Source organism: Helianthus annuus, chromosome 1 (assembly GCF_002127325.2).
Source record: "Helianthus annuus cultivar XRQ/B chromosome 1, HanXRQr2.0-SUNRISE, whole genome shotgun sequence".
NCBI classification, from domain to species: Eukaryota; Viridiplantae; Streptophyta; class Magnoliopsida; order Asterales; family Asteraceae; genus Helianthus; species Helianthus annuus.
This window is the reverse complement of record NC_035433.2, coordinates 114,254,716-114,326,804: the sequence shown is the minus strand read 5'-3', so window position 1 is coordinate 114,326,804 and position 72,089 is coordinate 114,254,716. Positions and strand designations below refer to the sequence as shown.

The 72,089-nt window shown below is 35.7% G+C and overlaps 5 protein-coding genes and 2 long non-coding RNA genes across 21 annotated transcripts; 3 read left to right on the top strand and 4 right to left on the bottom strand.

Moving 5' to 3' along the window:
* The first annotated feature begins 16,865 nt into the window (after positions 1-16,865).
* Positions 16,866-18,880, top strand: LOC110875274 (F-box/FBD/LRR-repeat protein At1g13570). The gene is made up of 4 exons (XM_022123473.2): positions 16,866-16,993; positions 17,106-17,941; positions 18,089-18,259; positions 18,354-18,880. Exons 1-4 carry the CDS (start codon positions 16,990-16,992, stop codon positions 18,642-18,644), a joined length of 1,302 nt encoding a protein of 433 aa, XP_021979165.1. The 5' UTR covers positions 16,866-16,989; the 3' UTR covers positions 18,645-18,880.
* A 5,100-nt stretch (positions 18,881-23,980) lies between these two features.
* On the top strand, positions 23,981-26,739 carry LOC110875267 (F-box/FBD/LRR-repeat protein At1g13570). The gene is made up of 5 exons (XM_022123467.2): positions 23,981-24,098; positions 24,422-25,254; positions 25,356-25,523; positions 25,599-25,896; positions 26,352-26,739. Coding segments are annotated over exons 1-5 (1,323 nt in total). The 5' UTR covers positions 23,981-24,076; the 3' UTR covers positions 26,354-26,739.
* Positions 26,740-33,469: 6,730 nt separating this feature from the next.
* LOC110875283 lies at positions 33,470-39,447 on the bottom strand. Of its 11 annotated transcripts, none has more exons than XR_004894502.1 (7): positions 39,085-39,447; positions 37,526-38,777; positions 37,079-37,442; positions 36,580-36,990; positions 36,341-36,497; positions 33,812-33,860; positions 33,470-33,676 (listed from the first exon to the last, which is right to left on the bottom strand). It is a non-coding gene; the product is annotated as an uncharacterized LOC110875283 (long non-coding RNA). The 11 variants fall into 11 exon arrangements; XR_004894505.1 differs by having other exon boundaries at positions 33,470-33,860; positions 36,580-36,744; positions 36,846-36,990; positions 39,085-39,446; XR_004894503.1 differs by having other exon boundaries at positions 33,470-33,860; positions 36,580-36,661; positions 36,846-36,990; positions 39,085-39,446.
* On the top strand, positions 34,663-36,197 carry LOC118492562. The gene is made up of 3 exons (XR_004894518.1): positions 34,663-35,008; positions 35,546-35,621; positions 36,062-36,197. It is a non-coding gene; the product is annotated as an uncharacterized LOC118492562 (long non-coding RNA).
* A 2,052-nt stretch (positions 39,448-41,499) lies between the features above and the next one.
* Positions 41,500-45,814, bottom strand: LOC110875304 (NAD-dependent protein deacylase SRT2). Of its 5 annotated transcripts, none has more exons than XM_022123517.2 (11): positions 45,601-45,814; positions 44,265-44,307; positions 43,909-44,143; positions 43,771-43,836; positions 43,156-43,201; positions 42,912-43,072; positions 42,622-42,751; positions 42,365-42,526; positions 42,081-42,208; positions 41,891-41,990; positions 41,500-41,806 (listed from the first exon to the last, which is right to left on the bottom strand). In XM_022123517.2, the coding sequence occupies exons 1-11, from the start codon at positions 45,640-45,642 to the stop codon at positions 41,756-41,758; spliced, it is 1,164 nt and encodes a 387-aa protein (XP_021979209.1). In that variant the 5' UTR covers positions 45,643-45,814; the 3' UTR covers positions 41,500-41,755. The 5 variants fall into 5 exon arrangements, 4 of the variants coding, with proteins under 4 accessions (XP_021979209.1, XP_021979199.1, XP_021979194.1 ...); XM_022123507.2 differs by having other exon boundaries at positions 43,909-44,175; positions 44,261-44,307; positions 45,601-45,812; XM_022123502.2 differs by having other exon boundaries at positions 43,909-44,175; positions 44,261-44,307; positions 45,627-45,750.
* Positions 45,815-46,162: 348 nt separating this feature from the next.
* Positions 46,163-46,471, bottom strand: LOC110929579 (eggshell protein 2A-like). Its single transcript, XM_022172735.1, has one exon. It carries the CDS (start codon positions 46,469-46,471, stop codon positions 46,163-46,165), a length of 309 nt encoding a protein of 102 aa, XP_022028427.1.
* A 1,460-nt stretch (positions 46,472-47,931) lies between these two features.
* On the bottom strand, positions 47,932-52,982 carry LOC110875328 (ultraviolet-B receptor UVR8). Its single transcript, XM_022123526.2, has 15 exons — positions 52,540-52,982; positions 51,839-51,915; positions 50,923-51,001; positions 50,780-50,839; positions 50,585-50,686; positions 50,400-50,493; positions 50,207-50,249; positions 50,068-50,113; positions 49,942-49,988; positions 49,713-49,815; positions 49,519-49,573; positions 49,378-49,444; positions 48,870-48,906; positions 48,685-48,764; positions 47,932-48,406 (listed from the first exon to the last, which is right to left on the bottom strand). Exons 1-15 carry the CDS (start codon positions 52,844-52,846, stop codon positions 48,287-48,289), a joined length of 1,317 nt encoding a protein of 438 aa, XP_021979218.1. The 5' UTR covers positions 52,847-52,982; the 3' UTR covers positions 47,932-48,286.
* Positions 52,983-72,089: the final 19,107 nt, after the last annotated feature.

Here is a 72,089-nt window from a genome sequence, read left to right as displayed (position 1 = left end):
ACGCGTTCGTTTGTCGGTTGCGTTAAAATTGCGTAAAATGCTTCGGGTGTCGTTTCTGGTCCGTTTTTTGATCGGATTTCGGCTGCGAATATTTTAATTCAATTACAACGCTAAATTTATCATAATATTTCAGTTTTTAAGGTAATACACGAGTCTGATGCTTCTGTTTCGTTATCCTCGTGTTTTTCATTCACGTATGTGTTTTTATGACGTTCGAAAGCACGATAATTTCGCAAAGTCAGATTCATGTGCATAAAATATAAAATATAAAACTCGTATTTGTAGGCATTGTACATATTTTGTCCGGTGTCAGTCCGTTACCATTTATCAATCAGCAGTTTTCCCCGCAATTCACCATTCGTGTATATAGAGTCAGGTAGGAGTTCCTAGGCATCCCAAAAGCCTAAATAAGTTAATTCGTGTCTTAAAACATTATTTATTATCACCGAAACGTTTGTTATTCGTGTAATTATAACCCGTAAATTACCAGTTGTCACAAGTCGGTGATTCTACGAACATGGCGTCGATCTTCTCTATGAGCACGTGAAACGAACATGCTTTTGTCATTGCCTCTGTCAGTGAATCTACTATCGAGCAAGCATCTTCCTACACACAGAGCCATTTGAGAACCAAAGCTCCGACACGAACTAATGTAGTTTCGCGTGCAATCAAATGGCTCAAGAATGATTACTAATCAATGACGATAATTGAACCACTTGTTCCGAAAACACGATTCTTTTTATTTAATAATCAAACAAAAACTAACTAAACAATAAACCATAGCTCCAAATTTATAATGAATAAAATAGATAAACTAGGAAATTCAAATCCCCACAGAATAGGGAACTAAATAGAAAACATTAAAATTCAAATAATAAAAGATTATAAATTATTTGGGCTTGACTCAAGACGCTCCTGGATCAACATATGCGATTAATCTTAACCGGCTCTTCTTTGAAGATCCTGTTGTTGCGATACTTCCATAAAACCCAGCTAGAAACAATAACAATAGCCTTCACACATCGTTTTTGAACCCCAAGCCTTGAACGCCTTAATGTACCTCGAATAAGTCTTTGACTATGAACGCAAAGATGACATCGATTTTACACCAAGCGCTTATACCCTGCCAAACAATAGTTGAAACTTCCTAATTTTTAGTTAAACAACAACGTGATAGCTAAAGAGTGGGTTACTTAAAGCACAATGTTTACGTGACAGGACGTAATGCACTTTTTAGTTAAACCACAACGCATGATCTTAAAAATTTGTTTGACTTAACGTGACAATCTTATAATCAGTTGTATGAATACTATTGCATCATGAACAACAATAATAATTATATAACCGATTTACTTTTTACAAAATTTTAAAATCAAGTTTTAATCTATATAGATTTACCTTTCTGTCACACCCCAACCGATGGTGGAAACATCGGAGTAAGATGGAAACGAGATTGCAAGAGACTTCATAACACTATTTTGATGCAAGTATTTAAAATTTGATATTTCATTTCATCATTAAATTCAAGTACATGATTCGAAGCAAAATACGAAAATTTCAACAAAACAAAATAAAACATAAGGACTAAATTTAAAATGGGTTTCTAGTTCATCCTACTAGATTCCGTTCATTATCATCATCATCAGATTCCTACAACACGTATTAAAGTATAGATCAATACAAAAGTATTGGCGAGCATACAAGTTTAAGTAATAACATAGGTATAAAAGTTTAAACGACTCCACATGGCATAATTGTTAACTTAAAACTAACATACGATACTAGCATGCAACTATAAATGTCAACGCAAAGATTCCCGCTAGTGTAATCTTATCGTAGCAACGATAAGACAGTATGGTTTAACTTAACATGACCTCAAGAATACGGGCGATGTGTTAATCTTATAGGACTATACATGTTAAGGGAGGCTCGTACGAAGTTAATGACAAGTATAAAGCATAAAGAATTCTAGCATATATGAGTTCAAGTATAACGTATTAAGCATGTATGTTGGATTGTTTGTTTGTGATTTAAGCATAAGGTATGTGATTGCGTGAGTTTAATAACATATATGTATTGCACCCAAAAGTGTTAAAAGTAAAAAAAAAGGGAGTCATGTATACTCATGGATTTGCTAGCTTCCCGATTAATCCGTGAGTTTAACGAACGTGAGAGTTGGAACACCGATCTTACCCGACAATAAGGAAAAGAAGGTGTGTAAGTATTCGGATTTTGGTAAAGGATTCGGATTTGGAATTCAAGTACAAAAAGTACGTATACACGAAAATATATCTCGTCCAAGTACTCGTTTTGACACTAACTTTTTATGTGATTTCATGGGTTCTAACTTTCCCATTAGAATCATAAACGAGAAATTTAGAACAGAGATAAAATAACCTAAGTTCATAACACCTAACCATAAACTGGTTAGTATCATGAATTCGGCAAAAATATATATATTTTTTATATCTTATATTATATAGTATTATTGTATTTGGTCCATCATGTATTATCATAGCTATCATGTAGTTAAGTATGGAGGTATATATACCTCTTTGTATGAATTCACCAAAGTAGAAAGTTTATCAACATAGTTGATAAACTCGGTTGGTCATGAATAAGAATAACATAAAGGTCACACCCTGATATTTGCAAGTATTACCGGTGGGCCCGGTGGGGAGTATCGTGACGTAGTTGATATCATCACAGACAATTTATCACAGTTTAATACACAGCGGAAGTCGAAAGATAAAATATTACAAACCGAATGGAAGTAATATCATTTATTATAAAAACGATAGTAAAGGATCCACAGGCGGATCAAAGTTTAAAAGGAAACATTGTTCAACAGAGTTATAACATCTAAGCTTGCAAGACTCTTTATTGATGCTAGGAGTAGCCAGCCTATTCCGTTTAGTACATGCACTTAGCCTTTTTGGAAAATACGTCAGTTTACACTGGTAAATACAATTAACCGACTCATTTTGAAAATGTTTAAGAAAATTGATTTGAATGCACAAGGCACAAAATAATCTTTATAACTTGGGATAATTATTTACATATAAACTTGTAAAAGGATTACATGTTCGTTATACGTTGAGTAGCTCGGGCTGAATACCGGGTTAAAGATTAACAGACACACCACAAGATATAATCCCGCGGCGAGTTATTCTCGAACCGGCGGTAATACCTTTTTTATATATATATGCACTGGCAGGTGTATGCCTACACCCCGTGCTTAGGTCGTGGCCATTTCAATGACTGATGCCAAGGATATCCGGGACATGGTCATTAACCCCCCAAAGGCTTTAAGCAAACAAAACAGTTAAAACGGGTCATCTAAATAAATTAACCTTTATATGATTAAAAATTCAATGCCCGACCAAGCGGTATTTTATATACCGTACCCCAAACCCGTATAAGAAAAAATAAGTTAAAAGTATTTACCTAAGCAAGTATATATATCACAATCAGCGAGTGCAAGTATCTTTTACTGGTCTCTTAATCTGGAACGAAGGTTTTAATAACCTATTAGATTCCTAACGGGTCTTAATTAAGCCTAAACTTAGACCGGTTAGTTTTAAAGGAAGATATACGGTTCAAAATGCACGATTAAGCGAAGACCGGGTTAGAATGTGGCTTAGACCCAACAAGTTTGCATACTTGTATAATATGGGTAAACTAAACACATTCTGGATTTTGAGATAAAAATGATAAGGTTTGACCTGTTTCAGCTAATTTATGCAAACTAGTCACAGAAACCGCACCGAACGCGAAAAATGCGTAACGGGTAACTAAATGAGTCATGAACAGGTTTCCCAAGTTAATATGCCCTAAATATGTTGTGATATTAGTAGGATACCCTCCATTATGCCCAAAATGGATTTAAACTCAAATTATGCCCCGTAGGGGTATTTTGGTCATTTTAAAGGTTGTAAAAGAGTTTAAATAATAATCTGAGTTTCAGGTCTGATATAAATAGTAAAAATATTTATTTTTATAAGTCATAACAGTATGGTATTGCATATATGTGAAATTTATCTTTTATAAACAAACTATGCACCGTAGGGGCATTTTGGTAATTTCACATAAGTTTTAAAGGTCAAAATTTGAATTCTGAGTTCAAAACTTTTGCTTACTGTTTAATTATAAAAATTTACTTAGAACATCAGTAGGTATTAAGTTTTATATGCAAAAAAATAGTTTGAACTCATACTATGCGCTTAAAACGCGTAAAAAGTCGGTTTTAAGCGATTTTCGGGTTTAAATAGGAAATCTGAGTTTTTTATCAGTTTATAAATTTCAAAATATTTTATTTATCACATAAAATCAGTATCAAAAAGTTTGGTATCAAAATATTATGTAAAACTCATTTTATTCAAGAAAAAGGCATAACCGACAATTACCGAATTAAAGCAAGAATCCTATGTTATGCTCAGCTTAAAAATAAATAAAAATCTTCAAAAATCCCAAAATATTATTACATTAGTGGGTAAAAAGTTTAGTGTCAAAATTTGGGTTTAGATAGGCTTGATGCTAATTACGTCGTTTAATTAATAAAAAGTTTCTTAATTACGATATTGAGCATAACTCCTAATCTAGACCTCAAACTGATGTCAAATTTTTAGGACAAGTTTATAAATCAGTAATAAAGGTTTTGGTCCTCTCAAATTTTCAAAAATCTCGTTTTAAGGTGAAAAGGGTATAATGGTCAACATTTAGGCATATAACGGAAACATGCACATGAATCGAATAACTAAGGAACCAAGTTGTATAACTTCAGAGGGTTACACTAACCTATAACCTGGTCCTAATAGAGCTCTAAGGCATTTCTAAAATATACTACATTGGGTCAGAACTGAAAGTCAAAGCAAAAGTCTACTTTTGCGACTTTCTGTTCCGAACCGAGCTTAAACTTAAAATTGTTGGGTTGAACATGCTTAGACATGTTCTTACATTAATTACCAAGTTATACAAGTGATAAAACAGGTTTCATGGCTTCTACATTTTTAATTATGCTTTTATTTGAAAATTAGCTTTCTGTTGACTTTTTATAATTAAGTTTGACCCGACAATTGACCTAGTTAGAGTGGGAGTCAGAGGGTGCCCTTTTAAGGGTTTATTACCCACATAATTACCAACTCATAGCTACTTTCAATTCAAGAATTGATTTGACCATTAGTGATTAATCACTAAGTCAAACCTTAATTACGACGGGTTTGACTTTAGGCCATTAAACTAATAAAAATGAATTTAGAGAGGTTAAGGAAGCTTATTGAGGTACTAAGCACGACTAATGACCCTTAGGGAATGATCTTGAGCTCCAGGAGACTCTAGAAAATAAGTTAGAATGGTTTTTGAAAGTGAGCATTTGAACTTGAGAACAAGAACTTCTTATATAGAGACTTTGATGCAACAAGATCATCCCAAATGTCCCTATTGTTGCTATCAGATGATCACAGCTGTCCCTATTGCATGAAATCCCATTTGCACAGCCCCTTGTATCAGTTTCCATGCATATAAGTCGGTTAAACAGGCTGAACAGACACCTGCCATGCATTTTCTGTCTTTAGCAGTTTCAGGCGGCCCGCGTAAGACCCAGACAAGGTCTACGCGGCCAGTATGGATGCCAGGCTCAGGTCACAAGTTTCTCAGAATTGCATATTTGGTCCCTGGTCCTTTTAATAGTGGTTTTAACTTGTTTTATTGCACTTTTAACCCTCTAACTTGACTTTTAAGTACTCTAAGTCATAAACCAACTTTGTTAAGCCCCGGTAATTTATATGATCATCGAAAAGTCTTAAATTTCAACGTTGACGCTTTTAACCCTTTACTTACGAATGTTCGCGTATCTTTCTCATACGATATCGAAACCTTGTGAAATTTTTATCACTTATTCTAGTGAACATAATTAATCTTTACAAAGCTTCGGGTTCGTTAAAAGGTCACTCAGAGGTATAAATTAAACATGTTGACACTTTTAACCCTTGCGTTTTGTAATCCTTCACTTTCTTCCACAATTGGCTTCGTATGATTCATAATTCATTCGCTTAAGGGTATAAACATCATGTAGGGTTGTTGAAAGGTATAATTATCCAATGTTGACACTTTGAATCCTTTTGCACATATACTTTCTTTGCTTGTCAACTTTAGTCCCTCATAAGTAATCTATTACACGTTTAAAGCTCATAATACGTGTCTTCATTATATTGGTCGTGATTTTGCGAGGTGTTTCAATAAACTAACTAATTTTTCCAAGTAGCCAAGTAAGATCAACCCGGGTGTTCCATACTCATCATGGTAAATGTTGGAGGTGCGGCGGGGTTGTGTTACTTTGAGTCTTGGAAGCTACTTGGATGAACATAAACAAGGTAACAAGTGAGGTAGTGGAACTAGTTTGGAAAGCCAAGGCTCCCACGGTTCACACTTCTACCAAAACACAAGTTCATCCATATTGAAGATAGTGAATCTTGGATGGTTTCAACACTTGGAACATGTATGAGCATAATTTAAAAGAGTTGTTGAACTTGTTTCTTGGTGGAAATCAACCACAACACAAACCCACAACTATGAACTTAGTTGGGAGCTTGGTGGGTACAAGATTTAACTAACTTTTAATCAAGAAATGCAAGTTACAAAAGTATAAAAGAAAACAGAATTTTAACTCTACTTTGGACCTTAAATGTGGCGAGATTTCATCTTAGTTTGCCATGGCAAACTTGTGAAAACCTCCCTAGAGGTTGTCCAAGTAGAATGGTAGAAGAAAACATGAAGAAATAAGAAGGGAAGTATCACACCCCAACCGATGGCGGAAACATTGGAGTGAGACGAAATAGATTGCAAGAGACTTCATAACGCTATTGTTTGTGACAAGTATTTAAATAATAAATTTTCATTCCATTTCTAAAGAGTCAATTACAAGGATTTGAAAACAAATACAACAACATGAATAATGAAATACAATAAAATAAGAGTATAAAATTTAAAGTGTGTATCTAGGCATCCTACTAGATTCCATGCATCACCAACATCATCGTTAAACCTGCAACATGTTTTAAAAGTGTAGTTTAATACAAAAAGTATTGGTGAGCATACAAGTTTGGTGCGTATTATATAAGTATATAAAAAATGATAAGGAACAATCCACATGGCAAACCTAGTTATCAAGATTAACGTATTAAACTGGCATGCGATTTACAAGTCAACCCTCTGTTTACGCAAGTATTAATGAATAAACCTAACATGACCTCTCGTTCACGGGTGGTGCGTTACTCCTATAGTGCTATACATGTTAAGTGGAGGCTTGTATGAAGCTAATGACAAGTTCATCACATAAGAATCACCCAGAAAACACGAATCAAGCATAACAAATAGTAAGCATGTATTGGATTGTTGTTTAAGTATTTGCGTAAGAATATGTATGTTAAGTGTGTTTGTATATAAAAACATGTTACACCCAAAAGTGTGAAAACGGTAAAATGGGTCAAGTATACTCACAAAATTACTAAGTCTTCCGATTATCTAAGTGTTGACGAGTGTATGAGGTTGGGAGGATGAACGTATGAGGGTTAAAGTTCAAGTTATGCTTAGAGTCGAGATTCGGGATTTAAAAAGGAATACGGAAAGTACATATGCGAAAGTAATCATCTTTAACACATATGATGTTTTAGATGATGTAACCAATACTTTAACAAGTGAACATTAGTTCATCATCAAGGTTGATTACTTAGATAATGTTTAGGCTATTTAATATGTTAATATATCAAATAGATCAAGCATGAGGTAGGAGGATGAATCCTCCATTTAGAAACCTCTTAAGTGTCATAGAATTCATGTAGCAGGTAGGAAGAAAAGTCTTCCATTTAGGCATCTCTAATTGTTCACCACTACACTTGATGTTATGAACATTCAAGGTGGGTCATGAACTTACAAGTAATAATAGAATATGACTAACTAATCTATGAGAAAACATCAAGCAATGTGTGGATTTACAAGTAGGATAGCCCAAGCTAATCCTAAATCACACAACCATCAAGTCTTGAACTTGAACATCACTTGTGGGTTAAACCTTTGAACAAAACAGAAAGTTATACCTCTGATTTTGAATATCTCAACCTTTTTTTAAGCCCAACTAACCATAGAAGTGGTTATAAGCATAAGGACATAGGTTTGAGATGAGTTTCCTCAAGTTTAATCAGGTTTATCAATGTTTGAAACAAGAACAGAAAAAATCAGTCAACTTTGGAGCCCTTTTGGCGACATTCCAGGGTCTGGTTCTCTGTGGAAAACCTCCGGGAACGTAGCTAAGGTTAATCCAAGGAAGTAGGAAAAAGAATCGAGTGAATCGGATAAGAAATGAGTGAGTTATGCCACTTTCGTAAGAGGTGCTGAATCTGCTCGAACTCTTGCTTTCAACTACGATTTGGAGGATGTTTTGAGAGTTTTTAGTATTGCAAGAGTGGTAGGGAGGCTGGTTATAAGTGGTATTTATAGGGGGAAGGATTAGGGTTAAGTTGGGTGAGCATTTAATACAATTAGGTGAGAGTTTAAGCGATAAAAACAAAGAAATAATTCAGCCATAGTTGGCTGATTGCAAGGGCTCTTTGGCAGCTTTTATTATTATTTTTTTTGTTGTTTAAATGATCTAAAATATATAAATAGGTATTTTATATAATTAAGATGCTACATAAAGCCTAATGTGCATTTAACATGTTATCAAGGCCTAAAAGGATTAAGAGACATGTTTTAATTACACCAACTTGCGATATACTAAGTGTGTCATATGAAACAAGTATGAATGATTTACATTTAGGTATTAATCAAGCAAAAAACATATAACTTAATTTTATAATCAAATAACCAAGTGTTTGAACGTACGAAAGATTTAAGAATTGCGAATACACAATCATTGTTTATGAATTAAACATACGTTTATGCGAATTACGAACCATGTATCAAACGAGTGCACGTAACAATGTATAAACATGTATAAACGATGTATAAAAGATTCGTTTCATTACAATCAAAGTCTGAGATTCTACAACGATACAACGAAATACGGTTACAAGGAATACAAGATTTCCAAAAATAGAAATACAAGACGAGACTTTCTAATTATGGAAATTACGAAGAAGCATGGCGTTATAGGAAGTGAGCTAAAACTCCCTTAGAAGGCTTGCAACTTTCTGCCAAGTCTTATAAATTATAGAGAAATTATAAAGATTTGGAAGTTATTTAAGTGTTTGGAAAGTGTTTAGGAGTGAAAGAGGGCTCTTATTTATAGGATGGGATTAGGGTTTAAGTCATTAATGAGGTAGGAAGTGACTGGATGTTTGTAAAAAGGTGAAAAAGTAAGTAAAACACGGTTGTTTGTGTTTTCTGCCCGCAACCCGTTGCCAGCTCCGTTTCGTGTGGATGAGCATTTGGTGCGAACAAGGTTAAGTTCGTGCAAAGGATGGTTCATTCGTGCAAAAGAGGGTAGGTCCGCACGAAGGAAGGTAGGTTCGTGCGATGGTAGATTGGTTCGTGCGAAGGAGGAGTATGTCCGCACGAAGAGGGTCTACATCTGTTCGAGTGTTTTGGTTTGCATGAGGGGGTTATGTTGGGCCAGTTTCACGTATTTTAGCTGGTTTTAAGTATTTCAAGCATAAAAGTGTAAGGTATGATTATAATGCACAAATAATTGATGTTTCAAGTATTCCAAGTATTGGTTTTCGCGTATAAACATTTATTCAAGATTGCAACGTATAACACAAGTATGTAACATGTATAAGTATAAAATAATGGAAATTCATTATGATCAAAGCGTTGGATTATAATGTTTGAAAAGAAATACGAATGCGATACAATAACAAGTTTCCAAAAAATAAGAATACGAGTGGAAAGTACGAAATGCGAAGCACTACACTTTTCATGAACTTTTCCTAAAATTTATTCAATTATTCATTCTTATTTGTGTTAAAACTTAGTGAAGTTTATTTCTATAATTATTACTTTTAAAATATTTAAATTAGGAAAGTTTATTTCTATAATCATTACTTTGAAAATATTTAAATCAGGGAAGTTTATTTTTATAATTATCACTTTGAAAATATTTTAAGCGTTTTTAGTCGATGGTAAGAAATTATGTCTTTGAGTAAATTACTTTTTGAGTACTTGTGTTTTAGTGGTTTTAACCATTTGAGTCTAAAATCAAAATATTTAACGTACTGGGTACCTAGATGCTTTTTTATAACCATTTGAGTCCAAATTTTAACCTTTTGAGTCCACTTTTCTTTTTTAATAACATTGGATTCAAAACGTTATAAAATGAACGGTTAGAGACCCAGGGCGCTAAATTTTTTGATTTTGTACTCAAGTGGTTAAAACCAGTAAAACATAGGGACTCAAAAGGTAATTTACTCTATGTCTTTTAAGTTTTTTACTCTTGCAGGGCACAATAATTTTTTTTAGCAAATAACTAAATATTATTGAAATGTCTTGTAAACTTTTTTTTTAGTGGCAAATTTACATCAGGGACGAACCAGTAGAGTATGATTGTGCAACTAGCGAAACCATCCGATAATATCCATCTCCACTAGGCTATAACGCCTATACACCAATTCAAGAGAAAAGCAGTAAATCTGAGAATATAGTAACAAAATAACAGAAAAATATAATGTTTTTATTTTTAAACATAAGTTTATTTATGCTACTTTAATAAAAAATAAAAAATTTAAAATACGTAGTATATATTAATGTGCGTGTTTAGAAGTTTAATGTTTTCTTTTTATAACTTTTGATATAAATAATGCGAATATAAAAGAATGCATATTGATAGAAATAATTTTAATATTAAAAATAATTTAAAAGTGGTGATAATGTGGAAATATAAGTATTGGTAAAGATGTTTAGACCCCCCGTAGTGGGGCGTTTTTTTTTTTAAATTAAAAAAAACGCCGAAACACGCCCCTTGTCCATTACATATAGGCGTTTTCGGGCGTTTTTTTTTTTTTTTAAATTACGTTGGCGTTTTTGAAACAACGCTGAAATGTGTATTGGGGCGAGAGGTGACCGTTGCCAAACGGTCATTTCTTTAATATTTTTTTTAATTCCAATATTAACCCACTATATATATACTACCCACTTTTCCATATTTTTTTTTATAAAAAAACTCAGACATTCTTAAACTTTCTCTACTACTTCTTCTATATTTTATACAAATATGCATCAATTTCGACCCCCATTTGGTATCCCCTCAAGACCCATGAACCCGAACACAACCCAGCCGCAACACACATTTAACCTTCAAGACATGGACCCGAGCATGTTAACGTACGCGGCTTACTTGAGTGGCGCCACTCCATTCGTTCATCCCACCTTCGGCTTTGGTCAAGCCGGCGGGTCGCAACCTTCACAACAACAAGCCGAACCCGATGTGGATATCGTGCCGGAGACGCAACCCGAACCGGTGCCAGAGAAATCGAAACGCGGTAGAAGGTCGCATAAGAAGAAGGAAGCGAACGAACCTCGACGTAAACATTCTTACCTTAATTGGACGAAGGAGGAGGAATTCACGTTGGCTCGAGCGTGGCTCGACGTTTCAGAGGACCACGAAATTGGTAACTTTTATATTTTTTTTACATATTTTTTACTTTTATTTTTACTTTTATTTTTAACATACAACTTATATTTTACTTTTATTTTTTCAATTTGTAGCAAACTTTCAAACGGGCCCCGTTTTTTGGGATAGGGTTCGTGCACTCTTTTTGTAACGCCTCGCGTTTTCGCATTTTCTATTTATAGCAAGTCGTTTTTGAACTTTCTCGATTTAATCAGTTGTACTCTCATTTTATTCTATTTGTATTCGAGACTTGAAATCAAAATGAAAATGCATTCGTTTTAATCATATTCTTGTTATAACTCTATGTCATGTGATCACACTTGAAAACACGTTAAACTATTTCAAACATGTGAAAACAGTAGAAAGATATCCTAATTCCAACTCTCGAAACAAGTATTATCAAGAGATTACCCTAATCCATACAAAAATCAGGAATTCGTATGTTAATTCGGTAAATTACCCAAAATTTGGGTTAAAACAAATAATCATGACATTTATTAATATTAACTTAATAAATTAATATTTTAATTAATTAAGTGAATTAATATTTTAATTAATTAAATAAATTAAACAAATATTAAAATTTGTTTTCGGTTAAAAAGGTTAGTTTAAACTAACTTCATTAGTTAAATCCTTAGTAAATTTTAGATAGGTTAGTTATTTAGTAAAGGAACCATCTAACTGAGTTAGAAACTCCAGTTAGTCCTGTTAGTTACATATATAAACCTCAGGGGCCAAACTGAAGCATCAGCACACAAAAGAGTAGTGGTGTTTCTGGTTGTTCGGCCGGTCACTGACCCGGGTTCGAAACCAGGCACAGCCGGTTGCTGTTGCTGTTTGTGGCTGGGCTCTATTTTGGGCCGCCCCTTGTGGGCCATCTTTTTTTTATTGTTTTATTTTTTTATGATTATTATTAATTATAAGTATTATGAATATTATAATTATAGTTATTATTATTACTATTAATATTATTATTATTATCATTAGACTTATTATTATTATTAAAATATTGTTAGTACTATAATAAAATCAGATATTATCATTATCGGAATTATTGTTATTAGTATTTATATTATAAAATCTTTTGATAATATAATTATTATCATAATCATTATTATTAATACTATTATTATTATTAACAAAATTCTAATAATAAATCTATTATTATTATTAAAAATCGGAAATAAAATGTTATTATGATTTTTTCGTTTAATAATAATTATCACTATCATTATGTCACATAAATCACAATATTGGTAATATATTCTTAAATAATATTTAGTAATAGCAAATGATTAGTCTAACTAGCTTAAAACTATAACTTTTATAATTACCAATAATATTAACGTACACCTCACATTATAAATAGGGTAGTCTCTTGCACACTCTTGGATAATCTCTCTACTCCTCTTCGTTACCAAGAAATACGCAACGCAATCAAATGTGCAATATGTATTCTATATCAATCACATTATTCACTTCAAACAGCTTTATGCACACTCTATCCAAATTGCACGTGATACATTTGATTCATGTTATACATGTTATGCTATTGTAAACTCTCATGACTATGTGTTCATTAACTTTGCAAGCCTCCCCTAACAATGGTAGCGCTATAGGTTGAGAAACGCCCCTCCCGTTATTCTCGCGGGTATTGTTAGGTTAATCTATGTTAAAACCTCCCATTATTCTTTGGGATAGGCATGTTAATTGCGTTAAACTTTGGTTTGGACACATAGAGTAACATCGTTTCGAGTATACTGTTAATATGATATCATGTTATTCACATTGGATATGAGTAAACTTTTAAACTTGTATTATGCTATGTATCAAACTTGTATACTCGCAAACATTCTTTTGTTGATTTTATTTTAATACATATTGCAGGTTGAATATTCAAGAATCAAGAAACAAGCTAGGATGGCATTAGAAACCTATTTTAGCATTTTAGTTAATGTTGAACTATGTTTGTTTATTTGAGACAATGTACCTTTCATTTGAATCTAATAAAATGATTTAATCTATATTGTCACACTTAGTGTTATGTTGTTTTGAGCAATTTGTTCGTCTCATCCCGATGTTTCCGCCATCGGTTGGGGTGTGACACTTTTATAGCACGTGAGGTAAAGGCGAGCATCGGGACAAAGATTTCATTTCTAGCAAATGGACCGACATCAACAACAAGTGTCACTCCTTCCAAGAAGTGTACCAACGTAACTACGATAATCGCCCGAGCGGAGAAGGTGACGTCGGGGTTTTAACAAAGTCTTTGGAAGAGTACGAGAGAACGAAATGCCCTTTCCCGTACTATAAGTGTTGGGATCTACTACGAAAAAGTCCAAAGTGGGCGGTAGTAGGTACCATGACGTCTAGTAGTAGACGTCGAGCTAAACGGTCAAAAACATCATCCTCCGTTGACCCTGAAACACCGACATCGGATGCCCGCAATGTCAATCTAAATGAGGTGGTGGACCTTGACGAGCAACTTGAAGAAGAGTTGGCCCGGCCGCCCGGTAGAAGAAAGGATAAGCGAACCGGGAAAAAAAATGGTGGAGTCGTTTTCCGATCTCGAGTTGAAGGAAGATTCGAGGAGATGAACCGTCGTCGCCAAGACATTCGTGACCTCGGTCACCAACGTTGTGAGATTATGAAAGAACGAGTGGCCGAAACCAAAAAGTTTAACGAGATGCAAGAGGCGAGGCAAATGGAAAAGGCCATTGAGTTTTTGTCCAAACCGATCGACCACCTCCAAGGCGACGCGTTGATTCTTGCGCAAATGCATCGCCAAAAAATTTGGGAAAAATATGGACTCTAGATCATCATCCTTTTTTTTAACTTTATTTTTTTCGGTTTTTTTTATATTCTGTTTTTTCCGTTTTTTTTTAATTTCAAGTAGTGTAATTTGTTTTTTAAATTAATAAAGAATTTTATGTTTTAAATTAAAAAAAATAATTGTGAAATGATTGTATGGGCGTTATTGGGCGTTATTCCCACTACGGCAGTTTTGCAATAACCTCCAATAATGCCCCCATGCTGACTGGACTGCCACATGGCAGAAAACGCCTCATGATGAGGGCATTATTGATAAAACCACTACATGTGGTCTTATAGGATTTGAGTAAAAATGTGTATTTTTAGTATATTTGTGAAAATCTGATATGTCAACTAACTAGACACATTTGTAAATGTATTTATCACCTTGCATTGGTGATGGTCTAACTAGTTTTATAATTTTCTATAGCAATTAATAAATAAAGTTAAATTCATTTGCCTAGCTAAAACTAAAAATTAAGAGCCTGACCAACTTTTTATATGAATTATGCTGTGACTGATTAATGAGACGAGGCACATGATCTATACGTTTCTCTCTAATCTTCGAAGAGAAGCAAGACGTCTTATTTTAGTCCATCCTGGTACGGATTTTACGTGTAAATGAAATTGACGAAGACTTTAAACTTTTGAGAAAGCAAAGTCAAAAAGCCAAAGTTAGTGCGCCATTGTCACGATCTAATATATTCCCAAATTACCCATCAATTTGTTTATGTACTTTCATGGGTGTGCGTTCTGAATTCGAAAAATTCGAAATTCGTTTAAATTCATTCGATTATCAAGAATTCGTTTCGATTATAAGAATTCGAATTCGAATTCGATTCGAGTCAAGTAATCGAATACGAATTTATAATTTCATATTCGATTCGAAATTCGAATAAAAATTATACATTTTTAGTTCTTATTTTTATATATAATACATATATACTTTTATTAGGCTATACTATAAATTATTTTCAAATTTTTTTCCAAGTACTAAAATTACCCATTACCAAACCCACTACATGGCTCATAACTAAAATCTAAGTAACAAATCTATCAATAGATTTCTAAGCGTAGAATATTAACTTGTAATGTGGAGTGGTTATTCCCGACTTATCGTTTTGAATTTTAGACTTGTGGTACTTTAGTTGGAACTTTTTAATGTGTTATCGTGTTTTATGGCTGCCTTAAAATTTATGTTTCATTTTGAAAGTTTTTTACATGTTTTTTAAAAATCTAAATTAAATCAAATTTATTCAAATTCGATTTGAATTAGAAATTTTTAATCGAATATGAATTGTGTTTTTTATTCGAATACGAATTCGAATCGGATTGGATAGGTTTTAATCGAATTCGAATCGAATACGAATTCAAGGAAAAATAAAAATTATTCGAACAATTCGATTCGAATAATTTGAAAATTCGATATTCGATTCGAAGAACACCCCTATGTACTTTTAGGTTATCCGTAGTCACAAAGTCTCTTTGTGGGCGTTATGTGACACGTGTCGTGCCATGTCACACAGAGTCTTTATGAAACGTTATATCAATAGAGCCTATAGTCATAAAGCCTTATCTCACACATAAAAAAATATGTTATTGAATGGGCGAAGGAATGGAGTGGACGAGGTAATGGAATGGATGAGGGAATGCAATGGATCATTACCATTCCACATCTTGTTTGGTTACCATGTGTGAATGAAATGAGTTATTATTGTGTATTGTTCGGTATGCAAGAAAAACGGAGTAATAAAATCAGCGGTGAGTGGTGGTGGTGGTGGTGGTCAGTGGTAGTGATTGTGGGTGGTTATAGGTGGCGGTGGTGGGTGTCGGCGGCGGCGATGGGTGGTGGTGGTGGCGGCGAGTGGCGGTGCGGCGGCGACGACGAGTGGTTGTGGTGGCAAGGTGGTCATTGGTGGTGGCTGGCAGCAGAGGTGGCGGTTGGTGGCGGCGGCGGCGGTTGATGGTGGTGGCGTCGACGATGGTGGTGGGCGGCGGCGGCGAGTGTCGTTAGCGGTTGGTCTAGCTGTGGGTGATAACGGTGGCGAGTGGGTGGCGGCGGCGGCGGTGGCTGTCGGGGTGAAGTGGTGGCGGCGGGTGGCGGCGATGGCGTCGGTGGTGGGTGGTGGTGGTGGTGGGTTGTGGTGTTGTTGATGAATGGTGCAAGAGGGGATGGAATGGAAAAAAACATGGGGGGGGTGGAAGGAATGATTTTGAGGGAATTGAATGCATTTTGGAATGGGTGATTCTATTCCATTGACCAACTAAACACCATTTTCTTCGTTCACTCGTAATCATCAATTCCATTTCACCTCTCATTCCTGTATACCAAACGCTACCTAATACTATAGACAAAATGATGTCTTGTAAACATAATTTATAATTTATATGTAAAAAAGTAGTAATTAAAACAAGAAAGTGGTATAGCAGTAGTTAATATTTATTGATTTTACTACAAAAGATTTGCTATTTATTCTCTCTTTCCCCCCTTTGATTTTCGGAGCCCTAAATTCCCTTTCTTTAACCTTCCAATCCCTAGCTAATGAACTACTTGATCGTTTCAGAGTTTCCAATTCATGGGTAAGTTGCACTTGACAACTTGCATTGTATCTCCTTCTTTTATTATTATTATAGTTAAATTCATAAACTCTGTTTCCTTTTGAAGTCATGGCTATGTTGATTGTAATGACAGATAATCATCATAGGAGGAGGAGATCCGTAACTGACGATGACGACATGATCACTAACCTTCCAGAGGATTTGATAAACCCGATTTTAGAGCGGCTCCCAGTCAAAGATGCTGTAAGAACAAGCGTTCTTTCAAAAAGGTGGAGGTATAGATGGACCACTATGAGGACACTGGATTTCCATTTCGGATTCTCTGGACAGTTTTTAAATATTGGAGCTTATCAGCATAATGGGTTTACAAGGGTTATAAGCCAGATTATGATCCATCACCAGGGTCCCATTTCGACCTTTCTTCTCCATATACCAAAAGAGATAGTTCTTCATAGCTTCCAAGAAGTTGATCTATGGATGTTAATCCTGTCAAGAAACAATCTCAGGGTGCTCCTCTTTCGGAATTCAAATCGGATTTATCAGATTCCACCCTCCGTATTCTCTTGTCTAGAATTGAGAGTATTGGGATTACGTGGCTGTATTTTCAATCCACCACTTGAGTTTAAGGGATTTCCCAATCTTCAAGATATTAATCTCCAGAAAGTTATTTTCGGCGGTAATTTAGGTGGAACTGTAATCAACTTGCCACAACTTAAGAATTTGAGCCTGCATACATGTCTCAATCTCAACAATTTCAACATCATGGCTGTAAAATTGCAGCATTTGCTGGTATTTGGTTGCCCTGATGCCATGTTGCTCCGGTTATTGCATAGTAAACACCTTTCTGCGGTTCATATATGTTTGGGGAAATCTATGCAAGGTCTACAAGTTGAAAGATATAGTTTGGCGAGGATGTTAAGCAACTTGCCCAAGCTTGTTACGTTTAACATTGATGGTTATTTTCTTAAGGTATACCAACATTAAAATGAAAACGTTTAACCTTTGTTCTATGTTGGTCATAAACTAGAGTTTGCAAAAACGATTTCTTCGTTTTTTTTGTTCTGATGAAATTCTCATGCAAATTTGGTAAGTTACAATCTCACTTTCACCGCACAGTTTTTGGCAGCACAAAAGTTTCCAAGCTTGCTTCCACATGCCATAATACACTTACAGCTATTGAAGTTCCAAAGGTTTAGTTTTGGTGATTTGGATCAAGTTCAAGGTGCTCTGTGTATCCTTCGGAACTCACCTAATTTGAAAGGACTTGGTGTGACACATGTGCAGATGGTAAAGAGGGTTTAAAGCTTGTTAATATCTTTTTTTGGCTTATATAGTTATATAGTAAACAGTAGGATGTTAAGATATAATTTAACTTTTGTAGGGACCTGAGGCTGATTTGGAATTAACATCTAATTATATAGAATCCCTTGACTCTCTGGATCAGACATTGTTCATGTTGAAAACTGTAGAAATGATATCTCTAGAAGGTTCAAGACCAGAGCTTCTCTTTGTAAAGCTTCTACTTGATCATTCTCCACATCTTGAAAGTATGATTATCCGACCAAGTGCAACGGTTGATGCTGAGAAAAGGCTCAACATTGCAAAGGATGTTATGTTGTTCCCACGGGCCTCATCAAAAGCAAAGATGGTCTACTTGGATCCGGAGCCATAATTCTATAAGAATGTTTAACTGCACTGAAATCCGGTGGTTATCTTGTAGTGTATGTCTTGTCTTTATTTTACCTTTTTGGTATGCAGTTAATAATAGGACAATGTATGTAAAGAGTGTGTAGCTCTATATATCTAGTTAAGACGATGATATTAGTGGACTTGGGATTTTGCTGGATCAACACAGGGGTACAGAGTGTTAACAGGTTCTGTTACGTGGTTATTATTGTTGTTGTTGTTGTTGTTGTTGTTGTTGTTGTTCAGTCAATTAAGTTTAGCGGGAGTATGTCAGAGCACAAACTCTTTAAATAGCTTTCGAAACATTTGTTTGAAACTCTACAAAATGAACCGATGTGAATGTCAGAGAAGGTAATTTGTTTTCTAAAAGATATTTTAAACTCTTTGATAATATGAGATGAGTAAAGTTGCTACTTTCTAACTGCATGGTTGATATAGCAGCTGCAAATGTCTTGTGAATCAACACTTGCCCTATAGTTGTGATTAGCTTGCACCGTGGGTCCAGTAACGAGTCAATCATGCAGGCTGGTCAACTGTTCTAGGTCAACATTGCTGGTTTTCCAATTTGCTATATTACGATTTGGCCAGGGTTTTTTCATGTTGAAAAAACCATATTTTGAACCATACAGAAAGAAGCTACCTCCCTAGGGTAGGGGTGCACAAACCATGTTTTCTTTTGGGTCAATAAAAGTCAAAACCGGTTTTTGTTGGAGTTGGGTTGAAGAAAGTCAAAGAAATGACTTTGACCGGTTTGATAACGGGTTTTGACCTGCTCGGGTTGGGTTTGACCAGTTTCAAGTCGGTTTCACAATATAGGGGTTCCAACCCTAAGGTTTGGGTCGGCTCCTAGCTGGTTTTCTTGCCAAATCAGTTTTAGTACCGGTTTCCAGGAATTTTTTTTACAACTCTACCCTAGGGTATGGTTGGTTAAATGCAAGTAAAAGTAGATGCTGCAATTTGTAACCCACCATGTCACAAAACGCTAGTGTGCTCAGCACAGTTACCAAAATCTATATATGCTTGTTTCAAAAGAGGAACAAAATAATATTAGATATCCCTGTTACAGTATTATATTTTTTATAGTTAAACACAACGACATAGACCCATTTTAATCAGCACCTGTTTTGATTCAAACCAAATTATCTTTTTAAGGTTGGCTCCCGGCTTAGTTTTCATTGTTGAAAACAGCGTATATCAACCTAGACCCGTTTTGGTCTGTTTCGACTCAAATCAAATTATTTCAACCCAAACCGTTATTTTATACCCATTTTGGCGGGCTTAGTTTTCATTGTTTTGGACTTTTTTTTGGTACAATGTGAGATCTCGGTTTGTTAAAAATATCTTGTCAACCTAACTTATTTTTTTATGAGTAAAATGCACGGATAGTCCCTGTGGTTTGATGAAATTTCACCTTTAGTCCCCAACTTTTCAAAATTACACTCTTAGTCCCTGTGGTTTGACAAGTTGTTACTCGGATAGTCCCCAAAGCATGGAGGTTAATTTTTCTGGTTAAGTGGGTGTGAAATGACAAGGACTATCCGAGTAACAACTTGTCAAACCACAGGGACTATCTGAGTAACAACTTGTCAAACCACAGGGACTATCCGAGTAACCTTCATCCGCTTTAGGGACTATCTGAGTAACAACTTGTCAAACCACAGGGACTAAAAGTGTAATTCTGAAAAGTTGGGGACTAAAGGTGAAATTTCACCAAACCACAGGAACTATCCGTGCATTTTACTCTTTTTTTTATAATAATAGTACTACATGATGTTATTGTGAAAATATTAGATAAAATAAAAATGTTGTTGTAGTAGACAAAATAATGCTAATTAAAATAATCATAAACGTGACTGTAATTAAATATATATTTAGTATATTTAATAAAAGTTTAAAAATAATATGCTAGTTTAGGCTCGTGAGCTGGCTCGAGCTCGATAAGTAAAACTTAATTGAGTATGGGCTAGTGTAATAAACGAGTTTACTTTTAGGCTCGGGCTCGTTTAAGCTAGGCTCGTTTTGAGCGATTTAAAATATCTCGGCTCGTTTACGCCCCTGTACGAACCATCCACCATGACTTTTCAGGTCAACAACCACAACACGCACGTTTAATTGTTCTACATGAGACTCGGTCCTCAATTCATAGTTAGTTGCTATACTTTCAGGGCCGACCTGAGCAAGGGTTGCCAAAATAGTTAAAGGGCCTGAAAGATTTTTAAATTTCTTTAATATATATTAACAATGGCGGATCCATGTGAGATGGGGGGTGGGCACCCAGTAGAATTTTGTTTAATAATGTGAAGATCTGAAATTTTTTTCCCTTGTTGGCGTGGAGCTATGCAAACAAACGAAAAAGATGAAGCGAAATTTTAAAAGGGGGATTCTATTCACACACAAGGAACCTATCATCACCAGTGTTGTAAAAATCGCGACTAGGCGACGATTAGTCGGCGATTAATCGCTAGTCGTCCAGTTACTGAGTAATTTTTCTTAAATCGGTCCATTAACTGACTAGGTCCGACTAGGCACGACTAGGTCCGACTAGGCCAGCCAAAAGTCGACAATTCCAGCAAAAAACCTGTATATTCCGGCCAAAACCTCTAAATTCCGGTCAGTTTCCAACCAAATCATTTGAATTCCAACAATTAATCATGTATACTTAAATAAATGAGTTGAGTAAGATTTAAAACTTAGCTACTTAAAATATTTACCTATAAAAATGTATATATTTATACATAAAACTGAAAATTACATATAAAAAACCCGATCCGATTAATCCTGATTAATCTCGAGTAATCCCGAGTAGTCGCTAGTCCCCACTTCACCGGCCGACTAGCGACTAGCGAGTTCTCCAACCTTGATCATCACACTTTTACATTTCAATACAAGGATTAGGATTAAATACAAAGTCTCTTAAAAATAAGAAGTGTAAAAAGACTTTTAAAATAAACCTCCTACACAAAAAAAAAATAAGTTTTTTGGTTAGGTACGGTTTTTTTTTTTTTTTTTTTTTTTTGGGGGGGGGGGGGATTTGGAATTGGTATGGGTGGATGGATTTGGGTTATTTTATTTAGTGCAAATTTCTTTGGGTTGTGTTTGGGCTTGGGCTATTAAAAATAGATTGTAGATTGGATTAAGTAATTAAGTGAATAAGTGGTTAAAGATTAAGTGTGTTATATACTTATATATTAGAGAATAATAATCGGTGTTTAATTTTTTTTATCAATTCATAATATTTTTTTTTCTAAGTAGGGCGGTTAAAAATTTTCAAGGGGTTTGGGTGAAAATTTCCATAGGGTATAGTCGAAATTTCCGACGAAAAATAACACTATTATTTTTCAAGGTGTGTTGATTTTAAGATCCTTTTGAAATATGTTTTTTGGTGAGGTACATTTTTATTTTTTATTTATTATTATTATTATTATTTTTTTTGCAGGGGTGGGGGGTTTAGGTTTTTGGGTGAGGTGGGGATGGGTGTTTAGGTTTTGGGGGTGGTGTAGTGGGTTTAGGATTTAGGTTACTGGACACTTGTCACTCTATAAAGTCTTCTTACAATTAGGAGTATTTGTAGAATAACTTAACCCTTCAATATAAATCGTATTTGGCTGTATGATCAGTCTTGTTTGTTTGTATGTTTATACACCACAAAAATCTTTGAATGGTGATATAAAGCAAAAAAACAATCATGATATGTATAAATCGATTTCTAACAAAATACAATATCAATTCACATTTAGAAGTAGACAAAAGATCAAATACAAATATCCTTATCATACAAAATGTACGAATATGGTGAAAAGGTAAAAAAACGCGAAGGCATTTTCATAATTATTTACTCGTAGATTAATTATCAAAATTACCCTACAAATGATCTTGTAGGGTAATTTTGACTTTGTAGGGTAATTTTGACTTTGTAGGGTAATTTTGATCTTGTAGGGTAATTTTATAAAATATTCTTGTAGGGTAATTTTGTAGAGTATCATAATTACTCTACAAATAATCTTGTATGGTAATTTTGATCTTTTAAGATAATTGTGATCTTGAAGGATAATTTTGTAGAGTATCATAATTACTCTACAAGTGTATCAAAATTACTCTGTAAGTTTCAAAATTACCCTACAAAGAACATTTTACAAAATTACCCTACAAGCAAATAATTATGAAAATGTCATGGTGTTTTTTTTTTTCATGTCTTTCGTACGTTTTGTATGACAAGACTAATGATCAGTCTTGTTTGTTTGTATGTTTATACACCACAAAAATCTTTGAATGGTGATATAAAGCAAAAAAACAATCATGATATGTATAAATCGATTTCTAACAAAATACAATATCAATTCACATTTAGAAGTAGACAAAAGATCAAATACAAATATCCTTATCATACAAAATGTACGAATATGGTGAAAAGGTAAAAAAACGCGAAGGCATTTTCATAATTATTTACTCGTAGATTAATTATCAAAATTACCCTACAAATGATCTTGTAGGGTAATTTTGACTTTGTAGGGTAATTTTGACTTTGTAGGGTAATTTTGATCTTGTAGGGTAATTTTATAAAATATTCTTGTAGGGTAATTTTGTAGAGTATCATAATTACTCTACAAATAATCTTGTATGGTAATTTTGATCTTTTAAGATAATTGTGATCTTGAAGGATAATTTTGTAGAGTATCATAATTACTCTACAAGTGTATCAAAATTACTCTGTAAGTTTCAAAATTACCCTACAAAGAACATTTTACAAAATTACCCTACAAGCAAATAATTATGAAAATGTCATGGTGTTTTTTTTTTTCATGTCTTTCGTACGTTTTGTATGACAAGACTGTTTGTATGTGAACTTAACTCGAATATCGTTGAACTATTTAGGGGTTGTTTGGCAGCTCAAAGAGTTTATCAGGAATCCGACCTTGTAGATTATTATCACCAATCGAAAGGCGTTGAAGGGAAGAAATACTTGAAATTTCTACAGGGATGGTGTCTGAAAATTGGTTTTGCCCAAGATCTAACACTATCAAACTACTCTTGTCATGATCCCTAACTCGTTTATTACAAAAATTGCATTTTCATCTCGGTTTTTTACTCTTCTTAATTGCTTTCTCTTCCGGTCCAATTGTTCATACATTTGCTCGCGAAACAAACAGTCTGAACCATTAAGTACTGAACCAGTAAGAGGTCTGAACCATTAAGAGCCCCATTAAAAGATAAACAAACGGCCTCTTAGTGAGATACGCGTTTTCCTATCCAAATCATTTAGACATTAATTAATAACTAATATCTTCTGATTTTAGTTTAAAATATGGGATATTTGTTTTAAGACGGCATTGTGAAAGAAACATTTCCTCCCTAACCCCCTTATTCATTCTGGAAATTCAACATTTTAATAACTGATCATAAGCTTTTCTTGGTGTTGTTATGGATTGTTACGCAAAGATGAGTAAGATTCTACTTCACAATCCCCGTCTATATCGATCAGTGTTTTTAGTTGTATCCATTTACTTTAGCTTGCTTTGATTTCATTGACCCCCATTCATTATATCAATTATATGCCTTCGTTAGATCTATAAACAAGATATGTTGTATATGATATATCCATGTATATGATATATTTTAGAATTTTGTTACTTCACATGGCTTGTAAGTTAGATCCCTCAATTGTTTATCCCATGTTATCACCAATTTCAAGTTATTCCATTTTATTATAATCATCCATTTGTTTTAAATTACTCACTTTTATGTTTATCTTAAAATAAATGACAGAAAATAATAAGAGGAGGCAGGTAAGTGTTATTGAAGAAGATAGAATCAGTAATTTGCCAGAGCATTTGATAGACTCAATCTTAGAGCGGCTTCCAATTCAAGATGTTATACGGACAAGCATTCTTTCAAAAAAGTGGAGGTACAAATGGAGAACAATGAGGGCAGTGGTTTTCGATGAGCAAATTTCTAAAAAGTTGGCGAAAAATGGAGCGTTTGGTAGACATGGGTTTATAAGGGTCATAAACCAAGTGTTGCTCCTTCACAAGGGTTCTATCTCCAAATTTTATCTCTGCATACCCGACATGTTTCTTGATAGCTTCCAAGATGTTAATCAATGGATGTTATACTTATCAACAAAAGGTGTCAAGGATTTCACTATTGCTAACTCAAATCAACGTTATCAACTTCCTCGTTGTGTGTTCTCTTGTCTCGAGCTGAGAAAGTTGGAACTTAATAAGTGTATCTTTAAGCCACCGCTTCAGTTTGAAGGATTTCTCTACCTTGAAAGTCTCGTTTTCAATAATGTTGACTTTACGACTGACTTAGGCGGAACTGCGATCAACTTACCACAACTTAAGAAGTTGATCATGCGTTCATGCACCAAAGCATACAATCTTAAAATCCATGCTACAAATTTGCAGGTTTTGCTTATCATGAATTGCCCTGATGTCATGTTACTTGAGTTATTGCGTAGTCAACGTCTTGGTATGGTTTGTTTAACACTCATGAAACCAATGGAAGACTTTGTAAGACTCGAAAGGATGAATCTCGCATTGATGTTCGCTAACATGTCTAGACTTCGATGGTTTTATATTGATGGCCATTTTCTTAAGGTATGACACAAAATTTAAATTTGGAATATAGGAGTTTTCACAATAGGATTTTATGTAGTTCACACTATATTCTAAGTTAAATTCTCACTTTCAACTCCTAGGTTTTTATTGCAGAAAAGCCAAAGTGGTTTCCACATGCGGTTAATAGTTTAAAGCGTTTGTGGTTGATAGATTTTTCACTTTGTGATTTGGATCACCTCCATGGCGCTCTTTGTTTGCTTCGAAACTCACCGAATCTAGAAGAACTGCGTATGATGCATACTCAAACGGTAAAATTACCTTTTTTTCTTATATGATACAAGAGTTAAACGTTAAGCCTGCGTTGGTTATTTATTAATATCTAGGAGTCTGAATTAATGCGTTGTGGTGAGGAAACAACTTCAAGTCATTTGGAATCACCAGGCTGCTTGGATCAAACATTGAATCGGTTGCGAATTGTGGAATTATCACCTTTACAAGGTTCAAGACCACAATTGCTTTTTGTAAAGCTTTTACTTGCTCAATCCCCTTCTCTTGAGAAGTTTACCATCCAATCAAATGGAACTTTGGATCCTTATAAAAGGTTTAACATTGCTAAGGATGTTATGAGGTTCCCTAGAGCCTCACCGAAAGCAGAAATGATCTATTTGGACCCCAACTCATGTAAGAATGTCTAACTAATGCAATTCTGATATATATTTTCATTCTTATGCATATCTCCTAATTACATTACATTACATTTCTGTACATTTTTTGTTGTTCTGTTTAATGTGGGGCATAATGTGGCGTAGTACAATATGCGCAAAATGGTTTATGGAAAAGTTCAATTGATATTAAGAAGTAAAGATATTTTGGTTATATAGTCATTTTGTCTTGCAAACTAGAGTACTCTTCTAAAATTCTCGAACAATAGTTAGCTTGGAAACAAAACTTGCAAACAAAACTACAAGTTACGATGGGTTGAAGAAAATCTACGCGTCACTAGTTTGCTAGTTTGTGTGGCATAACCAAAATTTGCAAACGGGGGAATAATTCTTTTACTTCTTTCATATATACTTTTCTTATGGGGCATCTTATTTTATATGTACATGCTTTGTTTCACCTTCTTATTTTGGCAGGATGTTTGTGATTATACACATAAGTAATATGGTTGGAGGAAGCGAAGTGCTACATTTGTGCAGGGGTGGATCTGCCTCTTAACAAAGGGTAACCGACGTTAACGCTCTGACGGTAGTGTAAATTTAGTGTGAATTTTGGAAAAAATTGACGTTTTTTTTTTATTTTTTATTTCGTTACCCTTTTTCTTTAAAACGTTGCCCCTATAAGGATTTTCTAGATCCGCCACTGATTTGTGCACCCAAGTATACTAGCTCTCAAGTAAGTTTAAAATTGGTTGTCTAATATCAAGTAGTTGCCTGAAACTATTATTTCTAATGTACTAAATGTATTCTGTGGTGTATAAGGTTTACTTCTTAGTTTATTAAAAATTGCCCTTTGGGTTCCAAATAGATTTCCTACTTTTTTTCATTTGTATATATCTTTAGTACCTAACTAAATTAGAAATATAAAACTAAAATCTAGTGAATTAGTAGACTATCATATTAACAATGACAAAAGAAAATAAAGATATAGAGAAACTGTTTACGAGTACGTTTCGCCATGTATTCGTGATTCGGGTGAATATGTCATATTAGTATTTGTTTTTTTTTTTTTAATCACACTGCTCTCTCAAACTTAAAAACAAGCCCATTCCTGATATAAACCGAAACTTTTCATGTATCACTCTATTGTAGATAACTATACTGCTATTGTTTGCTAAAACTCTCGTTGTTTCTTCAAACCTAGAGCCAACAAACCCTCGACCACATGCTTACTAAATTGCAAGGGCAGAGCTTTATTGGGGCCGGAGGTGCCCTGCCCCCTATCGATTTTTCGCTCTTAGTGTTAATTTTTATCGAAATTTTCAAAAATATATTTTTAGTGTAAAATATTGGATTTTTAAGAGTCTTAACCCACCGATTTGGATTTTGAGAGTCCAACCCCACTGAGTTTTCGTTCAAACTCCGACACTGCTAAATTGCATCATATTTACTCACTTTCCGCTATTAAACATTTTCTCATACTCTTTTCATGTTTCCACTAACGCGTGTAGTACTACCATATTCTCATCTTTCTTTGTCATGTAGTACTTCGCGCCTGAGTATCGATCATTGTGACAATTGGAGACCCTTTCTTATTATTTCTCGTTCTATTGCCTTTTTATCTTTTTTTTTTATTTGATACATAAGTAACATAGAGCAATGAAGTTGAATGCACCGATGTAATGGATTACACATGCATGTACACATACATATACATCAAAACTCACATAAAACAAATTGAATTTGGAAATTGGACATGCCATTGCAATTGTTACACACTCTCTAATACGCGTAAGCAACAAAACTCACTACAATTCAGAATCAACCTGGAAAGATGGAAATATTATTTTAATAAGTTATACGCATTATTACATACATGTGTTTCAAAACTCATCACAAGTTCAAATCAAATTTGAAAAGATAGACATAATGTTGTAACGGGTTAAGACACTATAGCATTAACTTCTGCAAATAATGGTATGTTGTTTTTTTTTAAACGAGCAAACGTATATTAAAGACAACTTAACTTTAAAAAATATTGAAAAAATATTTTTTATCTAAATTTAAGTGGAAAGTTAAACATGTAACTGCACTTGGTACTCCTGAGTACATTTAACTTCATGTTAATTACAATCTTGCCAAAAAAACAGAGAGAGAAAGAAGAAAGAACCTACTTTCAGGGGGAAGGGGCACTCAAGGGTACTACCCTTGCCCCGACCTATCAAGTTACGCCATGACAAATTCACTACAAACTTATGTTGGTTAAAAGATTTATTAAATGATGTTATAGATATACATGAGTTTATTCTAGGGGCGGCAATTCTTGACACGACCCGTTAACCCAACCAAAACCCGACACGAAAAAAAACAGGTTTGGGTCGACTAACACGACCCGTTTAAAAAAACAGGTCGGGTTCGGGTTGACCCGTATTAAAATGGGTCGGGTTCAGGTTGGCCCGTATAAAAACGGGTTGACCCATTAACCCGTTTAACTATTTAGATAAAAAAAATCTTTTATATTTTTGTTTTGAGAAAAATGCAATTTGCGTCCCTATGGTATGTGTGAAACATCAACCTGAGCCCCTAAATTCATTTTTTGGTTTTTTGAGCCCCTGAACTTATAAATTCATAACACTTTGAGTCCCTCCGTCAATCTTCCGTTTGTTTGACTGTTTGAGTCAGGGGTAAGACCGTCTTTTGTCATCTCTTCCCTTCTAAAAACCCCAAATAACTTTATTAAACCCTAATTTATATAATCTTAAAGAGGAATGTCGGTGGACATTCCTCTTTTAACCCTACAAATTATTTCAAAGTTCATTTCTATTTAAATATTCCTTTTGACATCTAAGTTTTTCAACTTTCATTTTCATCCTTTCTTAGGCCCTTTAGTTTAGGCAATGTAATTTTTAACCCCTAAACTTTTTGTAAACTTTATAAAATGTCATTTTGACCCTATCGAGAGTATATATATTCTGTTTTTTTTTTTCTTAATACGTTCGGTCGTTAACTTAAAAAAAAATTGTTATGTGCTTAACTTTATGTGCGTGTTGGTATAAAAATGTGTTGGTCTACGTTTCGATGAAAAAAATTGTTTGAAAACAAGTCGGATAAAATATAATACGTTTTTGTGCTTACTTTTTTATGTATGTTTCGATGTCAGTTTTGCTCGGAAACTATTCAGGTCAAATATAATAGTCTTGATTTGACAAAATAAATTCAAGTTGGTCTACGTTTTGAAGTCAATTTTGTTTTCAATTATAATACGTTTTCGAGCATACTTTCTATGTACGTGTCATTTGTTCAAAAATAATCGGGTCAAATACGATTCGTGATTAAATTCGATTTGGTCTACGTTTTAACGTAAAGGGTCGTTAATAATCTATATATAATCACGCCGCATAGTCGGTACAATATTCGAGTTTGTCTACATTTCGACACAAATTTCGTACACGTTTTCCTATAAGTTCGAGTTTGTCTACGTTTCAACGTTAACTTGGTGTACACTAATTTCGTGCTTTATTTTGTACATTTTCTACATGTGATTCAAGTCGCATATTCGTTTTGACTTGACGGTATTCGAGTTAGTCGGGTCGCATATAATATCTTATGAGTGTATGGTATAAATTCAATTTGCTTTACGTTTTGATCGAATCACGATGCTTATATAGGTTAAACTGAGTTCAATCATACGCATAACGCTTGGACTAATTCATTTGACGTTTACGAAGTGCCCGCGCCACAACGCGTACGGGTCTTATTACTAGTTTAGTACAGAATATGAACACACATGTTTAGATTTTTTTTTTTTTTTAAAAAATCAACCTACCCTACCCTTTTTCTTCTTCTTCAACCCCAACACAACAAATCAACCTTCTTCAACCCCAACACAACAAATCAACCTTCTGATTTTGAGTAAAAGTAAGTTAACCAGAACGAAATTAACAGCTGGATGAGAGATTTGTGGAAGAGTGATGAATGTAGACGTTGAGGAAGAGATCTGTTGAGAATCGACCGTTATCGGTAAATTTATGTATCTAGGGTATTTATGTATCTAGGGTTTGGTGATAGACAGTGACTGAACACTTTGCTTTATCTTTTTCTTTCCACCTCTTTTGCTTTTTCCGTTTGAATACAACAAAAATGTTGTATTTCATTCCTAAATTAACATCAAAATTTGAGCACTTCATTTCACTTTTTTATCATTAATAATTCAAAAGGTCCTTAGTTGGATTTTCAGCAGACGTTTTTCCAACATTTATTGGTGGTGGGTGGGTTTGAAAGACGGTCACAGATAGAGGTGCGTGATGGTGGGTTTGAAAGACGGTCACACTTGTTTATTGGTGGTCGGTTTGAAAGACGGTCACAGGCAAGAGCGTACCCACTTATATGTTAAGGTGGGCGGGCGCACCCCATGAAAAAATAAAATTTAGTGCTAAATTCCCGGTAAAATCCCGATCGCACCCCTTGAAAATTTCTGTACGCACCCCTTGGAAATTTTCGACCGCCCCACTTAGGAAAAAAAATCTTATGAATTTATAAAAAATTTACGTAAACACTGATTTTTTTTAAATACAACCTAATTAACTTTCCACTTAACTAATTAACTGTCATTTAACCCAATTAACTTTCTCTTAACCTTTAACCCAAACTACACCATAACTCAAGCCCAACCCAATCTAATAAAATTTGAACTAAAATATAATAACCCAATCCACCGCAATTTTGACCACCAAACTCACGAAAACAGCATCTCATCACTATTTTCGGGTATGGTTCGATTATTTTTTTGTTTTCTTGTTTTATTTGTATTTTTTGGAGAAACACAACTGGTAAAAAAAGTTTGAAATTTTAGTTGTTTTGTTGTTTTTTGAAACTTTATTTGGTTGATTTTGTTGTTTTAGTTAAAGTTTACTGTGTTTAAATGGTTAGTTAGAAGGAATCAACAATTCAAACTAGGGCTTGATTTTAAAGTTGAAAATTATGAAGTTTGGTGATGATTGTTCAAGTATTTAATGTTGAAAATTAGTTGTATATGTTATATAGAGAAAGACTTGCTTAGAAATGTAGCTCTAGATGTTTTGGATAGATTTCAAAAAATGAAAACCCGTAAAGCAACATTTTAAATATGTTTGTAAGGACGTTTGATATGTTTTTGATAATTATATAAATTTTAGCTTGATATTCTTTTGTTTTACATAACCCGACCCGACCTGATACTGAATTTTTTTATATACCTAGGGCCTAAAATCTTTAAAAATATTCCGCACCCCCATAAAAAAATTCCTGAGTCCGCCACTGGTCACATGTAGAGGTGGGTTTGGAAAAAGGGTAGGGTAGATTTGGGTTTTGATATGTTGTTAGGCAAAGAATCATACATGGTTGTCTGATGAAGTTTAGGTGAAGTGGTGGTGGCGGCAGATAGGTGGTGGTGGCAGGTGGATTATGCTGGTGGTAAGATAATTAGAGAGGGAGAGAGAGAGGGAGAGAGAGAGAGAGAGGGAGAAAGAGAGGGAGAGGGAGGGAGAGAGAGAGAGAGTAGAGGGGTTATTTTAGTGGTGTTTGTATTATTTTATTAGTAGAGAGAAGTAGTAGAGGGGTTATTAGTAAAAAGAGTTAATTTGAATTATTAAATCAAGGGGAATTGGCCTGTAATAATCCCACCTAGACCTTATTGGCCATTAATAATCCCACCTCAGAATATTCCCCCCACTAGTCCCACATTTCACCGATTTTTCCTACAATGGTCCCCCGTTAAAAAAACTTAACGGAGTTAACCTTTTTCCAAATTGCAAACAGATTTTTTAGGGCTTTTGATCAGAACAATGATACGAGTCTATTGATGTAAAACTTACTTCGAAATGGTGCTCCAAGTGACTTGATTTTGGTTAATTGGAAATTTAAACACCCGAATTGAAGCGCCGTTTTCATTGTTTGGGGCACCGTTTTGAGGCAAGTTTTACATCAATGGACTCGTATCATCGTTCTAATCAAAAGCCCCAAAAAATCTGTTTGTAATTTGGAAAAAAGCTTAACTCCGTTAAGTTTTTTAACGGGGGACCATTATAGGAAAAATATGTGAAAGGTGGGACTGGTGGGGGGAATATTCTGAGGTGGAATTATTAATGGCCAATAAGGTCTAGGTGGGATTATTACAGGCCAGTTTCCCTTAAATCAATGATTTCTTAACAAAAAACCAAGAAAAGAATTTAGGAACTCAGGTTGATATTTCACTCATACCACAGGGACGCAAAGTGTTATGAATATATGCCAAAAGACGGTCTTACCCCTGGCTCAAACAGTCAAACAAACGGCAGTGTGACAGAAGGACTCAAACTGTTATGAATTTATAAGGTCAGGGGCTCAAAAAACCAAAAAATGAATTTAGGGGCTCAGGTAGATGTTTGGCACATACCACAGGGACGCAAATTGCATTTTTCTCTTTTGTTTTTGTTTTTTTTTTTTTGGTTTCTATTTTACATGGTTAGTTATAATAACTAGTTACTTTCCGTCCGCGCGTTACGGCGGAACCCAATGACTACAAAAGGCGTGTCAGCAACGGCAAACAGATACCGAATATCAAATCATAAATAAAAAGACGTGGTAAGGATAGTCACTCCGTCATAAAAAAACGATTTTAAATAACCTAATATATAATAATAGGACCCACACGTCCTCCACGTTGGAAATTCGGTTGTTTTCAGTTCAGTTATTACTACGGTGCTAACACGTTAAAATATGGTGAGCTCGGTACCGGTAACGGCAGCGAAAGTACCGATCCGGAAAATCATCGAAATTAGATACCGGCACCGAAAATGCTCGGTACAATATGGTATGGCATTTGAAGGTAAAAATCAATAAATACAGGTACGGTGCTAGACCGGTGTTGAACCGAAAGTAACGGTTCTGAAAACGCCAAAAGGTGGGTACCAAATTGGTACCGAAAATGATTTGGTATAGTAAATTTGGTACCGATACGATACCGGGTCGTTTACAGGATTTGATACGATTTGCTTATCAATATTCTAAATATCCAAGTTAATTTTACATGCTACAATTCATTCATTACAGAAAAAGACAAAAGAAAGCAAAATAAGTTGTTGTGTATATAAAAACTCATTCAAACGAAATACAGTTTACTTACTGTGTGTATGAAAAGTAATCTAAACGGTGCAATTACTTGCATTACTGCGTTGCTACAGGATTTGATGAACTTTGTACCAACCGGTACCGAAAATACCGTTATCGAAATCCCCAAAAGTGGGTACCGGTACCGAATATACCTAGCATGGTACGGTTCGGTACCGGTTGGTACTGGTACGGCACCGGTATTTGAGGGTAAAAATCAGTGAATACCTGTGTAGAACCGGTATCGAAAATACACCGCTTTGATAAATTTGAGACCGATATCTATATCCGATACCATCCTAATTTTAATTTAGAAAATAAAATAATAAATCATTGTTCATTGTGTTTATTTTTTATCATATAGTAACTAGTTATTTACCCGCCGAGCGTTGCGGCGGCGTAAAGCCTTTTTTAGGTAACTCAAAAGAGACGGTTAAGCACATAGCACCAAATACGTAAACCCACACGCATGAACCAAAGTCGAAACGATTTGTATTTGATATTCAGCCTAGTCAGTACCAAAAGTACAGACGAATTAAAATATTTGTTTTATAAAGTATTCCGCCTAGTTAGTGCCAAAAATAAAAAAAATAACAATAAATGTTGTACAAAGTCCTTTCTATACCGAAGATGGTAACCTGTCTATGCATCTAAATCATACATCATGATCTTTGAGTCTGCCAAAGCAAGAATGGCAAATGAGATTACAACAGCAAGAACACATTCACAAATAAATATAACTTGTTGAGAAAATATGCAATTAACATTTTTCTTTGACCTAAATATTATGAACATTAGTCTTGACCACTAACCTGAGGCTCCCAGTCATCATTGAAAGCATCCTAATAGTCTTCAAAAACCCTAGACGAAAGAGATCTGTTAATAAATGTAACGCTCCGAAATTTTTCGCGTTTATCAAATTATTTATTTATTCATTTGTTTAATTAAATACATTATTTATTAATTATTTATTCTTTATTTAAATCATTTATTTATTTATATATTTATTCAATATTTATTTAAATCCTTTATTCAATTATTAAAGAAATAATCATCAATATTTTTATTTATTTATTTTATTTAACTAATTAAATTAATAAATATACAATTAAAAGTTGTATTCTTTTATAAAAAAAAATTAAAAACAAAAATAAAATAAATAAACTAGTTTTCAAAGTTAGTTAAAGTTATAAGTTAATTTCTTTTAACTAGTTAATAAGTTTAGTTAACAAAGTTATAATTTAACTTAGTTAGCTGGTTAATTAAAAATTTCAGGGACACTTATGTAATTAACAGAATTATAACATGGACTAATTGTGTAATCTTTTGAAAATGTTAAAAGATCAAAAAACAATAAAAAGATGACCCGAGTTAGAGTCGAACCCGGGTTCACCCGCTCACGCAACAATAACTTAACCGCTCCACTGCGGCCTTAACATCTAACAAACAAGGTATCCTTTTGATATTAAGTAAGCGACAATTTCGTTCCATTTGACTTCCTGGATTGCCGCCAAAACCTCCACACGTACAGCTATCACCTTCCTTTCTTTGGTCGATCCCTGATTAATCGGGATTGAAATCTCGATTCCGCGTTTTCCCGATTTTATAAAAATCATGAATGAATACCATGAACGTGACTTAATTCATTCATCCAATCTTTCGATTTCGGAAATTTCGGTATTTCTAAAACCCGCGAACGTGTATTTAAGCAAACCTTGGCTGTATCAAAACCTTGCTACAAAACGATCTCTCTCTCTCAAACTCTCGTTTATATCACGTCACCGGAGAACAAAGCTTTCACCGGAATAACCGAACACCTCTCGAACACCCTCTCTGTTTCGCAAAACACACACCATAAACCCATTCTCTAGACCTTGTCGATTCAGAAGGAAGAAACATCCCTGTATAGTCGTCGGAGTAACTTGCAAGTCTCGCCGGATTCGCGAAACGTCGTCGGAGTGAACCAAGCTGCCGGAGTTTTACGACGGAATCGATACGTCAACTGTTCGGTACATTCTTTTGATTAAATCGATTCGTTTTTTTATATGAAATTGATCTTTAACAGTTAATAACAATGCAAACAGACTGAAGTTAGAGTTTGAAACATTTTTTTCTTTTGATGTTCGGATCTATTCTCAACTGTGTATCAATCAAAAGTATATACAGTTAAGTATTGAAACATAGAAGTTGAATTGCTGTTGATGTTTTTTATTTAAAACAATAGATATAATTAATACTTTTTAAATGTTATCATGTTTTTTTTTTAAAATCATTCGGCCATAATTAAAAAAAAGGCTTAATGTTTCAAAACATTCTGATCATATTAACTATCTTATCAAATCAATTAAGGATTAAACTAATCTTTTTATAATAACAACAATATATATATATATATATATATATATATATATATATATATATTAAAAAGAGAATTTGTTTTAAAAGTTTAATAATTAACATTGAGTTATATCGTAAACCATAAATATTAGGGTTATATTAACCTACAACTTTTAATGGGTTCGTTACGTGTTATTTTAAACATCTAGGATAACCACTTCGTTCTCTTGGATTATTCTCCATCGTTACTCGTACGTTCTTACAAGATTTCGCAACGCAACCAATGTGAGTATACTCGATCCCATTTTCGTTTTAAACACATTTGGGTGCAACATGTATTCTCTATTCAAATTACACAACACTTGAGTCTTGTTTTAATCACACTCTATCCACATTTAAACATGAAACAATTTGATACTTGTTAATCTCTTATGCTATGCAAGTTGAACGTGTTAATCGCAATGCCCTTGAGTCTTGGGGTATTGCGATGTTGAACGATATTTGAACGATATGTGAACGATGTTGAACGATATTTGAACGATATGTGAACGATGTTGAACGAGATTGAACGATGTTGAACGATATTGAATGGCAAAGTAGTAACTTGTATCATTGTATTCATGTTGGATATGAGCACATTTAACACTTTATTCTACTATACTATGTTTCAAACTTGTATACTCGCCAACATATTTTTGTTGATTTTATTTTAATACATGTTGCAGGTTGTTAGACGAAGTTATCAAGAAAACAAGCTAGGATGGCTTTAGATACTCATTTTAGCAATTAAACAATGTTTGAATTTATGTTCACTATTTGCAACAATGTATTATTCTTTAGTTTTAATAAAATGATTTAAATCATATTGTCACATTTAGTGTTATGTTGTTTTGAGCAATTTGTTCGTCTCATCCCGATGTTTCCGCCATCGGTTGGGGTGTGACAATAAAAATGAGAAATGAAATCGTGATCGACAGTGACAAAAAAGTATGCATGCTCGCAACCTTTTACTCGGCTAAGGTATCACCTGATACCGAACTCGACCCTTGACTTTTTTATCACTTCCACACCAGAAGCCCCATCCGATATGTTTTGGGTTTCCAAAGCTCAATTTTTATCTATCAATCCATACACGAGTAGCCGTTCCAATGATTCTCATCCCTATAACAGATATTCATGCCATTAACTATATAAACTCCAATCAGAACCATAACTATTCAAACATTCAAAGTGATGTTCTTACCTCTTATGTCATCCACTGCAAATCACCAGCTCCAATAGTCACTTTATTCCCCTCAAAGTCTTCATGTGCCACAGCTCCCTCCCTGTAGTTGACCACAATTATCATTAATCCATTTTTTCAAACCTTTATAGCCCACTAATTCCATATCATCAACAGCCTCATCACCTAGATTATCATCAACTACCAACTATTATCATTTTAAGATGAAAATTTTGAAATGGAGATATAACCTTCTAAAGTCAAACACTATATAAAATCCAATTTACCACTAACAAATTGAGAAAATATTTCGAGACCAAAACACTTTCAAAATCACCACATTAACCTTTCATCGCCATCTAAATCTACTACAACCACAATGTCATCGCGTGGCTCCTGAGATATCCTCAATCAATGGGAAAGCCGTGAAACCTACTTTTGAGGAAAATAATTAAAACAATGTTGCTGTTGTTGAACATGGTATATGAAATGGGATTGTGGTGGAACATATTTGACTTACCTAACCCATCGATGGTGGCCTGAGAGTCACCGATCTAAACAGATCTGAGACATGTAAGTGTTGAACGGTTCATCGGAGCTTCACCGGAACCGATTCAAGATTACCGAATTATGCTGAAAATGTATCAAATATTCTTCTCTTGACAGAACCGGAGCTTGCAACGTCAACCATAGTCGCCACCGGCGTTGTGTTTGCGGCAGAACCCGAAACGACGCCGTCGTTTCTCCTCCCTGCCTCTCTCTCCCTCTTTCTCCCTCTCTCTACCGTAATTTCTTTCTCTCTCTCTCTCTCTTGCGCTTGGCACAAGACTGGTACAGCTTCCGTCGAAACTAATAGCCTTCAAGTTTTCAAGGCACTATATAAGCTGCAAAGCATAACATACAACTATATCATCATTGAGAAAAAAAACATCAAATATGCCTGTAAAAGAAACGAAATTAAACAAACCTCCACTTGATAACCAACAGGACGATCAGCTATATTGCACTGTTTCGGAATGGTCATAACAATCTCTAGCTTCACCCCACTCTTGGCAGTTCTAGACAACATAACGACACAAAGGCATTTAGGTTCTGGCCCAACTTTCTCACCGCATCACATATTCTTTATCAAACCTTCCATGTTCTCTATGCACTTTTCTTCTTGACAGAATGCAAGAATCACTTGCAGGCTCACAGGGCTTTATACTATTGTAGCTAGCATCAAAGTTGCTTACACCGTTACACGTAGCTTACACTATATCAAATGGTGGAAACACTATCAAGAACTTGCACCACAAACACGATCGAAAGTGAAGTTAAATAATGGCGCTAGAACAATCATTATATTTTGCTCACTACACAGCTCAACACTCCCATCACCAGATTTTTAAAATCATGGAGCAATAAAATTCTAAGCAGATCCGAGCAAATTATCACTTTGTAACTACAAATTAACAGCAAAAAGTATGAAGACCGCGTATTTAAAATTAACCACAGTACCTGTACAAAAAAATCAACCAAATCAAACACTGAACTGACTTAAGTGCTGTAAAGAAGGTTGCATATCCTAGGTTAGTTTTTGTATATTCTACAAAACCTAGTTTAATACCCATTCGGTGGCCGCGGTTTTTTAGTGTTTGGTATAAGTTGAAGAGAAGACCCAATAGATCACTTCTGACCCATTACATGTTCAACCAAGCCTTCAAAGTTTACACCTCTCACTTGTTAGATTTCATATAAAATACCATCCAATCCGAAGAAATCGCCACCTCTGAACCTGGTTTTAAAAAACGCGCATAGGCGCAGGGCCTGGGGCTTTTTTGCTCAGCGCCTTGTGTAATTACAGGAAGCGACCAAAAGGTGCATTTTCTGATTGTTTTTGGGGGCTTTTTGGCCTGAGGAGCACGCCTCAAGTATAGATACCGAACAGGACCGTACCGGTGTTTTCGATACCAGTACTGGTTCGATACCGGTTGACACAACAAATAACTCAAATCGACCCAACTATAAACAAATGGGTACAAACGGTGACATGTAAGTGGGTGTTTAGATGTGCTTTTTAAAAGTGATTTTCCATTACTGAATGAATGAAATTAGTTTTTTAGTAATAATATATATGTACCAGGTATGATGGAAAAAAGATCCCGATCTAGCGTTGAAATCGTTGTCGCTTGATTTCGTCGGATCACCTTTTTCACTTGCTTGGCAGCACAAACAACCTATGCAAATCACAAAAATCAAATGCGTCCCACCATTTTATGAAGAAAGGATTCTAATTTCTAACTAAATAACCTAAATATGATGTATTTGCAAATGATATTCGAAAGTTGAGAAAATACTTTAACCAACCAATTGTTGAAACAGTTGGTATCAAAATCAACTGAATAACAAAAAAATCATGTGACTCTCCCAACAACACTCCTCCTTAACCGCTCTCAATATCAACTGCTCCTCAATCGTCGATTGTAACAGCAGCATACTATCTGTAATAATCGAAATCGAAACACACAGAACAAATCAAATTACCTCGAATCAGTTGTAAACCCACCTCGAATCCACCATCACCGTCGTCATCAGCGGCGGACCGTGTCTCAAAACCCTAGAAACAACCGTTGTTATCGCCGGAGTTTGACGATGTTCCTTCATGAGCCCTCTCTTCTTTATGCCACCCCCACTTTCTCTCTGTTAGTTTTCATGCGTGACGGGTTTCAGGGTTTGTGAACAACGGGTGGTGGGTTTTTTACTGGGTTTTGGATGCGTGGCAAGTGCCATTGATAGATTCCGTACATGTGGCATGTAAAAGGTTGGCCCAATAGATGGTTGACACCAGCAGTCACTTACTATTCATTCGGTTTCTCTATTATCATATATAGATGTTAATTTTAACTCATCATATTATTTATTTATCCTCATCATTAAAAATGTTATCGATAATCCGTTTAAAACCGAACAACTCGTTTATAAATCGTCAACTTATATAACTCATTTAAAAATATGGGTTAAACGGGTCGGGTTTGGGTTGACCCGAATTAATATGGGTCGGGTTAGGGTTGAAATCTTTGACCCGAAAAATAATATGGGTCGTGTTCAGGTTGAACATTTCAACCCACCAACCCGCCAACTCGTAACCCGTCAACCCGCCAACCCATCAACCGGACACGACACGCAATGCATATATATTTTTTTTAAATGCTACATTTATCAATCTATGTAATACACGGGATTATAGCCTAGTGTAAATATAAACAAAAAAAAATGGGAAGAGAAATAGCTGGTGTGTGGTTGAGCAGCCCACATAGAGGTAAGAATGTAAGATCAACTATCGGCATGGATTAGATGGTACGTGTAGAACAAAATACAAGCTTGTATTAGCAAAAATGACCATCAACAGATGATCACACACACAGTGACTCAAAATATGAAAAAACTTCAATTAAACAATTTTTATACCCCAATGTGCTTGACTCAACTGATTATTTAAGTAAAAATGGAAGAATGCTAATCTTTTATTAAAGGCATGAATACAACAGGGTTTTGAAGTTTAACAGGGTCCAGATGGCTGCACGTAAAGACGTCGAGCGAGCATTCGGTGTTTTGAAGAAAAGGTGGCGAATATTGGCAATGCCTTGTCGACTATGGGACAAGGATCAAATTGGAAACGTGATGTACACATGTATCATTCTTCACAACATGATTTTGGAGGACAAGGATCAAATTGGAAACGTGATGATGATGACCCCCAACCAGGTAACGTAACAGACGAAGATAAAGCGGCAAATGAATTTTTAATAAAGTCAAGGGATATACATCAGAACCTTCGAGCTGATTTGGTGGAACATGTTTCAACGATTCCTGGGTTCGAAACCGACGAAGACGACGAAGAATGACTGTTTTTTATTTTGATAATTATTATGTATGTTTATGTATTTTTTTTAAATATATATGTTTATTTTTTATGTAGTTATAAATATAAATATATATTAAAAAAATTGTTGATGTGGCTATGCCACCCGCCCAGCCACGCCCAACCCAAGCTCCAACCATACCCCTTGAAAACTTGGCTTTGGGTTGAGAATATCAAGATCCGCGTGTCACCAAATGCCCAACTCAAGCCCCAACCCAAGCCCCACCATACCCCATGGTCTAATGGATTACACATGCATATACACATATAAAACAAATTGAATATGGAAATTGGACATGCCATTGCAATTGTTACACATTCTCTAATATGCGTATGCAACAAAACTCACTACAATTCGGAATCAACCTGGAAAGATGAACATACCTTTTTAATAAGTTAGACACATTATTACATACATGTGTTTCAAAACTCATCACGAGTTCAAATCAAATTTGAAAAGAGACATAATGTTTAACGGGTTAAGACAATATAGCATTAACTTGTGCAAGTAGTGGTATGTTGTTTTTTTTAAATGAGCTAAGGTATATTAAAGATAATTTAACTTTAAAAATTATTGAAAAATATTTTCATTTAGCTAGAAAGTTAATTACAATCTTGCCAAAAAAAAGGAGAGAGAAGAAGAAAGAAGCTCCTTTTAGGGAGGAAGGGGCACCCAAGGGTACTACCCTTGCCCCGAGCCCCCGACCTATCGAGTTGCGCCATGACAAATTGACTACAAACTTATGTTGGTTAAAATATTAATAAATGATGTTATAGATATACATGAGTTTATTCAACCACGCAATGCATATATATTTTTTTAAATGCTACATTTATCAATTTGTGTAGTACACGGGATTATAACCTAGTGTAAATGTAAAAAAAAAAATGGGAAGAGAAATAGCGGGTGTGCGGTTGAGCAGCCCACATATAGGTAATATCAACTATCGGCATGGATTAGATGATACGTGTAGAACAAAATACAAGCTTGTATTAGCAAAAATGACCATCAACAGATGATCACAAACAGTGACTCAAAATATGAAAAAACTTCAATTAAACAATTTTTATACCACAATGTGCTTGACTCAACTGATTATTTCAGTAAAAATGAAAGAATGCTAATCTTTCATTAAAGGCATGAATACAACATTTCTTGAAAATGCATCTCAATTGTTATAAACACACTTGCTAGAGAACAATCGAATCGAAATTTCACATAAAGATACACATACTTAGCTTGTGAAGATAAGTTGACTAAGTTGAGACAGCGGGTTGACTTATTTCAGGTACTCAGATAGCAGGAACACTGAGGGAACCGGTGTTGAGCAGGCGTGGTAATATCTGCAACGACCAACAGTAAACTAAAATCAGAATTCAGGTAACAGAAAGACTTTTGTAATAACATTTGGTCTTTGTAGTGCAGACCTCTCCAAGCCGTGCGTTGATTTTCAAATCTGCAAAGTCATCAGCTCGGGTCTTGCCTATATTTACAATTGCAGTAGCAGCACCAGCCTCATGAGCTGCTCTGTACGATTTCAATTAACGTTTCGAGATTAAACCAATAAATGACCAACAATATACGATTTCGATTAACGTTTCAACTAAAAATCTGTACCTGACAAGTCGGAAAGCAGACATGGTCATAACCGAGGAACCGAGGACAAGGAAAGCATCACACCCTTTAGCAGCTTCCATAGCTATATTAGCTCTATCCTTTGGTACATTATCACCAAAAAATACAACCTTCACACATATAATATCACAATTATATCTCATCTCAACGAGTCAAAAGGATAAGTAAAAATAGATAAAAAGAAAACCAGGAAAGTCTCCCAAAGTGTATTTTAAATACATGAAAGTTAATTTATTAAATAGTTCTATTTAAAGGAATTCGCTTACATCGGGTTTAAGTACTCCATTACATTTAGAGCAAGTTGGTATGTGGAAATCTTCTTCCCAGAATTGCTCATCGATTTCGATATCACCGTCAGGCCTCTGCTTCATCCCGAAACTCTTATCTGACTTGCTGTCGTAATCTAGACTCTCTATAGCTGCTGCCCACTGCACTAAAAGGTGTATATATATCTTACACATTTACATACATCATAAACCTAAAAAGGAATAAAGTTGGAAATTAATGTTTTGAATGTTTTGACCTTTGGATTTAGGGATTTCAATTGGTCTTGAAACATTTCACGAGGAAAAGAAAACCCACAATCCAAACAAGCAACGATATAGACGGTCCCATGTAACTCAAGTGGACTGCTACCAGCACGATGATGCAACCTGGGAAATGAAATAATAATAATAATAATAATAATAATAATAATAATAATAATAATAATAATAATAATAACAATAATAATAATAATTTATAATAATAATCTAGAATTAAACGGTTTTAAACAACGATTTGGTAAATTTTGGAGATAAAACTGTTACTGACCTGTCAACATTTTGTGTAATCAAAAAGTTCAACCGGTTGACTTTTTCTAAAGATGCTAATGCAGTATGAGCGGGACTAGGCTTGGATTGATTGAATTTTCTCCATCCTGCATAACTCCTAGCCCAATACCGCCTTCGTGCACGGCTGGAACGAGTAAATTGCTGTGCATATAGAGAAGTAAAATGTATGAACAATCAACAACTGGAAAAATGCAGCCATTGAAAACCAGATGCCTTTAAATTACCTGATGAGTAATTGGCTTGAAACCAGTGCTATAAGCTCCATTGGGACTGCACTTATAGGAGATGAATGACATTAACATAACAACTAACACTACAAAAGTATAGCCATCAATGCTTAAGTCTGATTTTGCAAATGATTTTGATATATAAATATATAATACAAATCTTTCATGTGGTTCATCTATGAATTAAACTTCCTATTAGAAGTTACTCCAAAAATCTTCGAAAAAACTTTTAAGAGTCTGCAGGTCAAAGATTTGATCACACGACAAGTATTTAGAGGTTGCGATTCAACCCGGGTCGGTTACACCCGATTAGGCTTATGTTTTATCTCCAAGGGGTCAAAATGAGTAATATATATAAAAATTCTTAAAGATACGTGAGTCGAAAGTCACCCAAAGTGTAAATACAATGCATATAAACTCCGGAATCATTTTATCAAAAAAAATAAACTATTATTATGCACAATATTGTTATCACATTTGACACAATATTCATTAACATAAAAAGATCAACTATTTTGGAAAAAAAGTATTTCAGATCTAGCGTGCCAATCAAAAGGTTACCCAGTTTGCCACTTCTAGAAGTATTATAATGTAGATATAGATTGGACGTACCTTCTATAATCAGGAATTCCACACTCCGTGCTTATGCCAGCACCAGTCAGCGCAACAAGTTTTGTACTGCACAAAGTCGGGGATGTTAAGCCTCTAACGCTGGTTAAACGAGATTAAAAATTCGGCATCACCGCTTACCTTTTATCAACAAATTCATACAATAGATTAACATCTTTAGTACTTGGTGGATCCGAATCAGGGACCACTTTCCTATCTTTTAAAGCATCAGCTGGTGGAATATCAGCACCTTCCCAAGTGGTGCCAGGAGCTGAGATTCTGCAAACTGTCTGAACATACTTTACAGAACCGCCAAATGATAATTTGGTTGCTTTCCTGTGAACTTTACAATATCTTCTAGCTGGATTGACTGCATCTGTTCCCTTCAAAGACGACAGATATAGAAAACTAATTAACTATAACAATTTGTTATACACACTCAGCATTCTGATGATTTGAAAAAGACTTTCGAGTTTCAAGAAGCATGCATTACTTGCCTGTCATGAAATGTGCAAGAACTTTCCTTGCGTTATTGAAAGACTGCATATGCAGATGAGAACACATCAAGATGGTGCCAGTGGTAATTATAAAGTGAAATGATACGACACATTAAATTTCAAGAAACTACAAATCTTTGGTCTTGAATAATTCAGTTTTGTAAGAGAATAATAATTCCATGGTTAGATTTTCAGATTAAGGGCTGTTTGACAACATCTGAATGGTTAAGTGCTGAACCAGTAAGAGGTCTGAACCATTAAGTGCTGAACCAGTAAGAGTAAGAGGTCTGAACCATTAAGAGCCTGTATAATGCTTAACCATTCAGAGGCAAATGTCTGACCAATTCAGATTAGAGGTCTTAACCATTCAGACTGTATAAATCTTAACCATTCAGAGGCAAATGTCTGAACCATTCAGACATCTGCTCGTGAAACAAATAGTCTGAACCGTTAAGTGTTGAACCAATAAGAGGTCTGAACCATTAAGAGCCTCATTAAGAGGTAAACAAACCGCATTCAGTTATATTTAGAAAGATAAGCACTAACTCCGATTCCTTACATGTTTCCAAATGCAATATAGATTTAGCTTCACAATTTCAACCTAGGTTTCAGGGTTTTTCTAAATTCACCAACTTTTGTAACTTTAAGTGGTATTCATTTCTAAATGTCAATTAAGAAGATAAACAAAAAAATATACAAATTTTGAATCAAGTGAGTTTATCATCAGGTGAAATCCTTCATAACATAGCTCTACAATGAATCTGAAGGTAGCATTCGTTTCATGGAATTGGAATTGACATAGGAATTTAAATTTGATTTGGAATTCCACTTGATGAAATGGAATCTGGATGGAATTGGAATTTTGATTCCGTTTCTTATGTTAGCGTTAAATTCCAAATCCTTCTTTTGTTGAAAAGAAGGACATAAGAAACAAACGGAATCTACATTCCAATTCCATCCTGATTCCATTCCATTATGTTAAACGAAACACTACCGAAGTGGTATTCATATATTATTGTGCTTTTCACACATCAGCTCCTTCTAAAAATATAACTTGTTTATTAATAGGTTTCAGTGTTATTCTAATTTCAGTATCTATCTTACCCTAGGTGTCGATTAATGTTTATGCAATTTATATTTCAGTAACAATTTTCTATCAAACGACTATTAAGCACAAATTCAAATCAAATATCTCATTTCAAAAAAAAAAAAAAAAAAATCATACTCAGTCAAATAAAACACTAAACTAGGGTTTTTCAGTGTAAATTTCAAAAATGGATGTGTGATTGAACGAATTATTGAATTGCAGAAAAAGTAAGGGAGATAAGTAGATTACGGAGAAGAAGAATTGAGAAGAAATACGTGTCGCCATGGCCATGTGAGCTCTGAATTATGTTGAAGAACGTAAGGAAATGGTAGCATTGTGGTCGTCGTCGGCGTTTTCAAGTGGTTGTATGATATTTCCACGTTGCCAGATTTTCCACCATTTAAAATTAATTTTCCCTTTCCAATTCTATTTTTATTTTAACAACTTGTTCCACCCAACCCGAAAAAACTTAGAAAAGAAAAGGTAAAACTTTTGGAAACCACAAAAAGGTAAAACTTTTGGAAATATTTATGGAAAAAGATAGATAATCGTGATGTATAACCACTTTTTGGACCCGTCTAGCAGGCTCAGGTCCGTACTAGCCCATTATGATCCGGTCACACTATGAGTATGTAGTGTTTGCTATTTAGGAATATGAGGCGAGAAAAAATGGACTAGAGGAAATGAAGAAAATGGTGTTTGATTGTTCAATGGAATGGAATCACTAATTACACAATGCAATTCGTTCCTTAAAAATTATTACATCTTCCCTCATGTTTTTTTTTCATTTCATCCCCTCTGCCACCCTTCATTAACAACATAACCAACCACAGTCGCTACCACCCGCCACCACCACCGACCACCGATGCCCACCGTTGCCACCCACCACCACCTCAACCACCCGCCACCGCCACCACCCGCCATCGTCGCCACCCCGAAGGCCACCACCACCGTCGTGGCCACCCACCCGCCACCATCGCCACCCACTGCCGCCGCCACCACCCGCCATCGCCACTGCCGCCACTGCCACCACCAGCCACTGATGCCACCAACCACCACTGACGCCCGCCGCCGTCACCACCCACCAGTCGCCGCCACCCGCCATCACCTCCATCGCCATCTGCCATCACCTCCGCCACCACCGCCGTCGTCACCCACCCGCCATCGCCTCCACCGCCACCAACCACCACCACCACCACTCACCATCTGTTTTTATTCCTTCGTGTTTTTCTTTGCCACCAAACAATACACAGTAATAATTCATTCCATTCCTGATAGTATAATCAAACAAGACATGGAATGGTAATGATCCATTTTATTCTCTCGTCCATTCCATTACCTCGTCTATTAAGCGAAGTTGTGCCGGCATTGAGACGATTTGAAGTCTCCCATATGCAACTCGTGCCATGCTAGAATTTGCTTAACAATAATATTTAAAAAAAAAAATTAACCGTGCGCATAATATTTGAGCTAGAATTTGCTTAAGAATAATATTTAAAAAAAATTAACCGTGTTCATAACATTTGAGAATGTTAAGAAAGAACAATAACTTAACCGTGTTCATTTTGAGTGAACAAAAAAAAAATGCGAGATCAAGAAATTTTTTAATATAAAAGTAAAGAGATTAATAGAAAAATGAAAAGAAATATTTTGTAAACATAATAAAGGTTAAATTGGTATTTATAGGTAAAAAGCTTCTTTTTTTTTTTTTTTTTTTTTGACAACCGATAGATTTATGAAAAACATGCAATGGATTACACCTCTATAAACGGGGATAAAAATCATTGGGAAGTAAGGACCGATGCAAGGTTCACAGGCCAAGCTCTCCTCCCGCACCCTCTCCCGTACCTATAACATATGGTCTAATTAACCTAAACGATGAAAAAATATAGCAAAAACATAAACTCAAATATCATATCTTATAGTTTCAAAAGTCAAAATAATTCAGTTTAGGTGTTTGAAAATCTCTTATAGTTTCCAATGTCACAAGCTTTTGATTTGTCATCACGGATAACTTATGATATGTTTCAACTCTGAATGGTAAAATCAGTCGGCCTTGAAAACCAAATAAAAAACGAAACCAACCAATGAGTTTGGTGGCCCACTGGTAGAGAAAAAACCTTTAGAAACACCTAGGTTTAAAGGTTTTGGGTTCAATTCTTACAGATAACATAACAAAAAACAAAGAAATACACCGTTCTAAAAAAAATGAAACGAGTCTAGTTGAACATTACCTAAAACGTTTCAAATGTTGTCAAAACTCTTCAAGTCTATTTATTTAAAAAAAATATATATTACTTTAATAATATAGCCTTTGTAATATAACGTCTAATACTGTAATACATTGAAATTGCTGGAAAAAAGAATAAAGAATAAAAACAATTTATGAGTCAAATTATAGAGGTGACAATCAGATTTTGGTTATCATTTTTACCCGTTTAACAAACAAGTCGCATCCATTTGCGATCCGTCTAACCATTAGATTACAACCCGTCAACTCACAAATCTGACACAGTTGACACCCTTAAGTCCAATCCAACTAGATGTGATCTGACCCATGTTACATATCGAGCAAAAGGATCTACGAAGTCAGGGATCAATTATGATGCCAACTGCCAAGTAAGTTTACATATGTACCAAAAGGTACAAATCAGCATAGACATAAGGATCACACACATGCTTGTTTTTGGAAAAAAGAAGATTTGCTTTTAGTATAAACAAGAGCCTCATATACACCATGCTCTTAATAGATTTACATACAGTTGCTTATTCACATGCGGTTTTGTGGAGTTGTATGACTTGCACACCAAACTTTCTTATTCCGTTTGACGGTTATTTGTATATGTGTAGATTAGGTATTTGGCTAATCACCGTTTTGACTGCACATTCAAAACTTGAGCTTGAAGAAAAACGAGACAGATTTCTGTGTTTGCAATCAGTTGAATTCAAGTACTGCCCCTGTATGATTGAACCCACATGAGATCTGCAATGCTTTCACACTCTCACCAAAGTCAACCAACGTAGGTTCAACGTAATCCACATCATCCCCTAGGCCCTGCTCCCACAAAATTTGATTAAATGTTACATGAGGATTATCTTTGGGTATATTAAATACAATGCAAGGATGACAGTGGACCGGATATTGGACGTGATTTGGACTTTGGTTATCTTAATCCCATACCCGTCCCAAACATGGGAAAAAATATAAAACTCATTCCAAACCCGAATACCCGTCCCAAATGTTTCAGATTTTTTTTTAATTTTTTTGCCATTCCTACCACAATGGAAAAAAAGGCAAACAAGAGAAGGATGGCAGTGAATGTGGAAACGAACCAATTGTCCACCAGATGAATGTTCGGCTTCAAAAAAGGTGCCCATGGCACCACCCCAACCCCAAGTATAAACATTCCCATCTGGATGTAAACACCATTACACATACGTTAGTAGCAATATATAACTACTTACCAACTGAAAACAGGACCACCAAAGATCATGGTTTCTAACATAGAGGTACTTACCAGAAATAGCAGCTGTATGCTTCCAGCCACAGGATACCTGTCATTGACAATGTGTCACACTACTGCAGGACAGCTAAGAAGGATATGATCTGGTACTGTTGCCAGAGGCGGCAATTTTGACCCAATTATATATACTACTGAGTGATGGATCGATTTGGGTTATGTTGTATATACAACGGGTCAAATGGGTTAAGGTAGAAGATTTAACAAAGAAAATGAGTCAAACGTCGAGCAGATCAAAAAGGTTGAAAGCCATCCAAAATGTATTCAATTGCATAAAACCTTCCAAAATTCTCATAAAAAATAAATTAAGGTTATTGTAGTAAACTAGTAATAATATAGTTTTGTAATCATATGTAGCATATTAACTACATACAAGGTTCCAGAGAAAAGAATAAGAGAAGTGTTTGTGGCCCAGCCCGCTTTGACACGTACTAAAATATGACCCGCCTGAGGATGTTACTGAAATCGCCAGCATTTTGCCACCGCTAACTGATTGGAAACTAACCTTGCTAACGGAATTCCTCAAGAATGGGCCTTGTACTCTTTCTGGCACATGAACAGCATGTGTATCACTGAGATAAGAGAAGGTAACAATATAATATGTGTTTAGACCATAAATATCTGAGATGAAGTATCGGTGACATACCCAGTACCAAGACAACCGTTGTCATTGGAGCCCCACGTATACAGTTCTCCACCACCTTTGTGATAAAAGTTACCAAACGAATTCGAAGTTAGAAAAACAGATGGCACATATGATATGATAACAACGCACCAGAAAGACTTGAGCTTATGGAACACTCTCGTAATACAAAATAATCAAAGTGATGAAGAAATTACTTGTGATGACACATGTGTGATGAGCACCACATGCAACTTCTTGAGAATATGGTAATTCTCCTATCTTAGATGGAGTTGAAACTGTACTTTCAGCTCTTGAGGCCTGCATATAATAATTTAATACCTCATAATCAATCAGATAAAGAGTCTAATTTTATATATTATATAATTAAAATAGTTCTTATTTGATATGCAATCATGATTCACAACATCTGTTTTTGGCACTTACCAACTTCTGTACTGCTCTTTCCCCAAAAACATATACGGAACCATTTTCTGAAATTCAAAAATTGAAGGCTACGGCATCAAATAGTATTAGAGTAACGGGTAAAATAAGAACAGGAAGATGAGGTACCATCAATGCATGCTGAATGCAGCATCCCAGCAGCAACACTCTTTATCTGCATTATATGAAAATATTAATTCAACAAAATACTTCGGCGTGAAGCGTATCTAAGAATGCCATCAAATATGAGACATGTTATAGTTAGTACCTTGACCCCTTCAAGTTCCTTGATAAGCCTTGGCGTATATTCACTGAACTAGAAGAGAACTGACACGTTATCTTCTTTTACTAGAAACATTATTCACTCAATCAATAGTTAAATGTACGGTAATATAACAAAACAGACATATATAGAAACATTATTTACTCGATCAATAGTTAGAAGGAAAACTGTATTTAACCTGGTAGAACTCAAAAATCCCAAGAGACTCGATTTGTGTCCGTGACCGAGCCTTCCTGATTCTCCTCCTCCCCAACTTAAAACCTCACCTTTATCTGAACACATGTAGATTCAATTCAGAAGAGATGACTAATCTCTATTGTACACTGGTTAAAAGAAAAACAACTGTATTTATATTTTTGTAACCTGTAACAGCCATAGAGTGATCAGAACCCAAAGCAGCCATCTTAATAGGAACACCATTCAAGAAATCTACTTTATTTGGGACCGGAACTACCTTTGATGCCTCTGTGAAGTTTAAGATGTGGAGTTAGCTTCAAAAAATATTATTAACAACAAATAGATAATTTTCATATAACAGAGCATTCAGTAGTATCTTACTCCTTCCAAGACCAAGTTGACCACTGTTATTCTTTCCCCACACGTATAGCTCTCCACTTTCTGCAGTTCAGAAGCATGTTTATCAGACAACACAAATGCAACTGATCAACAATATGAATAACAAGGCGTTTGGACGTATAAACCTGTAATAGCAGAAGAGTGATAATAGCCGGCAGAAATTTTTATAATGTCCTTAGGAAGTCCAGAAACTTCAACCGGTTCCTAAAATGACAAGACAGTCCGTGTCAGACAAACAATGTAGATAAAGGTGCATGGAAGATTTAAAGCACTTACTAGGTAATTAAACTTATGAATTTTAACCACAGATAGTAAAGGCTCCATAACTCACACTCCTAATAGAAATTACAAGTTTTCAACTTTTAACAGATTCACCCAAGACAAAATTAGCTCTAACTCAAACTACAATCAAATTACGGTTGTCAAGATAACGAATATATAAAGCTATGCAGTATGCAGTCAATAGCGTGCTATAGCACTTAGCAGATATACGATCTCATAGGCCATAGCGGTCCCTTATAGCGGTGCTAAAGGCCGCTATTTGACCGCTATTCTGAAACCCGCATAGTGGTCGTCGCACTGCTTTTAGCGGGGTTTTTTTTTTGTTTCAGCCCAAAATCCCATATTATTCAACTTTTTGTTTGTAATAAACCCAAACTAAAGGCCCAAATCCAATATTAAACCTAAATCGAAGCCTAAAGTCTTCATTCGCCGGACGCTGGTTCATCATTAGTCAACAAAATTAAACGTAAATCTAGAGAGCGTTGGACTTCTACTTGCTAAATCCTAATTCGCTGGTGGTTCCTAATTCATTAGTGGTTACTGGTTCCTACTAGAATTTTGCATGATATTACTATGAAATTTGATATTACTATAAATATTTTCAAATATATATTTATATATATAAATACATAAATTATGCTTGATACAAAAATTTCCGCCATACCACCACTATACCGCCGCTATAACTTATATATCATATAGCGGACCTTGACCGCTATAACTGCATATGAAGTAGAACAAAAAAGCCAAGAAGCGTACAATTGTGAAGCTTCTACCGTCGTCCACACCGAGTTGTCCACAGTCATTAAGTCCAGCAGCATACACATTTCCACTGTCTACAAAACACATACTATTTCAACAAATAGGGCTGCAAACGAACGAAACGAACACGAACAAGACCTTGTTCGTGTTCGTTTGTTAAGAAATATATGTGTTCGCGAACTGTTCACGAACACTTATCGAACGAGATTTTATGTTCGTGTCCGTTTGTTAAGGAAATGAACTTGTTTGTGTCCGTTTGTGTTTGTTTGTTACGAACACAAATGAGCACAAACTAATGTTTATGAACACAAATGGAAACAAACGAACACAAACAATCGTTTATGAACAGAATATATAATACACCGACACTTATAAGATATTTAATTGGTTGGAATTTTGAACTATTTAAATAAATATAAAAACTAAAAACACTAATGAAGTATCGAACACAAACGAACACGTTACCGAACGTTCACGAACATAAACGAACGAACACGACCTCTGTTCATGTTTGTTCATTTAACTAAACGAACGAAATGCCTTGTTCGTGTTCGTTTGTTTAATAAACGAACGAACACAAACGAACTTCCCGCCAAACGGTTCACGAACTATTCGCGCGAACGTTTGGTTCGTTTGCAGCCCTATCAACAAAGGCAATAAAACATAAATTCTGTGATTCCTACTTGTCATACATAAACCTGTTAAAAACAAGGTATGAGCTCCGCCACACGCAATCTCTCGAAGATTCCCATCGCCGAAAGCCGAAACAAACGCAGGCCTCCATTTGGATTCTAAGTTACCCAAACCTAACCTCCCATAATCACCATTACCCCATAGAGCCACAACCCTACGATTATTCACATTTTCAACATCATTGTTCACGTCCACCTGTTCCTCACACCTCAAAACCCTCATAAACCTCCTTTGACAAAACCCTATCCCCAATTTAGCGTTTGCTGAGGCTGATCTCGAAATTTTTAACGCAAATCGTGTGGGGATTGACATAACGTGCCGGAAACTGTTCAATTTGTGATCATAACTCGATTTATGGGTTGTTGATTGGTCTGATTTTGTTTTGTGGAAGAATTATGTAGCAGAGGAGGGTGTCGTGGAGTGTGTAGATGCCGATGGTGTTTGAGAGGTGTATCAGCTATTTTTTATATGTTTTTTAGAGTGATTTTCCGAAATTACCCTTTCAATTCATGTGAAATTTGGTTATATATATTTGGTTACTAGGTTATCTACCCGTGTGATACACGGGTTGAACAATTTATTTGTGATAATGAATAAAAATTAACAAAAGATTTAAAAAGGGGTAGCGGCGCAGCTTGTTACCCGTTTACCAACTATCTCGATGTAAATTATTAGATTACTTTGAAATAATTAAATAATTAATCTAAAATTACTTATACATGGTTAAATTATTCTCAAATTAGAATGAAGTAAAGTTTCTTATTTTTGTAACGTTCAAAATAATAATGTTAAACCGTGTTTATCTTTATATTAAGTTAATGTTAATATTTTGTAAATATTCTATCAAACATTAAAGGTGTAATTTAAATAAATTAATGTTATTTTTTTGTAAATATTCTATCAAAACATTAAAGGTGTAAGCTATTGGTTAAAAAACTAAGTTGTTAGCATAAAGATTACTACCCGTGTGATGTAAGGGTTGAACAAAGTACATATTAAAAAGTGTAGAATATATTTTTTTTAAATGCAACCCAATGGAGACACTTATATAACATAACAACATAAATGAGTTAATACAAAGATGATGTATGTTGGTAAGGTATAGTTCATGAATAATAATGGGTATGAGAATTTATGTACGGGCTCACTTATTGTAACTCAAATCAAGAGATTTGTTTAAGATCTTTTGACACATCATTAGGTAATACTATGTTAATAAAAAAACAAAAGTATAATGAAAAGGAGTGAAATGAACATCCACAATGAAACATACAGGTGTGCTTGGACACTTTGGCTGGCTCCACTTACTTATCTGGTGTGCATGGACAATTCAAACCTAGGGTGTTTCAAGTAAAATACCAGCACATTTGAAGTCAAATTAGGTACATCTACATGGCTAGAGAGATAATAAGTACCTGTAACACCTTATTTTGCCCATTTTCAGTTAGGTATCTGCACAAACCATGCAGTGAACATCAACATTATAACAAAGACATCCCACCGAACCAGGTTTGGTAAACTAAATACATAAACTCCATAAAATTTGGACACCATAACTAATTATATTCCATCCATCATGTTTTTAATTGACCTTTATTTTAATAGAAAACTATTCCTGATTCAGTTACATCTGAACTTGAATTGCTTTTTATATAATAAATATGTTACTCACCAGCCTAATTACGTTTAAATATGATCTATTTTTTTCGAGACTTCAGAGAAGTCACCTTGATAAAGAAATCAACTTTTATACTTCTTCAAAGGACCATTAAGGTTGTAATTCAAGCTTCCTTCAATGTCATGGATCATTCTATAATGTAACAACATTCGATATGATCTTGTTTCTCTTGAATTCCTACTTCCAATCACGCCTTAGATGTTAAACGTGTTCAGAAGTCATGTTGCAAAAATTTGCCATAGTAGAATAAGCCTATTGCATAATGTACGCATCAGAATAGTTTGATATTACAAAATAGACAAACAAAAAGATAAGTTGTAAGGATTCAAGCTCAATTAATAAATTAATAAATTCAATTATATGTTGGGTAAAATGAAACACTGACAATCCTTTTAGTTTATAAAGGAGATTAAACAACTAATGTGTCATCTATATAAAACTAAAACAAAACTTTTTAACATATAATGATTATAATTAATATATAAAATAACAAAATACTGGTAAAAAAATAAGATGAATATATTAATATCATATTGAAACTTGCCTTGCTAACTTGGCATAGTACAGTAATAAAGCTTTGTTTTTGTTCGGCCTTTACAGAACATGGAAACACAAATGTTATAAAACACCACCAAAGAGACCCATGAGGCCATGCTCACCATTCATGGAATCATTAGGTAAATTTAAATCATAAATGATAGCCATCTAAAATGTTACAAATGCGGCCTACCTTCATTGTAGCTTTCACTACGCGAAAAAGCAATTTGGTTTTACTATGAAGGATTAGTAGAAATATTTAAAAATATAAGAATAATCTCATCGATTATATTAGTAAAAATAAATTCTTAAAAAAACATATTATGGAAATGAGAGTTTAACCACATGTCATGGAAATCTTTCTATAGCAAATAAACAATATCTCACATTCTCACCAAACTATTTTTGCAATTTATCATTTCTCTTTAAAAAGCCATAAAAGGGCACATAGCTATGAAATTAGAAAAAATTATAATATTTTCTTCATTTTAAAATTCAATCTAACATCCATTATATATTCTAGGTCCAAATAAGCGTTAATTAGACATTTGTATATGCATGTGTTGAATCATCTGTTCATCGGCAAAATAAAATCCATCTAAAAAGTTCTTGATTGAGTAATTTTATCCAATAGTTGATAATCACAAAAAAGACAATCGGTATCTAAAACAACACCAAGAACTACTGACATAACTTCACAATAAAGGAAAAGTTAGGTCAGGACTTACATCGAACACCTTGAGTGCAACTTCCCATCTATGAAAACACACATACCAAACCCCACCAAATCAGTTACAACAACGGAAATTTAGCGCCATGGCCTCCACTTCATCATCCTCACTACCATTGGTAATTTAAAAACTCAAACCCTAAAAACAAAGTAAGATTAGACAAATTATAAACTTTTGATAAGCAGAGACATACTGGATTACGACATACGAACTCACCTTTGATAGCCTATCAAACTAAAAGAAAATGGATTTACATAAGATGGGGGAGCTGGATCAGATTTGGATGTTTGTCGCCATTATGGTTCAAGATAAATAGAGAAAGAAAGTAGCGAAAAAGATTGTGGCGTCTTCAATCTTGTGGCGTCTCCATGTGAAGATTGTGTTTAGGGCTCAATTTGAGGAAACAAAATACAGAGAGAAAGTAGGAGAAGAAGTTATATTGTGATATCCGGTTAAAGTAAAAATGGATCCAATCAATTGAGCGGGAAACCCATCAAAAGCATGGTCTAAGAATTTGACACCTGTCCCACCAAAAGTTTTATTTATTATATATAGAAGATATATATATTTGTTATTATTTATTATTATTTTTCTTGTCTCAAGATGTTTGATTAGAAGAAAACTTTTGGGCCTTTATATTTGTAAGGAATTCTAATAGATGTCCTTTAACTTCAATAATTATAGTCAGAGTCTTTTATTTAGAACACTGAGTACATTTTTCATCCTTTACCAGTAACCAAGTTAATTTTAAATGTTAAATGATGTTACGTGAACCCCACGTGAGGGCATTTATGTCCTTTCACACCTGATTCTTCCCCCTTATAACTCTTCTATCTCACAACTCTCTTCTCTTTCTCTCTCTCAATTCCCTATCTCTGTTTAGAAAAATCAAGAATCGGATTTTTAAACCCTAGAATCAAACCCACCATTGAAACAACCGTTATCCACACAACCAAATTTCAATTCACTGAATCCTCTAGCGTCGTTTACTTCTTCAACTTCCGCATCTCCTTCTAATCACAAATCCAAACCAAATCTCATATCTCGTTCAAACCTGCAAGAAAATCAACTGGGGGGTCGTTTAATTCCTGAATCCAGACCACGGTGTTGGATATTTTGGATCACGATGGGTTGATTTCGTATATATTGTCTGGTGATTCGTGTAAGAAAATAAATGGGAGGTGTGTTAAGGATTTGTTTTCCGTCCGAAACAAATTCATTCAAACCTGCAACAAACTCAATTATCTCGTCGCCTGAAACATGTTTGCCACTGGTTTCTTTGGGGGAAACAACCACCGTCACCTGAAACATGTCCTCCAAAGTTGATTTCACATAGATTGGTGGTGGTGTCAGGAGGTGACAGTGGCGACGGCTAGTGGTGGCGGCATGAGGTGATAGCGGGGGCGGTGGTTGAATACAAGGACAAGCTTGAGATCTAGTGGTGGGTTGTTGGTGACAGACTTCAGATCTGGTGGTGGTAGTTATTGGTGGGTGGTGGTGGTGGTTGTTGGTTTGTTTAGAGAGTTTAATGTGTGTCTGAGAGAGAGAGAGAGAATGGGTATATATATTTGATGTTATTTTCTTTTATTTATACTATAAATAATTAATAATTAAGTAAAATCACTAAACTGTCCTAAAGTTAACAGACTTAACTTAAAATTTTTGTCTGGTTAATTTTAAAGGACGAAAGGTGTACAGAGTTTTCCAAATAAAGGATTGTGACTGTAATTATTGAAGTTAAAGGGCATCCATTGCAATTCAGTATAAAGATAAAGGACGAAATGTGTAATTTGCCCTTAAAAACTTAGTTTATTGTTTTATCTCGTCGACAAACTAAAATGTGAAAAAAACCATCGGCAAAATGAAATAAAAAACAAAGATGGCTAGTGAAAACCACGAAGGAAAATGGTCTTTTTTGTGAGGGTACGAATGCGGTACACACGAAACAGATGGATGTGGCTAAGACTTGGGCGGTGGCTGGTGTGGTGGCAGCTTCGAAGCAGCAGGGTGTGGGGGTGTAAGATGGTGGTTGGGGGCGAGGGTGTTTGCTGGTGGAAGTAAAGGTAACGTGGTTGGGTGTTAGTGCTAGTGGTAGTAGAGGTGTGGTGATAGGTATTTTTAAGAGTAAATTACACAAATTCTCCTTTAGTTATATATAAAAGTGCACTGGTTGTCCTTTGTTTTTAAAAAGCACAGTGACTGACTGTCCTTTATAATTAAATTTTGCACACTCCAAATTCTTTATACTAACCACCATCCATCACCGTTATTAACTAAGGTCATGTGCCCCTAACAAGAGGGGCAAAATTGTCATTTTACACCCATTCCCCTAGTCCTACCATATTCTAGTTCTAAATATTAATAAAAGACTACAACTAATGTCACGTGGCAATTTCTCCTTTAACCTCACAATTGTACTTTTATTTTTATTTAGAAATATTTTGTTATCCTAATAATAATAATAATTATTATTATTATTATTATTATTATTATTATTATTATTATTATTATTATTATTATTATTATTATTATTATTAGAGTAAATTTCTGTTTTCGTCACTGAGGTTTGTCAATTTTAACTAGTTTAGTCCAAAAATCTAATTTATAACAAATCCAGCCCTGAAGTTTGCATTTCTTAACGCTTTTCATCCCTAAGGGTGCTTTTTCATTTAATTCTCAGGGATGAAAAGCGTTATGAAATGCAAACCTTATGGATGAAAAACGTTAAGAAATGCAAACCTTAGGGATGGTTTTGTTATAAATTAGATTTTTGGACTAAACTAGTTAAAATGGACAAACCTCAGGGACGAAAACAGAAATTTACTCTTATTGTTATTATTATTATTAGAGTAAACTGCCATTTTGGTCCCTGTGGTTTGGGCAGTTTTGCTATTTTAGTCCAAATCTCAAACTTTTTAAATCTGGGTCCCTGTGGTTTCACTTTTATTGCCATTTTAGTCCAAAATTCAAAAACCCTCATTTTTTACTGTTCCAACATGCCTATTTTGTCTTTTTGTGCAGGGGCATTTTGGTTATTCTTATTTTAATATAGCATATTAATAATTAATACACTAAATTAAAATTAAGTTTATGTAATCCATTTTTGTTCAGATCATCATCTTGCCAAAACCAGAGATTTCTCCGATGGAACACCACCTGCCACACCCCTCTCGCACCACCACCCCCACCACCACCTGCGCCAAAACCAGAGATTTCTCCGGATCCATTTCGCCCAACCGATTCAGATCTGAATCACACCAATTCAATCAAACCTGATTCAATCAACAATGAGGATTCACACGAATTCAATCAAACCGGCGTCATCATCTTCATCATCGGCATCATCTTCATCATCAGCATCATCCTCATCACTTGCGTCGAAACCCTAACCCCACAATTTCGCATCGAAACCCTAACCCTAACCCCCAACTTCCCCGGTGACGACGGCGGAGGTGTTGGTGTCAAATCTGAGATATATGTTCCGATTGTAGCCCACACCGTAGATCTGAACTACCGATTCACTCACAAATTGATTATCTCTCTTAGTCTGATGGTCACTCAAAGGTACCGCTGGGTGTGACGGGTCATTGCAAGTGGTTAGGTTGTGACGGGTGGTTGCGGGTGTTGCCGCTGTTCCTTGGGCGTCATCGGAGTTTTGGGGATGGTGGTGGTACGGTGGGGATGGTGGTGGTGGTGGTGATGTCGTGGGGATGGTGGTGGTGTCGTGGGGTGCCGTGGGGGTGGTGGTGGTGCTGTGGGGGTTGAGAAGATGATGGCGGAGGTGTTGGTGTCAAATCTGATATATATGTTCCGATTGTAGCCCACACCGTAGATCTGAACTACCGATTCACTCACAAATTGATTATCTCTCTTAGTCTGATGGTCACTCAAAGGTACCGCTGGGTGTGACGGGTCATTGCAAGTGGTTAGGTTGTGACGGGTGGTTGCGGGTGTTGCCGCTGTTCCTTGGGCGTCATCGGAGTTTTGGGGATGGTGGTGGTACGGTGGGGATGGTGGTGGTGGTGGTGTGGTGGGGATGGTGGTGGTGCCGTGGGGGTGCCATGGGGGTGGTGGTGGTGCTGTGGGGGTTGAGAAGATGATGGTCTGCGGTGAACTCTGTGTGAAGAAGAAGTTGGTCTGAAGAAGAAGATGATGGTCTTTTATGTATTATAATAATTATATAATAATTCCAAATGACCAAAATGCCCCTGCACTAAAAGACAAAATAGGCATGTTGGAACAGTAAAAAATGAGGGTTTTTGAATTTTGGACTAAAATGACAATAAAAGTGAAACCACAGGGACCCAAATTTAAAAAGTTTGAGATTTGGATTAATATGGCAAAAGTGCCCAAACCACAGGGACCAAAATGGCAGTTTACTCTTATTATTATTATCTATTAGCACTTTTATTTTTATTTAAAAATATTTTGTTATTCTTATTAGTAGAGTAAACTTTGTTACTTATTTGCAGTTAAGTGTATTACAAGGTTCTTTTAATATTTAAGAGATTATTAATGAAATTACTTAAGTTATAAATGTTTTAAAAATAATTTTTTTTAACCTTTATTTTAAATCGTCTATCATTTTTAAAATTGTTCCGTTTTGAATCATTTGTTTATTAAAATTGTTCTTTTTAAAGTTGTTTGTCTTTTAAAGTTTTTAAACAATTCATTTAATACCGTTTTTTTTAAACTTATTTAAACAAATCACTTTTTAAGTCATTGGTTTTTAAAAGTGTTTCTTCTTAAACTGTTACTTTTAGAACCATTTTTTAAATTGTTCATTTTTTAACTTTGTAATCAATTTACTTATAGCCGTTAGGGAGAAAGAACTTAAAAAATGAACGATTTAAAAAATAAAAAGAATTTGAAAAACGATCAATTTTAAACAAACGAGTGGTTTAAAAACGAATATTTTTAAAAATGATGTTTATAAAAAAACAACACCTTAAAAAATAAGTTAACAAGTGCAAGGTTTTAAAAAAACGCACAAATTTAATAAATGAAAAGGTGAAAAAATAAGGAATTTTTTACAAACGGTAAAAAGAAACGGAAGATTTGAAAAAAGATAAATCATTCTAAAAAGGTTTGGAAAATGAAGGATCTTTTGCAAACTTTTTCTTAGAATGATTCATCTATTTTTCAAATCTTTCATTTCTTTTGTTTTTTTTGTACAAGTCATTTTGTAAAATTTAAAAAATGAACAACATAAAAAAGTGATTTTTTTTTAAAAACAAACAATTTTAAAAAGAATGATATAAAATAAAGTGTTTAAAAAAACTTTAAAAGACAAATTGTAATGTAACACCCCGTGTTTCCGAATGTCAAAGTCAAAGTCAAAGGTTGACTTTTGTCTATGTTTGGTTTATTTTATTTTGTATTATGTTGAGTAAGTGTTGTCTGATCAATAAAAATCGAATGTTTAATCAATGCGAATCGATAATCAAGCTAATCAAATCGAACTCGAACTCGAATTATATGGTTTAAGTGATATTATACGTGTGTGTGCCTTATGTGTTACTTGTGCATGTTTACTGTATGTTGTTATGTGTGGTGAATCAATCAAATCGAATCGAAACTCGAAAAGCAATCGAACTCAATCGAACCCGAACTGTGAATTATAGATGCTTATGTGTTAGATATAGTCCCAACTATTAAAAGTGATTTGTTTATGAAATCCTATCATATTCGTATCGTCCTCAATCGAAATCGAAACGTCGAAAATCATCGCGAAACACTCAAGAGGGTTTCTGGATCGAACAAGACATCCTGATCGAACAGGCCAACCGATCGAACAGGATGTTCGATCGAGCAGGCCAGCCGATCGGAGGTCCTGGCCGATCGGTGAAGCCTTTCCCCTTTCGGAAGCCTATAAATAGGGCTGTCATTGTCATCTTTACCACTTTTGGAAAGCTCTGACCGAACCAGCCCTTGTTCTTCACTTTTTCTCAGATTTCTCTCAATCCGGTAAGTTTTTCACTCTAATTCTTGTACGTTCTTAATCATTATACACCTTTCTATCTTTCAAAACTTGGATTTTAACCGTGAAATCACCAAGATCTAGGTGTTCTTGGATGATGTCATCATGGTGTTCTTCAAGAACATCATGTTTTGGCCTCATTCAACCATGAATAGCTTAGATCTAACCGATTTCCACATAAACAAGCTAAGATCTGTTATAGATCTTAATGTTTTCATGGTGAAAAGGATTGGAAGAAGGTTTTCCAACTTTCTCTCAACACTTTTACACTCAAAACCTTAAAACTGGTTAGAAACGAAGCTCGAACCATCTCACTAGTCATTCACACCATCACATGGTTCAAAGATTCAGATTCTAACTACGAGGTTCACCGATTTCGGGTTAAACGTTAAACTACCATTCCGAACAGCTCATTGGCCGGACTTGGGTGATTCCTGTCCGAACCAGTGAACCAAGTAAGAGCCCATGTTCCATGGTTCAACTCGTTGTCAAAATACCTCCAAATCATGTCAAGATTATCAAAACAACCAAGTGTTAGACGAAAGGCCGACCAGGTCAGAAATGTTGGCCGAACGGCCAGGCTGTTCGAACGAACGGCCCAGCCGATCGGCTAGCACATGGACCCATACATTACAAGTTTCATGAAGTGTACTATTGATGAAGTGATGTTCGATCGAATATGCTACTCGATTGGTAAACATTACTGTTCGAATCATGAGATATTACACTTCAACACTTAACCATTTTTCAACTCGTTAATACATTGGAATGCCACCCGATCGAACATACCACTCGATCGAGTGACACCCTGTCAAGGAACTACACTGAGGTGACCTAACCGATCGGTTGGACCAACCGATCGAACGGCCCGTTCGATCGACCGGCCTAAAGGGTAAGGACACTTCAATGTGTTCAAATGCTGCAACGAAAACTTCAAAAGTTCAAACCATCATACACAAACACATCCTTCCCAAAGGAAGAAACAATCCACTCGAACTGTCCAGCCAATCGAGCCAACCGGCCGATCGAATAGACCAACCGAACGGTTAAGCCAACCGAACGATTTGGGCTGTTCGATCGAACATGCTGTTCGATCAACCAGACTGTTCGATCCACCAACATCTATTTGCATTTCCTCGTTACTCATCGTTATGTCGTCGAACTGTTCAGGCTAACCTACTCTCAGCGCTCCCTTCAATCCATAATCAATCACTGTGAGTATACTCGATCCCTTTTTGCTTTATGCACTTTTGGGTGTTACATACGTTATAACTATTCGAACACATCAAATCACACTACTCAATACTATTCAAACGACAACCTATTTTGCATGTTATACGTGATCTAATGAACTGCTTGTTTGTTATGTGTGTACAATGAATGCTGTCTACCTGCCTTAGCAACGATAGTACTATAGCCTGGACTCGGCGCCCGTTCACTCGGGGGTTGTTAGGGACAAATCAAATTGCATGGGTCGCAGTGGTGACCATGTATTTCGAACTGCAGTGGCAGTCACTCGAAGTCACTGGGATTGATAGATTCATGTCGATTAGCGAACATGCTGCATTAAATTTCGTAAACATGCTGGTTACTCGTAAACTATTCGAACTCTATATGCATATCAAACTTGTATGCTCACCTTTACACTATGTGTATTGACTTTTATTTTAACGTATGTGACATGTGCTTAGGATGTGGTTTGCATGTTTGCTATAGAAGTCAAGACTTAGGGGGAAGTCTAGAAACCAAAAAGACAATTTATGTTTTTATTAATTGAATCTGAGTTGTCGAGACAGTATTCTTGTTTGGATGTTTATCTGTAATAATTTGTTTACCATTTAAGGTACGGTATGGGACATATTATATAAATTGAATGGTAATAATAGTTGTTATGGAAACTTCTGGACAATTTGTTTCGCTCAGTGCCGCGCCCCGATGTTTCCGCCATCGGTTGGGGTGTGACAGATTGGTATCAGAGCCATAACTATAGGGAATTAGGTTAGACACAACCTAGTCCGGGTTGCTGTCTTAGAGACCTAGACTATAGTTAGGAACCATCAGACCAAGTTTATGTGCTCTACTCTGTTATCCTTCGCTATCACTGCACTCGATTTTCAAGGCAAAGACAGGCAATTAGGTCGAGAATAGGTGTGAAAACCGCAAACTCTCGATTAAATTGCTTACCTGATCTATATTTATCTATAAAACACGAGAATCCGCGTTGAATCAGGAGTGAAATTCGAAATTTAGCGCGAATTTTCATCTCTATTTTATTAAAAACGCAGGAATAAGTTGTTACGCCAGGGGTGAAACCCTAACCTTGATAGCTTATCCCGATTTTTATTTATCTCACCAAAGCATTCGACGGACTCCAACGACCAGAACTCACGAGTATGACCTAGGAAATACGTGTGGAATGCCCGAGAATCGAGGCAGAAACACGGCTCCTGGAGCCGAAAGTGACGACAAGTCCACTGTGAATAGTTGAATTACTTTGGTTAGTCGATGTCTAGTAGCCGCAGACAATCTATCTCTCGATTTTATGTGTTTCGATTCTGAGTGATGTGTGTAAAATGCAACATATAAATCACATCAATTAAGACATAAAACTAACCCTTTTTTAGTACTAATGTTGGAAAAAGAGTGTTTTTGTCTTCCTTTTGTATTTTCAGGATGAAATGAGCTCAGAATCACAAAAGAAGCAAAAAGACAACTAATTCTACCATAAATACAAGAAAAGGAACAAAAGTGGACTGCCCGGACCCTCAACGGCACCTCCCAAGGCAAAGGAGAAGAAACAGAGTCTGAACACGCCCCGTGTCCAGCGAACACGGGGGCGTGCCCAGGAAGCAGCAGAAAAGACAAACTAGTAGAAGCTTCCATTGCCCACCACGGGGCCGTGTCCAGCGAGCACGGGGGCGTGGTGAAAGTACAGCAGGCGCATTAATTGTAATTCGCAATTACAATTAATGAAGTGAGAGAATGTCAGACGGGCACGGGGCCGTGTCCAGCGGACACGGGGCCGTGTCCAGCCTTCTGTTCAGCCTATAAATAGAGGAGCTTGGCTTCATTCTCTCTCATCCCTTGGCACACCACCTCTCTCACACCTCATCCACCACCCACCACCACCATAACACCATCATCCACCACCATCATCCATTGTCCATCGTAGAGTGTGTGAGTCGTCTCGGGATCCAAGATTGATCGTAAGAGTTCTTGACAATCAAGGCCATGTTTGCCTAAGTCTCTTACATCACTTGGTGAAGACAAGTGTTTAGTATAATACTTTTTATTTTTAATCTTTTGCACTTTTTATTTGGTTTTGTATTAATGACTTTAATAACTAGTTACTTATGTTGAAGGTGATCTTTCCTTATCGTTTGTCCGTGGTGTCTTGGCATTATTTTACTGTCTATATAAAATAAAAGATTTTCACCATTCATATCTCCACGGTCTATATGGAGGTATGTTGGCTACCTGGTCGGGGGTTAAGGGAACGGTTTGGTAAGGGTCTTGCCCTTGTTCAGCGTTTAGAGGTCCTGCTTGGGACATGGGTCAAATTTAGTAGGATCTCCTTCAATGCCCATAGGTATTGGATGGCGGGGATCCAAACTCTTTGACCCCCTCATAAGTTAACTACTATTAATACTATAACCCGGCTATTTAGGACTGTATCCCTGCTGACTCAGACTACTTAGCCGAGGGTAACGTCACCGCCAAAAGCGGGGCCTACCATAATTTGCATTAATAACTTAATTCATTATCTTTCAATAATCCGACCCTTTAGGATTGTATCCTTGCTGACTCAAACTACTGGGTTGAGGGTAACGTCGCCTTCAAAAGAGGGGCCTACTACAATAACTAAGATAATCTCTTAAACAAGTGCAAAAGTGCGAAAATAATCAAAGGTTATACTAATACACATGTCGGATCCAAGTGATTCATCTTGTCTATCTGTTTTTATTTTATCTTTATTTTCAGCATTTAGTTAGTTTTTATTTTTCTTAGTTTAAAACATTTTTCTCACTTTTTGATTTGATTAGACGTTGAGGATAAACCGGTATTAAAAGCTCTTGTGTCCTTGGACGACCTCGGTATCTTACTAACACTATACTACGTCCACGATGGGTGCACTTGCCCATATGTGTGTTTAGTGTTAGTGAATATCGTGTTTTATAAATTTAAAACTTGGCTAAAAGTGTAAAAAGGGCTTAAATACTCATCAAAATTATATTACACTACACACGCATCAAGTTTTTGGCGCCGCTGCCGGGGACACAAGGATTTTAAGAAAGCTTAAAATTGACGGCCTAATCAGTTTTTCAAAACCTTTTTAAAATGCGCGCATATTTTTCTGCATTTTAGTTTAGTTTGCATTTACAGTAGCCTGAACACGGGGCCGTGCTCGCTGAACACGCCCCCGTGCTGCATATTTTTAGTTAGATACCCAGATACAGAGTCTGAACACGGGGCCGTGTTCACTGAACACGCCCCCGTGCTCAACGTGACCAGTAACTTTAATTAAAACGCCCAGATACAGACCCTGAACACGGGGCCGTGTTCACCCAACACGGGGCCGTGTCCAGCCTCTGTTTCCGTCTTATTTTTTTTGTTTTCTGGTCCCGAGACTCAGTTGTGGTCTGTTGAGTGATTCTTATGGATCAATACTCAAGAGGTTACAACTACACCTATGATGAGGATGATTATAGGGGTAATTATTGCACTAATTGTCGTAACAGACGCTCGGTTCAATATAATAACTCATATCAACCATCCAATTCATACAACCATTATGAGGAGCCCAGGTACGAGCCATCAACTTCATACACATCCTATGAAGACCAAAGGTATGAACCTCCTCCCTCATACTCATATTTTGATGAACCAAGGTATGAGCCTTCATACTCATACTTTGAAGATTCAACATATGAGCCACCACCTTCATACACTTATTATGAGGAACCATGGCGTGAACAACCCACCTCATATGAGTACTATGAAGAACAAAGTTTCGACCCTTATCCATCATATACTTATAATGAAGAACAATGGTGTGAACCATCTACTTCATATGAGAATTATGAGGAGCCAAGGATCGAACAACCGGATTCAAGCTTTGAGGATCCAAATTCTTTCAATCTCACCGAAGTGACCAATAGGATATTAGAACACATTAAAACTATCGAACGTTGCATAAAAGAATCTCGCGCAAGGGAAGAGGAATCCCGCGCAAGAGAAGAGCTAAAAAATGATAATAACGTAGAGATAGTTGAAAGTGTAAAAATGGAAGAACAAGAAAGTGAAAAACCGACACATGAGTTAAACAACGAAAAAGGTGAGGCCGATAATGTTAAAATTCAAGAAGAGTCTAATTTTGAAGAAATTAACCTCTTGTCACCTACTTTCGAAAATCATTGTTTAATAACCCCTCATGCCAAGTTTTTAAAAGAGTTAAACACTAGTGCTAAAATCAAAGACTTAGTAAGTGTTAAGTTAACTAATGATCAAACCTCGCTAATAAAAGAAGATCCTTTTGAAATTAACATTACACCGGTTCCATGTTTCTTTCAAAATTCATTTATTAGCAATATCACCATCGATAAGGATCTTTGTGTTAACATAATGCCTAACTACATTTTTGAAAAATTAAGTGTTAGTGATTTTACTCCACTTCAAATACCCATTTTTCTATCCAATCGGAAAGTAATAAAATCAATCGGTGTAGTTGAAGATGTTTTGGTTCAAACAAATCAAATGGTAATCCCAACCGACTTCGTCATCCTAGATGACGCCCCCTTAGTCTTGGGAAAACCTTTTGTACAAACTCATAGAGCTTTGAAAAACCGGAAATTTAACAATCTACCTCTCCAATTAGGGGCATTCAAAAGGAGCATAGATCTTGAGCGCTCAATGAAATATCCTTTTGGCAACAATGACCCCCTAATTGAAGATGAAGCTGAACCACCCGATACAACCAACGAAGAGGACCACTTTGTCGAGGAAGAGATAGCCATAGAACAAACCTTTAAGGTTCTTGATCTAGATGAGCCACAAAATAAGGTGTCTTCTAAAGACCCACCCATTGAGCTCAAAGAACTTCCTAAAGGTTTGGAATATGCTTTTCTAGGCAAAGAAGGTAGTTTACCCGTAATTATTTCATCTAAATTAAGTAATATAGAAAAAGAGAAATTAGTTAACCTACTTAAAAAACACAAAAACGCGATCGCTTGGAAGCTTGTAGATATTAAAGGAATAAGCCCTTCCATGTGCACGCACAAAATTTTAATGAATGATGACTACAAGACGGTAATTCAACCACAACGAAGAGTGAACCCCAATGTTCAAGAAGTGGTTAAGAATGAAGTCATCAAACTACTCGACGCCGGACTAATCTACCCTATCTCCGATAGCCCGTGGGTAAGTCCCGTTCAAGTAGTCCCAAAGAAAGGAGGTATGACGGTAATAACTAACGAGAAAAATGAATTAATACCAACGAGAACCGTCACAGGATGGAGAGTCTGTATAGATTATAGGCGATTAAATGAAGCGACTAGGAAAGACCACTTTCCTTTGCCCTTCATTGATCAAATGTTAGGAAGATTATCCGGTCATAAATTTTATTGTTTCTTAGATGGTTTTTCAGGTTACTTTCAAATACCGATAGCACCAGAAGACCAAGAGAAAACAACTTTCACATGTCCCTACGGAACTTTTGCATATCGACGCATGCCATTCGGTCTATGTAATGCGCCTGCAACATTCCAACGTTGTATGGTCGCCATTTTCCATGATATGATCGAAAAGACAATGGAAGTCTTCATGGATGACTTTTCCATCTTTGGAGACTCATATGACCAATGCCTCGATAATCTTGAACGAATGCTATCCCGATGTGAGGAAACTAACCTCGCCCTTAACTGGGAAAAATGCCATTTCATGGTAACAGAGGGAATAGTACTCGGTCACAAAATCTCAAGCGAAGGAATGGAAGTTGATCGAGCAAAAATAGAGACTATTTCTCGATTACCTCCTCCATCCTCCGTGCGAGCAATCAGAAGTTTCCTAGGACATGCCGGATTTTATAGAAGGTTTATCAAAGACTTTTCAAAAATTTCAAGGCCTCTAACAAAATTACTTGAAAAAGATGCACCCTTCATCTTTGACAAGGAATGCAATCAAGCATTTCTAACCCTCAAGGAAATGCTAGTCAATGCACCTATCATGATAGCGCCAGATTGGAAGTTTCCTTTCGAAATCATGTGCGATGCAAGTGACTTCGCTGTTGGAGCAGTATTGGGACAAAGAAAAGAAAAACATTTCCACCCAATTTATTATGCTAGTAAAACTCTTAATGATGCGCAAGAAAATTATACAACTACAGAAAAAGAATTACTAGCGGTGGTATTTGCTTTTGATAAATTTCGTTCTTATCTTGTTCTTTCTAAAACAATAGTCTATACAGACCATGCAGCCATCAGGTACCTCTTCAAGAAGCAAGACGCAAAACCCCGTTTGATAAGATGGATTCTACTCCTCCAAGAATTCGACATTGAAATCAAAGACAGAAGAGGAGCAGAAAACACTGCTGCAGATCATCTCTCACGCTTAGAAGACCCAGCTTTGGAGACAACCAGAGACGAGCAAATCAACGAGAAATTTCCCACGGAATCCTTGGAAATGATGGAGAGTAGACAAGAACCATGGTATGCCGACTACGCTAATTTCTTAGCTAGCGGTGTAGTCACCAAAGGATGGCCACATCATCAAAGAAAAAAAATCTTTGCTGATGTAAAGCATTACTTTTGGGAAGACCCCTATCTTTTCAAAATGTGTGCCGACCAGCTCATCCGAAGGTGTGTCTATGGTAATGAAGCACGAAGAATTCTCCATCATTGTCATGAAGGTCCATACGGAGGACATCATGGTGCCGCAAGTACCGCACGAAAGGTATTTGATTCAGGATTTTACTGGCCGACCATTTACAAGGATGCACAAAACCTTGTAAAGACATGTGATGCCTGCCAAAGATCAGGTAATATTTCTTCCAAAAACGAAATGCCTCAAAATGGCATTCTCGTCTGTGAAATCTTTGATGTGTGGGGGCTCGATTTCATGGGACCTTTCCCACCTTCAAAGGGAAACAAATATATACTTGTGGCAGTCGATTACTTGTCTAAATGGGCAGAGGCCGAGGCTCTTCCAACAAATGATGGAAGAGTAGTGGTAAAATTTCTGAAAAAGCTGTTCTCTCGTTTCGGGACACCAAAGGCTTTGATAAGTGATAGAGGTACCCATTTTTGCAATCATCAACTCGAAAAAATATTAACAAGGTATGGGGTCTATCACCGGGTCTCAACAGCATATCATCCTCAAACAAATGGGCAAGCCGAAGTGACTAATCGAGGTTTAAAACGAATACTTGAAAAAACCGTAGGAATAAATAAAAAAGAATGGGCCGACAAATTAGACGACGCTTTATGGGCTTTTCGAACTGCTTATAAAACCACTATAGGCACAACCCCATATAAACTCATCTATGGAAAAAGTTGTCACTTGCCAGTAGAAATAGCTCACAAAGCCTACTGGGCAATAAAAAACGTAAACTTAGATTTGGAAAATGCCGGTAAAAATCGATTTTGTCAAATAAACGAATTAGACGAACTTAGGAATTGTGCATATTCTAACTCCGAAATTTATAAAGAAAGAATGAAAAATGTAACACCTCGAATTTTTGTGTCCAATGATGTGTTAACACGTGTCATTTGTTTACACGTGGCATCTATAATAAATAAAGGACTAATTTTGACAAACCTTGAAAGTATATAAATTCGAGGGTTATAAATGTCAACAAGGGTAAATATACTGTATAGTATCCCTAAATAATGCTTAAACCTTCAAACGAATAAATTATAGATCGTACAAATATGAAACGCGGAAGAAAGTGAGAGATTACAAACTACAGGGGTTAACTGTGTCAACATGTTTAATAATACCTCTGAGTGACCCTTTAACGTTCCCAAGACTTTGTAACGGTATTATACCCTCACTAAAATAATATATATGAATTTCGCGAGGTTTCGATATGAAACGAGAAAGTTACGATCGAATTCGTAAAAGAAGGGTTAAAAGCGTCAACAGTGAAAGTTAAGGCTTTCCAATATAATTAATAAATAAACCGGGGACTTAATAATGCGGGTAATTAACACGAGGCCCCTATCGGTAAATAACCGAGGGCCAAACCGCAAAGTTACCCCTTCAAAACCGAAAGGTCAGGCGAATCATTACGAAAGATTTCGTTATTAATGGCCAGATTCTGTAATAATTACAAAAAGATTTAAAAATCCTGAAATATTAACCTTAGGCGACCCGCGTGAAGTTTCAACATAAGTTGAGGCGGGCCGCGAGCCTCCCTTATAACTCGCCTGATTTCTTAACTTTAGGCGACCCGCGTTAAAAAGCATGGGATCTCCCATGCGGGCCGCGTAAAGTGCCCAGATGCAGAAACCTTGTAACTACTTGGCTTTTGGCACTTTTGAACGATCATTTGATCAATTATGGCAGCATGGGTGCCCCCTACTCGACCCATACACCCCTAGGACACATGCCATTCATCCCATTTCAGTTGTAGAGTGATGTGGAGTGATCTTGAGCTTGGTCTTTGGCTATAAATAGCAAGGCATATGTTCATAAGTTCACCACAACACAAACACTCTCATCTGATTATTTCTAAGGCATACAAGTCTTCTTCTCTGCTATATATTCAAGCCTTAGCTTCTGTAAGTTACTTTGATCATTCATACTTCAGTTTTTGCTTAGTTCTTAGCTAAAAACTCAACCGTCGTAACTAACGGTTGTCATTGCAATGTCTTGCAAATGATTCAGTCTTATGACGAATCAAAGATGGTTATGAGTTGGTATTTATGTGGGTATTAAACCTCTAAAATGGTTCCCCCTGATCACCACTCTAACTATGTCAATTATCGAGTCAAACGTGCGGTTAAAAAGTCAACAGAAAGCTATTTTAGCGATTTAAGCATAATCTGTAATGTATATGTTATGGAACCTGTTTTGATAATCATAAAACATGATAATAAGTATATAAACTTGTTTGCGCTCGTTTGAATCGATCATTTACTATATAGAACCGGTTCGGAGCCGAAAGTCGCAAAAGTTTGACTTTTGCTTTGACTTCAGTTCTGACCCGTTTTAGTGAGGTATAAATATACCTTAGGACTCTCTTAGGACCAGGTCACATGTTGGTATAAACCTCTGTGGTCGGTTCATGAGTTATCCGAGTCTTTAGCGCATTTCCGTCATTCGCCTAAAAGTTGACCGTAACGGCCTTTTGAAATTAAAACGAGTATTTCAGACACGTGAACGGACTAAAACCTTGCTTATTAAAATATAAGCATGTCCCTAAAGTTTCACGTCAATCCGAGGTCTAGAATGAGAGTTATGCTAAAAGGCGCACTTTTAAGAAAGTTTTGTAATTAACGGCGCAATTAGCATAACGCTCATCTAACCCAAGTTTTCGTCACCAAAACTTTTACCCACTGTGGTAAAATAATATTTTGGGAATTTTAAAGATTTTTAATAATTTTTACCTTGCTCATAACCTGCGGTTATGGC

What these genes read in the sequence shown, in the direction of transcription:
- LOC110875274 (XM_022123473.2), top strand. An exon ending in TTGATGGTTATTTTCTTAAG is followed by an intron (nt 17,942 to 18,088) that starts GTATACCAACAT and finishes TTCACCGCACAG; the next exon opens with TTTTTGGCAGCACAAAAGTT. An exon ending in GTGTGACACATGTGCAGATG is followed by an intron (nt 18,260 to 18,353) that starts GTAAAGAGGGTT and finishes TAACTTTTGTAG; the next exon opens with GGACCTGAGGCTGATTTGGA.
- LOC110875267 (XM_022123467.2), top strand. Translation starts at nt 24,077, where the DNA reads ATGGATTGTTACGCAAAGATGA. An exon ending in GGATTGTTACGCAAAGATGA is followed by an intron (nt 24,099 to 24,421) that starts GTAAGATTCTAC and finishes AATAAATGACAG; the next exon opens with AAAATAATAAGAGGAGGCAG. An exon ending in TTGATGGCCATTTTCTTAAG is followed by an intron (nt 25,255 to 25,355) that starts GTATGACACAAA and finishes TTCAACTCCTAG; the next exon opens with GTTTTTATTGCAGAAAAGCC.
- LOC110875304 (XM_022123502.2), bottom strand. Translation starts at nt 45,686, where the DNA reads ATGCTACCATTTCCTTACGTTCTTCAACATAATTCAGAGCTCACATGG. An exon ending in ATTACACAAAATGTTGACAG is followed by an intron (nt 42,752 to 42,911) that starts GTCAGTAACAGT and finishes TTCATTTCCCAG; the next exon opens with GTTGCATCATCGTGCTGGTA. An exon ending in TGAAATCCCTAAATCCAAAG is followed by an intron (nt 42,527 to 42,621) that starts GTCAAAACATTC and finishes CTTTTAGTGCAG; the next exon opens with TGGGCAGCAGCTATAGAGAG.
- LOC110929579 (XM_022172735.1), bottom strand. Translation starts at nt 46,471, where the DNA reads ATGGCGATGGAGGTGATGGCGGGTGGCGGCGACTGGTGGGTGGTGACG.
- LOC110875328 (XM_022123526.2), bottom strand. Translation starts at nt 52,846, where the DNA reads ATGTCAATCCCCACACGATTTGCGTTAAAAATTTCGAGATCAGCCTCA. An exon ending in ACGGTAGAAGCTTCACAATT is followed by an intron (nt 51,002 to 51,838) that starts GTACGCTTCTTG and finishes TTGTCATTTTAG; the next exon opens with GAACCGGTTGAAGTTTCTGG. An exon ending in GCATACAGCTGCTATTTCTG is followed by an intron (nt 48,765 to 48,869) that starts GTAAGTACCTCT and finishes GTTTACATCCAG; the next exon opens with ATGGGAATGTTTATACTTGG.